Source organism: Elephantulus edwardii, unplaced genomic scaffold (genome assembly GCF_000299155.1).
Source record: "Elephantulus edwardii isolate Elephantulus edwardi_28Jun2011 unplaced genomic scaffold, EleEdw1.0 scaffold00260, whole genome shotgun sequence".
Classification (NCBI taxonomy): Eukaryota; Metazoa; Chordata; class Mammalia; order Macroscelidea; family Macroscelididae; genus Elephantulus; species Elephantulus edwardii.
The window spans coordinates 548,853-617,638 of NW_006400010.1; the positions used below are offsets into that span (position 1 = coordinate 548,853).

General features: G+C 42.2%; 4 protein-coding genes across 4 annotated transcripts in view; 2 read left to right on the forward strand and 2 right to left on the reverse strand.

Annotated features, from left to right (window-relative positions):
- Positions 1 to 1,998: 1,998 nt before the first annotated feature.
- Positions 1,999 to 21,603, forward strand: PIAS3 (protein inhibitor of activated STAT, 3). Its single transcript, XM_006899518.1, has 14 exons — positions 1,999 to 2,107; positions 12,930 to 13,347; positions 13,511 to 13,595; positions 13,806 to 13,856; positions 14,072 to 14,162; positions 14,816 to 14,950; positions 15,142 to 15,247; positions 15,770 to 15,843; positions 15,959 to 16,119; positions 19,040 to 19,173; positions 19,252 to 19,420; positions 19,605 to 19,738; positions 19,922 to 19,959; positions 20,447 to 21,603. The coding sequence occupies exons 1-14, from the start codon at positions 2,084 to 2,086 to the stop codon at positions 20,708 to 20,710; spliced, it is 1,884 nt and encodes a 627-aa protein (XP_006899580.1). The 5' UTR covers positions 1,999 to 2,083; the 3' UTR covers positions 20,711 to 21,603.
- A 22-nt stretch (positions 21,604 to 21,625) lies between these two features.
- On the reverse strand, positions 21,626 to 24,436 carry NUDT17 (nudix (nucleoside diphosphate linked moiety X)-type motif 17). Its single transcript, XM_006903802.1, is given in 9 exon segments — positions 21,626 to 21,669; positions 21,672 to 21,706; positions 21,836 to 21,988; positions 22,368 to 22,504; positions 22,738 to 22,836; positions 23,066 to 23,158; positions 23,287 to 23,312; positions 23,843 to 24,026; positions 24,245 to 24,436. Coding segments are annotated over 9 exon segments (963 nt in total).
- An 11,809-nt stretch (positions 24,437 to 36,245) lies between these two features.
- POLR3C (polymerase (RNA) III (DNA directed) polypeptide C (62kD)) lies at positions 36,246 to 54,472 on the reverse strand. The gene is made up of 14 exons (XM_006899519.1): positions 54,306 to 54,472; positions 53,548 to 53,803; positions 53,253 to 53,438; positions 52,156 to 52,244; positions 43,442 to 43,546; positions 43,219 to 43,311; positions 42,031 to 42,111; positions 40,776 to 40,827; positions 40,144 to 40,204; positions 39,562 to 39,712; positions 38,746 to 38,847; positions 38,579 to 38,628; positions 38,049 to 38,198; positions 36,246 to 36,346 (listed from the first exon to the last, which is right to left on the reverse strand). The coding sequence occupies exons 1-14, from the start codon at positions 54,450 to 54,452 to the stop codon at positions 36,265 to 36,267; spliced, it is 1,605 nt and encodes a 534-aa protein (XP_006899581.1). The 5' UTR covers positions 54,453 to 54,472; the 3' UTR covers positions 36,246 to 36,264.
- A 1,488-nt stretch (positions 54,473 to 55,960) lies between these two features.
- The window catches only part of RNF115 (ring finger protein 115), a gene marked incomplete at its 3' end in the record, with an annotated part of 108,887 nt that continues 96,061 nt past the window's right edge, over positions 55,961 to 68,786 (forward strand). Inside the window, exon 1 of the mRNA XM_006899539.1 lies at positions 55,961 to 56,273. Coding sequence (XP_006899601.1) covers positions 56,172 to 56,273 — 102 coding nt within the window. The remainder of the gene's footprint in view (positions 56,274 to 68,786) is intronic.

The window sequence follows — 68,786 nt, forward strand, 5'->3', positions numbered from 1 at the left end:
CCAACTATGACATCCATCTCCAAGGACCTCCTTGCAACATGCCCAAAGTATGTCAGATAAAACCTCAGAATCCTTGCCTCCAAGGAGTAGCCTGGCTTCACTCTCTTTAGGACAAACCTGTTTGTTCTCCTGGCAGTCCATGGTATATTCAATACTTTTCTCCAGCACCACAGCTCAAAGGCATCAAATCCCCAGTCATTGTCCATCTGTGTGATGCACAGCAAGCAATTGCAAAGACTATAGCAGGGTTCAGGCACACCTTATACTTAACCTACGAATAGTATGTTGTTGTTGGTTGCCATTGAGTTGAGCACGACTCATAGAGACCCTATGAACAAAAGACCTAAAGCCTTTCTATTAACTATCGTACAGGATGGTAACAACAACAATAAAACCAATCCCAAGCCAATGCAACAAAACAAAACAAAAAAGCTCCAACTAGAAAAGTACATTGAAAGAGAACGGTCAAAAATTCAAGGTGGATTTAGAAGAAGCCGTGGCACCAGGTTTATATCATTGCTGATGTCAGATGGATCTTGGCTGAACGGAGACACTACCAGAAGAATGTGGCTTGTTGACTATGCAAAGATATTTGACTATGTGGGTCACAACAAACTATGCTAACACTGAGAAGAACAGGAATGCCAGAACACTTAATTGTGTTCATGTCAAACTATACCTAGACCAAGAAGCTGTCCAAACAGCAAGGAAACTGTATAGTTTAAAAATCAGGAAAGGTGTATGTTGGGGCTGTATCTTTTCTCCGTATCTATTACATTTGTATGCTAAGCAAATAATTTGAGAAATTGGACTTTATGAAGAAGAATGTGACTTCAGGATTGGAGGAAGACGCATCAACAACTTGCTTTAATGCAGATGACACAATCTTGCAGGCTCCGCGTGAGGACTTGAAAGTGAGTTTCCTCGGTATCCTAAAGACTGTGCCGCTAGAGCTCCCCTCACTTCAAGCAGGGGCCTCTTTATGCGGCCAGACTCCACAGTCTTATTTGTAGGGTGCCTCCAGCTCAAGATCACACAGCAGCCTAAGGGATCAGAGTTTTCAAAGCAGGGAGCCAAGAACCTGTCCACTCACGGGAGGAGTTAATCCTTTTAAACGCGAGGCGTGGAACCCCGCTCCGCCCGCTCCAGGCCCCGCCCTCCCCGGCTCGGCGATCCTGGCGGGCTCAGCCCGGAGGGGCGGCCCCTGCGGGAGCCCTGGGTCGGGCGGAGCTCTGGCCCGGGCGGAGCTGCAGCTGCAGCGTCTAGCAGCCCTTAAGGAGCTCCAGCCGTGCAGACTGCGGAGCGGCGCCGAGTCCCCTTCCCCAACCTTCCCTACCCGCTTTGGAGTTTTCCGATCCCCCTCCCCGTTCCCCGAAACTGCTGGTAAGTCACGCTCCCAACACTCAACTTTTTGCTGCTGAAGTTTGAGTTCTTCGGCCTTAGCACAAGCTACATTGTAGTTGGGGTGTGTGTGTGGGGGGGGCAGGAGGTGGTAGAGGATTCAGAATCGTCGTTTCAACTGTTCACGATTCCATAGTTTCCCCCAAATGAACCAGAACTCACCCATTTTTCGAGTTAGTAAAACTCTCTGATTTTAGCCTGTAAAACTTTGATATATGGAGATGAGGGTTTTCGCTCTAACTTTGCTTTTTCACCCCCTCCCCCAATCCCTTGAGACCGAGCAGTTTCCGATACTTTCCCTCCATATTTCTACGATCTTTGACTCCTGAGAGCTCATCCCCTCCCAATCCTAGCGTGGCAAAGCTCCCCTCCCCCAGGCACTTGGGTTCCGCCTTCTCTCCGTTACCCTTCGGGACCCCACGATTTGGAGCTGGACTCTTCGAGCGGGTCTAGCGGGCTTGCAGACCCGCGGACGACGTGCCGGGGCTGAGTCCGGCCTTTGAGGGAGGGGCTGAGGCCGGGGCTTGTCCGGAGCCAGGCGGGCGGGGCCGGGAAGGGGAGGTGTAGGGGGCCGGACGGGGCGGAGCAGGCGGCATTTGCGGCCGGCGCCGGGGTGGAGAGTTGTACGCCGGTCCCTGGGCCTGAGCTCGGGCTTGGGCTCCGGTGCCTGCGATGTCTCAAGATGGCGGAGCTGGGCGAATTAAAGGTACCGGCCCCCTCCCCCATCCCCTTCTGGACCGACCCGGCGGTTCGCCGTGTCCGGGTAGCGATCGACATTGGGTGCTGGGGCTTGGGTGGCGGCCGAAGACGTGGCGAGGAATGGCTGTAGCGCTGCTGGGGATAGGGGAAAAGAGACTGTGGGCTGTGAGGGGCTGCGGTGGGACTCGGGGGCGGGGCTGAAGGGGATTGCAGCTGTTGGGGGCTGAGGCGCAGGGGGCGGGGACCTGGGTAGAAGGCGGCTTTGGTTGTGGGGGCAGTTGTAGGGGTCGGGCAACGAGGGAAAGCTGCTTCAGAGGCATAGTGGGAGCGTGGATCAAGGCCAAGAGATGTGACAGCAGGAGGCAGAGGTGGGGATGGGACTGGGGAGTAGCAGAGGGTCCTTGGGGGAATGCTGTTCAATTGATAGAAGCAGCTTTGGGAATGATGTTGGGATTCCAGCCTTGGGAAATACCCAGTAGGCGGCTGAGCTCCAGGGGGCGGGGCTGTGTGTGTAGATAGATACCTTGAGGGGTGGGGCAAAGCATCCTGGAGGCTAGGCGGACCGCCCAGCCTAAGTGAGTGGGTGTCATTGGGCAGTGTGAAAACTATGGGATGGAAAGTAGGACCAGTTATAGGCACAAGCTTTGAAAAGATAAGACAAGACAGAAGAACTAGGCAGAGGAGGAGGGGAGAGTAGAAAGTTGTTACTAGAGTCCTCAAAAGGGACCAAAACAGATGGCCACCTATCCTAGGAAGGGAAGAATTCTGGAGGGCTAGCTAGGCTGACCTGTGGCTGAGTCTTCTAGAGATTCCTAGAAAGGAGTCCTTGAAGGCGAAAGCTCGTTGTCTCTCTCACCACCACATAAAGTCTGAGGGAAACTTCATCGGAGGAGAGCTCAGTGGGCCCATATCTCTGGTTCCAGACTTTATTTTGTCTTTGTGGAAGGAATCCACAGCCCTGGACCAGCTAGGGTCTAGTCCTTGGGCCACTATTCTCAGCTGCCATTGTAAAATCAGTTGCTGAGTTGATTCCTACTCATGGCAATCCCATGCATGCCAGAGGAGAGCCGTGCTCCCTGAAGTTTTCTCTGGCTGATTTTTGGGACGTAGGTTGTCAAGCATTCTTCTGAAGTAGTTCTGGATGAACTCAAGCCTCCAGCCAGCCTTTCAGTTAGTTGTCATATGCATTAACCATTTGTACCACTCTGGAAGTTTGCAATTCTCTACCATAGATCTGGATTCAGATGAGTGATGGAAACAGAATTCTCTGTTTTCTCGGTGCAGGAAAGACATGAGCTCCAGGCAGGTAGAATAAACAGGCTTACAGGCAGGATATTTCTCTTTCCCTTTGATTTTGGTCATGTTTTCTTCCCAGGAAACTTGGAGTAAGAGAGGGATGGTTACACAACTAACATATACAAAGCATTTAGGGGGAGTCAGGAGTATTGAAGCCTGAACTGGAAACTCTGTCTGTGAAGGCTTCAGAGGCTTGGAGCAAGTAGCTGAGGTGGATTGAAGTAGTTGGGAGTGGTGGACTGTGGCTCACAATTCTCTATAGTAACCTGTCCTCTTCATTTCCGCATAGGGCTGTCTGTTCTGAATCCTTTCTTCTCTCTCTCCATTCCCCTGCTTCTTATCTTCCTGGGATGCTGGGATGGAGCCTGTGAAAAAGCAGGAGAGGAGATAAGGCATGTAAAGGACAATGCAAGCTGAAAGGGCTGGAGGAAAAGACAGTACTGGATTCTGCTGGCATGTCTGACTGAGGATGACTTGTTATCGTTTTCCAGCTGTGATCAACTTCTAGATATAAGAAGGGCTGCTCAAGTGGGAGATATGGGTGAAGCTGACCTGTTGTTGTTAGGTGCCATTGATTTAACTTCTGCTTCTAGTGACCCTGTGTACAAAGAGAACAAAACGCTGTCTGTTTCTTCACCAATCTCACAATCTCTTCTGTGCTTCCAGGGGTCATTGTTGTAGTCAGTAAGTCAGTCCATTTACTTGAGGGTCTTCTTCTCTTTTTTTTTTTTTTGTTGGCTCTCTACTTTTTAAAGCATGATAGCCTTTTCCAAGGACTGGCCCTTCCTAACAATATGCCAAATACGGGAGATGACATTTCACTGTCCTTGTCTCCAAGGAGCACCCTGGCTGCAACTTTTCCAGGATGTATTTCTTTGTCCTTTTGGCAGTCCATGGGATGTTCATCACTCTTCTCCAGCACCATAACTCAAAATCCGTCATCTTCTTCTGACATCCTGGATTATTGTCCAACTTCCAGCAGCATAGCAAGTAATTGAAAAGATTATGGAACTGACATCATTGCTCTTCAGCACTTTGGATAGATCCTTGGCGGCACACTTTCTCAAAGCAATGTCTTTTGATTTCCTGCTTGTTGGTGCCAAGGGTATTGATAATGGATCCATCCAAGATGAAATCATTGATAGTTTCTATCTCTTTTTCCATCTATCATGATGTTGCCTCCTGGTCCAGAGGTAAGGTTTTTGTTTTCTTGATGTTGAGATATAACCCATATTGAAGGCTGCAGTCCTTGATCTTCTGCAACAAGCACTTCAAATTCTCCTCACTGGGATCAAGCAAGGCTGTTCTGTCTGCAGCATACATATTGTTGATGAGTCTTCCTCTGATCCCGAGGACACATTCTTCTTCATATAGCCCAGCTTCCCGAGGACACATTCTTCTTCATATAGCCCAGCTTCCCGAGGACACATTCTTCTTCATATAGCCCAGCTTCTTGAGTGATTTGTTCTGCATACACATTGAATAAGTATGGAAAAAAGGATAGAGCCATGATGCACACTTTCCCTAATTTTAAACCATGCAGTATTCCCTTGTTCTATTTGGACAACAGCTTTTTGGTCTAGGCATAGGTTTCGCATGAACACAAGTGTTTTGAGATTCCCATTCTTATTGTCAGCCACAATAAGAGTTTTGAACATAACATGAACTGCTAAGAGAACTAACAGGTCAGTCCTGGAGAGGGTGAAACCAAGATCCTCCTGTAGAGGCAAAGATTTTTTTTTTATAATTTTAATGAGCATTTACAGAGATTTTGGATTTCCAGTCATTCATTGCTGCACTTCTGTCCCCACCCAGCCCTCCCCCCTCCCCAGTTCGCTCCTCTCTTTCAAAAGAAAAAGAAACACTCCCTCCCTGGTACACAATCCCCCCGCACCCCTCCCACCGCCCCAAGTACATTCCACTATGCAACCTTAATTGTGGACTCTTGTGATAACCATAATACCCTATCATACATCGCTTTTAAATTATTCACTCCCTCATCTGTTTCAGTGCAATATACACAATTTATCCAGTTTTTCTCAGTCTTACCCCAACCCTGATATCAGTCCCATTTTACAACAGTGGCACCATGCAATATTTGTCCTTTTGCGACTGAGATATTTCATTCAGCATAATGTCCTCCAGGGTCACCCATTTTGAATAATATTGCATGAGTTCCTTGTTTTTCAATGCAGCGTAATATTCCATTGTGTGAATATACCACAGCTTCTCTATCCATTTGTTTGTTGATGGGCACCTGGGTTGTTTCCAACTCCTTGCTATTGTGAACAGAGCTGCGATAAACATGGGTGTGCATATATCTGCTTGGATGTCAGTTATGGTCTCTTTGGGATATATTCCCAGTAGTGGAATTTCTGGGTCAAATGGTATTTCTATTTGCAACTTTTTGAGAAAGCGCCATACCGCCTTCCACAGTGGTTGCACCATAGAGGCAAAGATTTTGAGACTTCGCTTCACATACTTTGAACATGTAGCCAGGAAGGACCAGTCTTTGGAAAAGGTTATCATGCTTGGAATGGCTGAGGGACAGCACAGGAAAGGAAGACCCAGGATGAGATGGATTGACATAAAACCTAGGGTAATGAGGGCAGGTGTGTCAGAGACAATGAGATTGGCTCAGGATAGAGCAGGATTCAGACCTATTTTACATAGGGTTACTATGAGTTGTAGTGGACTTGAGGGCACATAACAACAACAATAATAACACCACTGTCAGTCACATAATTTGTTATGATCCACACAGTCAAATGCCTTTGTGTAGTCAAAAAATAGCCAATCTTCTGATATTCTATTACATGTGATATTAATGTTATTTGATAATTTCCATATTTTGTTGGATCACCTTTTTTGGGAATGAGAACAAATAGGGATCTCTCCCAATTAGTTGGTCCTCTAAATTTCCTGGTATAGGTTAGTGAGCCTGTTTAGGGATGTATCTGTTTGTTGAAACATATCAAAGAATAAATACCCCAGGAATTAAGGGATGACTTGATTCACCAAACAAGTCATCTTAGAGCTTCCTTATTCATTGTCTAACTTCTCCAGACTTGTGAAGCAATTGAAAATATGGCTTTTGCCAAGTGCACCTTAATCTTTAAACTGACATTTCTCCTTAGCAGTTTGGAGAAATCATTGACAGCACATTTTCCCAATGCAACATGTCTTCTAATTTCTTGACTGTTGATATTAACGGTGTTGGTTGTGGATCTAAGCAATCATTGACAACTTTAATTTTCTCTCCATCTATTATGATGTTACCTGTTGGCCCAATGGTGAGGATTTTTGTTTTCTTTTTTAATATATTTTAAATTTATTTTAATGAAAGTTTACAGAGACTTTGGATTTCAATTCATTCATTGTTGCACTTTTCTCCCTGCCCACCCAACCCCCCTCCCCCAATTCACTTTTCTTTTTGAAAAGTAAAATAAAAAATTCTTTCATTGTTATACAGTTCCTCCACCCAAGTCCACTGCACTATGCGACCTTCGTTCTGGACTCCTGTCATGACAATAATATCTAATCATATAGCCCTTTTAAATAAAAAACAGTGGTTAGATGCCAAGAAGTAGGTGGCAATTCCTTAACCATATGTGTGTTGTAAGGCCCGAGGGCCTCTTCCATCCTTGTTAAGGGGAGTGCTAACCTTCTCTCTCTTCATACAACGTGGATTTTTGTTTTCTTGACATTGAGATGTTATCCATCACTGCCAGAGAGGTGTGATCTTTGGGTTAGCAGTGCTATTCCTGACAGACCATGCCACCAGAGCTCCTGGAGATGGAATAGGCATGATGAAAAGATACAACCTTGATGCATACCTTTCCTGATTTTAAAACATGCAGTATGCGCTTGATTTGTTAGAATGACTGTTTCTTGGTCCATGGTTCCTTGTGAGCACAATTAAGTGTTTTGGAATTTCTATTATTCTCAATGTTATTTACAGGAGAAGGATTGGCAATCTCTTTCCATGTGATTTACTGCCTCTGAAAACCCACTGGAGCATCAGGTATGAGTCAGTTCTAGCTTGATGGCACAACAATGCTATCCATGATTTATTATAATCTATATAGTCAAATGCCTTTGCATAATCAATAAAACATAAATAAACATCTTTCAGGTATTGTCAACTTTCAGCCAAGATCCATCAGACAACAATGATATCCCTCTTTCTATGTCTTCCTTTGAGTCTTCTGGCCTTTCTTTTATGTATATACTGCTGTAGCTGTTTTTGAATGATCATCAGCAAGATTTTACTTCTGTGTGATATTAATTAATTGATAAATCCCCAGCTGTTAAGTTGGTTCCTACTCGTAGTGAGCCTTCATCTGATTTCCAGGGCTGTAAATCTTTATAGGAGAAGACTGCCCCTCTTTTTTATGGAGCAGTGGGTGAATATGAACCATTGACCTTGCAATTAGCAGCTCAACATATTATGCATTATACCCACAGGGTCATTGGTATTAATGACATAGAGTTTGATAATTTCTGAATTCTGTTGCATCACCTTTTTTTTTTAAATGGGCAGAAATGTAAAATGTTTCCATTTGGTTAGCCAGATAGCTATGTTTCAGATTTCTTGAGGAAGATGAATGAGCAAGGCCTGCATATGTTGTTTGTTGAACTTTATTTGGCATTCTTTGGATTCCAGGGAGATTGTTTTTGCCAGTGCTTCAGTACAGGCTGTACTTCTTCCTTCAGTACTATTGGTTGGTTCTTAATCATATGCTACTTCCTGAAATGGTGCAGTGTTGACCATTATTTTTTGTTATGGTGACTCTCTGTATTCTTTCCATCTTCTATTACTTCCTATATCGTTCAGTCTTTTGCCCATAGAACTCTTCAGGATTGCAACTCGATGCTTGAATTATTTCATCAGCTCTTTCAGCTTGAGAAATGCCAAGTATACTTACTCTTCCTTTTGGTTTCTCTAAGTCTAGGTATTTGCACATTTTGTATAATACTTTGCTTTGTTGTCTTTGACATCTCCTGTTTAGGTTTCTCACTTTATCATTTCTTCCTTTCACTTTAGCATTTCTATGTCCAAGTGCCAGTTTCAAAGTCTGTTTTGACATCCATTTTTGTCTTCTTTCTCTCCTATCTTTTTTTTTTAAGATTTTAATGCAAGTTTATAGAGAACTTGGATTTCCGTTCATTCATTGTTGCACATTTTCCTCCCTGCCCTCCAGTTCACTTTTCTCTTTGGAAGAAAAATTCTTTCATTTTTATACAGTCGTCCCCCACCCCCCAGCCCCTCAGGTCCACTTTACTATGTAGCTCTTATTCTGGCCTCTTGTCATACCAGTAATAACTAATCATAAATCATATATTCCTTCTGTACAGTTCTCTCCCACATCTGTTTCAATGTTGTGCACATTATTTATCCCCTCTTTTCTTATCCCCAACCCCCATGTAAATCCTGTTTTATAACAGTGGCATTATGCAGTATTTGTCCTTTTGTGGCTGTAATATTTCACTCAGCATAATGTTCTCCATGGTCACCCATTTTGTATTACATTTCATGAGTTCTTTGTTTCTCAGTGCTGCATCATATTCTGTTGTGTGATTATACCACAGCTTCTCTATCCATTCGTTTGTTGATGGGCATTCCTGTCTTTTGAATAACGTTTAGCTTTTTTTTTCATGTATGATATCTTTGATGTTGTTTGGTCTTTGGTCAGTAGTGTTTGATACATAAAATAGAGTCTTGAGATAGTCTCTAAATTTAGCTGGAATATTTTCAAGGTTTTATTTTGGTTCTCATGGACTTATTTTCTTCAACTTCAGTTTTAATTTCCATGAGATTAATTGGTAGTCTGTTCCACATTTGGTCCCTGGCCTTGTTCTGATTGGTGATAATGAGCCTTTTTACTATTTCCACAAATTTCTTTTCTGTGTCTCATATCAGGGAAAATCATTGGTCATATAAAATTCTGTCATGTGGTCCCCATCCTCATTTCTATTGCTTAGTTTATATTTTCTGAAAAAAATCAAAACAAGTCCATAAGAACCAAAATATAAGTCTATCCTACCAGAATTGAAAAACCCTCTCAAGAATAGGTTTGAAGCAATGAAACTAATGATCAAAGACCACATGAGTTGTGGGATGGCATCAAGAATATCATCCATGAAGAAAGCAAAAGGTCATTACAAAGACAGGGGAGAAAGAAAAGACCAAAAAGGCTGTAAGAAGAGATTCTGGGGCAGGGGAAAGAAGGACTCTGGAAAGTTCCCTAGAATGTCAAGAAGAAAAAAAAAAGAGAGAGAGAAGAAATGCCATAGTAAAATACACAAACAGAAGATTTCAAAAAGTAACTTGAGAAGCAAAATATTATAATAAAATGTGCAATATGATGGAGTTAGAAAATAAAAAGAGTAGAACTTGATTAGCATTTCTCAAGCTGAAAAAACTGAAAAACAAATTTAAGCCTCAATTCATTCAGTATTTAGATGCTATGGGCAGAATCTTCAATGATCTAGGAAGCATCAAAAGAAGATGGGGGAAAAAGGAAAAAGAAGATGGAAGGAATAGTCACTATACCAAAAAGAACTGGCTAACACAGAACCATTTTTTAGGAAGAAGCATATGATCAAGAATCAATGGTAATTAAAGAAGTTCAAGCTGCACTTAAGCCATTAGCAAAAAATAAGGCCTTAGGAATTGATGGAATACCAGTTGATATGTTTTAACAAACAGATGTAACTCTGTACGTAGTCACCATTCTTTATCAAGAAATTTGGAAGACAGCTATCTGGCCAACTGACTGGAAGAGATCTATATTTTTTCCCATGCCCTAAAAAGGTAACCCATCAAAATATGGAAATGATTGTTCGAACCCACCAGATGCTTCTCTGGAGAAGGAGGGGCAATCTCCTGTGCCAGTCGGATCTGACTTGATGGTACACAACAAGAAAAAAAATGTGCAAACTACCGAGCGATGTCATTAATATCACATGTAAGTGAAATCTTGCTAAGTTTATTTAAAAATGACTAGAACACTATATCAACAAAGAACTGTCAGAAACTCAGTTTGGATTTAGAAGAGGCGGTGGCACCAGGGATATCATTGCAGATGTCAGATGGATCTTGGTGGAAAGACTAATGGAAGGAGGACTATGTGTGTTTTATTGACTGAGCATAGGCATTTATATGAATTATTACAAATTATGGCTAACATTGAGAAGAATTGGAATCCCAAAATACTTAATTGTGCTCATGTGAAACCTATATCTAGACCAAAGAGCTGTTGTCCAAACAGAACCAGGGTCCACTACATGGTTTAAAATAAAGAAAGGTGGGTGTCAAGGCTGTATCCTTTCTCCATACTTATTCGTTCTGTATGCTGAGCAGATCATTCAAGAAGCTGAACTTTATGAAGAAGAATGTGGCATAAGGACTGGATGAGGACTCATCAACAACTTGCATTAATGCAGATGACAAACTTGCTGAAAGTGAAGAGGACTTCAAATGTTTGCTGCAGAAAATCAAAGACAACAACCTTTAATATGGGTCATATCTCAACATCAAGAAAACAGAAATCCTCACCTCTGGGCCAATAGATAATATCATGATAGATGGAGAGAAGATTGAAATTGTCAATGATTTAATCTTACTTGAATCCATAATCAACATCCTTGGTATCATTAGTCAAGAAATCAAAAGATATGTTGCATTGGGAAAAATCTGTCAAAGACTTCTCTAGGGTGTTAGGAACAATGATGTCAGTTTAAAGCCCAAGATGCACCCGATTCAAGTGATACTCTTTTTAATGACTTGCTATACGTCTGGAAGTTGGAAAGTGAATAAGGACGACAGAAGAAGAATCAATGCCTTTGAGGTGTTGGAGAAGAGAACTGAATATCCCATGGACTGCCAGAAGAACAAAGAAATGTCTTGAGAAAAGTATGGCCAAGATGCATCTTAGAGGCAATGATGGCAATGCTTCGTCTCACATATTTTGGTTATGTTGTTGGGAGGATCTATTCCTTGGAAAGGGACGTCATGTTGGGAAAGTTAGAGCGGCAGCAAAAGGGAGGCAAACCCTTAAGGAGGTGTATTGACACTGTGTAGCAATGGGCTCAAGTATATCAAAGATGATGAGGATGGCACAGGATAAGGCAAAGATTAGACCCATTAATTATAATCTCTGTGAGTTGTTGTCAACTTGAGAGCACCATAGCAACAACAATATCAAAGCTTGTTCCCAACTTTTGCATTCTACTCATCAGTTGTTATCAATGTATTCTGATGGCATGTTTGATTGATTTCAGACTGCCCAACTTGGTGTTGTTATGTCCTATTGCATCAAAACCAACTCATAGGGGGTGCTCTGGTGGCCTAGTGGCAAAGAAACTGCACTCCAGTCCCAAAGGCATGGGGTTCAAATCCACCAGCTGCTCTGCTGGAAAAGTAGGGGCAATCTCCTCCTCCTGTTGTTGTTGTTATGTGCTGTCGAATTGCTTGTGACTCATAGCGACCCTATGTACAACAGCCCTAAACTCTGCTCTGTCCTGTGCCAATCTCACTGTCTCTGACACTCCCATCCCAATTACCCCTGTCACTGAATCAATCCATCTCATAGAGGGCCTTCCTCTCCTTCGCTGTCCCTTCACCCTCCCAAGCATGATGTCCTTCTCCAAGGACCAGTCTCTCTTCACAACATGTCCGAAGTATTTTAGATGGAGCCTCAGAATCCTTGCCTCCAAGTAGCCGCCCGACTTAACCCTTTCCAGGATGAATCTGCTTGTTTTCCTAGCAGTCCATGGTACCCTCAATACTCTTCTCCAGCACCACAGCTCAAAGGCATCAATTCTCCTTCTATCCTCCTTGGTCATTGTCCAACTCTCTGATGCATAACAGGTGATTGCAAAGACCATGGCCTGTATCAGACACACCTTAGTCTCCAGAGAGACACCATTGCTCTACAGTACTTTGGAGAGGTCCCTAACAGCAGACTTTCCCATGGCAATGCGCCTTTTAATTTCCTGGCTACTGGTGCCAAGAGTGTTGACTGTGGAGCCAAGCAAACTAAAGCTTTGAACAACCTATCTCCTCCTGTACCACTTGAATTCAGTTTGATGGTACACAACACGAAAAGAAAATATTAAAACAAACAAACCAAAAAAAACCCAAAACTGACTCATAGCTGACCCTGTGGAGCTGACCCTGTGGTGGGTTTTCAGAGACAGTAATAGGCATGAGAGGAGATTGCCTTTCTTTCTCCCATGGAGCAGCTGGTGGATTCAGATCTCCTGGCTTTGGCTTGGCAGCGGAGCTCCTTACCACTAGGTTATCCTCAGTTGCTTATCTTTTGCTTTACTAGTTACTGTGTAAATATGCATAATATTCATATTAGCAGATTGACCTGAGGGTTATTAAAATGGGACTAAGGTGTCCTCTGTCCAGTTAGGTGTGTCCTCTGCCAGTAACTAGCCTGCTAGGATGTGGGCGCTGCCCTCCCGGTAGCTCAGCCTCAGTGCTCTTGGCAGTGATTTCAAGTTTTTGTTCTTTTCTGCAGCACATGGTGATGAGTTTCCGAGTATCTGAGCTCCAGGTGCTTCTCGGCTTTGCTGGCCGAAACAAGAGTGGACGGAAGCACGAACTCCTGGCCAAGGCCCTGCACCTCCTCAAATCCAGCTGTGCTCCCAGCGTCCAGATGAAGATCAAAGAGCTCTACCGTCGGCGCTTTCCCCGGAAGACCCTGGGGTCCTCTGAGCTCTCCCTCATCTCTCTGCCTCCGGGCACCCCTCCTGTAGGCTCCCCTGGCCCTCTAGCCCCGATTCCTCCAGCCCTTTTGGCCCCTGGCACTGTGCTGGGCCCTAAACGTGAGGTGGACATACACCCTTCTCTGCCCCAGCCTGTGCACCCAGATGTCACCATGAAACCATTGCCCTTCTATGAAGTCTACGGGGAGCTCATCCGGCCCACCACCCTCGGTATGCCTCTCCATGGTCCCTCAGTTTTCCTGGACTCCATGCCTCTTCCCCACACCTTTCTTGGACTTCAGCACTGTGAGATCAACACTTTGGGATTGGGGCAACTTCTATGGCTGTCTGTGCAGGGCCTTGGAAATAACATTCCTCCCTTTTGTGTACTCAGCGTCCACTTCCAGCCAGCGGTTTGAGGAAGCACACTTTACCTTTGCCCTCACACCCCAGCAGGTGCAGCAGATTCTCACATCCAGGTACTTCTGAAGTCTTCTCGCCTCATTTCTAAGCGGTTAGCCTCCCACTCTGCTCTCTGATTATCTTCTCTCCCCTGTTCTCCTTCCTGTCTGTCTTGCTACACTGCTTTGTCTCCTTCTCTTCAAGCATCTCTTCTTTATTCCTTGGACAGCTAACTTTCACTCTGAGGGCCACATACTGATCTCTCTCCTCCTTTCTCTCTGTAACAGAGAACTTCTGCCAGGAGCCAAATGTGATTATACCATACAGGTGCAGCTAAGGTGAGCTGGCTCTCTCTCCTTGCCCTGGTAGGTCCCCACTTGAGTTGGGAGTAAAGGCCTGACATACTACTACTCGGATATGCCCCTGCTCTATCGCTGCCCACCCGAGCCTTGGAATGCTTACTGGATATGAAGGGCTACAGATCTCTGTGACTGATTTTTCTGGGCTTGTAGGATTGCCTCCCACTCTTTGATCCTCTTCTATCTCTTGCCAGGTTCTGTCTCTGTGAGACCAGCTGCCCCCAGGAAGATTACTTTCCCCCCAACCTCTTTGTCAAGGTCAATGGGAAGCTGTGCCCCTTGCCGGTAAGTGCTCTTCCCTTGTCTGATGGTAGCTCTCTCCTCTCTTCAGTTGAGTCCTTTCTCCCCTTCAGCTCAATTCAACCAATGTTAACCAGGTACTTGTTATGCACTAAGCATTATGTTAGGTGCTAGGATTACCAAGATGAATGGATCATGGCCCCTGCTGTCACGGGGTCTGTGTGACAAACAAATCCATCAAAAGACATTCCTAGAAAAGAAAGGAAAAAAGATATGCCTAGCATAGAGTAGATACAGTGTTTATGAAGTAAATTAGAATAATCTACAGAATGCTTATTATAGGGCTTAATAAGGATTCTCTCAGAACCCAGAGGAAGGGCATTTGGTTCAACCTAAAAGTTCAGGGAAGACTTCTTAGAAAGGTTGACCCCATAAAGAAATGAAGTGTCCCTCTTTCTCTACCTCAGCGACAGAGTAAGTGGCTTCCTATTTCCTTGGTCAGTAAGCCTTCCTTTCTCTCCAAGGGTAAACTCCACACAGTCTTAGTGTCCTGGTTTTCAGAGTCACTGAGAAGGCCCCCTCACCCTTGGTCATTGAGTAGCTGGCCTTCCCTTTGAGAGTGAGTAATTCAAGACAGAATGTCTTGCCAGAGCAGAGCTCGGAGAACCCTTTCTGTGATGAATCCTTCCCTTTCCTAGGGCTACCTTCCCCCGACTAAGAACGGGGCTGAGCCCAAGAGGCCCAGTCGCCCCATCAACATTACACCGCTGGCTCGACTCTCAGCCACTGTTCCCAATACCATCGTGGTCAACTGGTCATCAGAATTTGGACGGGTGAGCGTGGCAAAGGCAGGGAGCCTGGAGAAGCCTGGGGGTGTTACAGGACAGGGAAGAGGGGTGGGGAGACATCTTCCTCTCTGAACTTTCTGCTTTATTACCCACTGTGTCAGACTTTTATGGGCCAAGGGAGTAGGGGTGTGAAAAGCAGAGGCTGATTGAATCCCCTCCCCATCACCTCCAAGTAGAATTACTCCTTGTCTGTGTACCTGGTGAGGCAGTTGACTGCAGGGACCCTTCTACAAAAACTCAGAGCAAAGGGCATCCGGAACCCAGACCACTCCCGGGCGCTGAGTAAGTAACTTCCTCTCCCTCCCTGCACTCTGATCTGAATGCAAGTCTTCTTGGCTCTCCAGCCTTCATAATCAAACCCATATCCATCTTGAGACAACGTTTTCCCTCTCACATGAGCCCTAACTCTAACCTGATCCCCCTTACCATTTTGTGGTCGAGAGATTGACACTTTTGCCTTCCCAATCATACAGATACTTTGTACTTCATAGTCCCTAACTCTGTCCTTGTAGACTGTTAGGATTCAGAGGGCCTTAAGGTTTATCTAAGCTAACCTTCACATGATGCTTCAGTTTTCTTTAGATCATCTCTGCCAAAGTGTCACCCCATTATGTACCTTCAGGGAAGAGCAAATCTCCCTTTTCATCCTACCTTCATAATCCAGATTCTCGACCCTCTTTTCTCCTAATGTGACACCCCATCAGGCTCCAAAGCACTCTCAGCCAGACCCATCTGATTCTGCCCTCACCAGCTGCTCACCTTCCTCTGTCATCTTGCTGATCCCATATCTCACTCTTATTTCAGTCAAGGAGAAACTGACTGCTGACCCAGACAGTGAGGTGGCTACCACAAGTCTGCGGGTGTCACTCATGTGCCCGGTGAGTCGGAGGGAAGAATGGCAGCATCTCTGGACTTGGTGAAGGTTGTTATGGACACTGGAGTAGGGTTTTCTGGGATGTAGAGACTCTAACTAGAAAACTCACCTTTCCTCAGCTAGGGAAGATGCGCCTGACTGTCCCCTGCCGTGCTCTTACCTGCGCCCACCTGCAGAGCTTCGATGCTGCCCTTTATCTACAGATGAATGAGAAGAAGCCAACGTGGACTTGTCCTGTTTGTGACAAGAAGGCTCCTTATGAATCTCTAATCATTGATGGGTGGGTCTCTTCTGCTCTTTTACCTAGAACAGCCACTAGGCTGCCTCTCACATGAACTCATCCATCTGTCTCCTGTCACCTCATTCTTTCTATCCCTTTTACCACTCTGTATATATATGTATAAGAAGCTCTGGTAGTGTAGTGTATAACACACAGGGCTGTAAACCAAAAAGTTAGCAGTTTGAATCCACCAGCTTCTCTGCTGCTGAAAGAGAAAATTTCATTTCCTCCGATCAATGTTTATGATCTCTGAGACTTGACAGAAGGTCATTATGAGTTGAATTTACCCCAGTGGCGGTGGGTTTGGGTTTCTGGGTTTTTTTAATATCTGTCTATGCCTATGGGGAGCTCTAGTGGGTTAATGGTAAGGAGTGCGCTGCCAACCCAAAGGCAAGCAGTTCGAATCCACCAGCTGCTCTTTGAGAGAAAGTTGGGCAGTCTCCTCCCATGTAATTTACAGCCTCTGAAAATTTGCTTGAAAATCAGCTATGGGTTTCCACTTGATATCACACAATAACATCTCTATACTGACATGGAATACTTACTACATACTAGACATTGTACTAAATACTTTACATGCCTTATGTCATAGAGTCCTTAACAAAAACTTTGTAAGATGCTGTTTTTACAGATGAGATGTTTTTACTATACTGAGGCATAGTGAGATTATTTTGCTTAAAGCTATACAGCAGGTCCTCTGGTGATGAATGTCTGACTTACAGAGAGCTCCTATTTGCCCTTTAATGCCATGTATATTTACTCTGCCTTTGAACCAGCTTCTACTGAGAAATCCCAAAAAAGAGCTGCTACACCTTTAGTTTGCTTGGCTCCACAGTCAACAGTCCTGGCACCAGCAGCCAGGAAATTAAAAGGCACATTGCCATGGGAAAGTCTGCTGTTAGGGACCTCTCCAAAGTACTGAAGAGCAATGGTGTCTCTCTGGAGACTAAGGTGTGTCTGATACAGGCCATGGTCTTCACAATCACTTGTTATGCATCAGAGAGTTGGACAATGACCAAGGAGGATAGAAGGAGAATTGATGCCTTTGAGCTGTGGTGCTGGGAGAAGAGTATTGAGAATACCATGGACTGCTAGGAAAACAAACAGATTTGTCCTGGAAAGAGTTAAACCAGGTGGCTCCTTGGAGGCAAGGATTCTGAGGCTCCGTCTAACATACTTTGGACATGTTGTGAGGAGAGACCGGTCCTTAGAAAGGGACATCATGCTTGGGAGGGTGGAGGGACAGCGCAGGAGAGGAAGGCCCTCTATGAGGTGGATTGATTCAGTGACTGGGGTAATTGGGATGGGAGTGTCAGAGACAGTGTGATTGGCACAGGACAGAGCGGAGTTTAGGGCTGTTGTACATAGGGTCGCTATGAGTCGCAAGCAACTCGATGGCACATAACAACAACAACAACAATTTTGTGTAATTGATTGCAACTCAGAGTGACCCTATAGGATAGAGTAGAATCACCCTCTAAAGTTTTCAAGGCTGTAGGTATTTATGGACACCGTTGTTGTGTACTGAGTTGGAACCAACCCACAGCTGACCCTCCAGCAGGTTTTCAGAGGCAGTTAATCACATGGGAGGAGATTGCCCATCCTTCTCACTTGGAGCAGCTAGTGCATTTGAACCATGTGTCTTTGGGATTGTAGTGCAGCTTCTTGCCACTAGAGCTCTGGAAACAGACTAGACATCTTTTTCCTGTGAAATAATTAGTGGATCTGAACCTCTGGCCTTTTTGTTAGCAGCTAAGTGCTTTAACCATCACACCACCAGGACACCTTACACCAACCCCTTCTTGTAACAACCTCTTTATAACATTCACCTTCATCTGCTGTGTATATAGCTGTTAAATCATTGAAAAGGCTTTGAGGCTTTTCTTGCATTAATTAAAAAAAAAAAACACCAAAAACCAAGCCCACTGCCACCATTTGATTTTTTTTTTTAATTTTATTCGTTTTTTCTTGTTTGTACAGTCAAACCCGATACCACTGGTATAGGAGATTACCCTTCCTTCTCCAGCAGAGCAGCTGGTGTATTTGAGTCACGCACCTTCAGGATTACAGTGCAGCTTCTTGCCACTAGGCCACCCGAGCTCCCTGTTTGATTTAATTCACAGTGACTGTCCATCAGGTTTCTGAGGCTGTAAATTATTGTGGGAGGAGACTGCCTCATCTTCCTCCAGAGGAACCACTGGTGGATTTGAATGCTGACTTTTAGGCTAGCAGCACAACATGTAACACTATACCACCAGGCCTCCTTTTCCTTAAAAGGAGCATTAAAGCAAGGCTAAATAAGAACCTTATTCAACCTATTGTGATGTACCTACAAATTATTTTTTTTTTTTTTCTGGCACATAACAACAACAACAAATGATTGTGAGGGTTTGGTTTTGTTTGGCTTTTTTCCCCCTTACCTACAAATTCTTAAAGACCCAGGGATAGATCTCATTTGTAACCCAGAGACTTGCCTCTATTGTAAATAAGTGGTAGAGCCAGGATTTGGAAATGTTAAACTGTATTTTGTCTGTAACAGCTTTCCAGCCTCTCACAGCAATAAAGTGCTTTTGAGAGACTGGGTATGCTAGTCCCAACCCTTTCTAGAGTCTACATATGCTTCTTGTTTTCAGGACCTTTTTAAGATGGTTTTATGAAGTTTTTTAAAATCTCTGACCCTCTGTCTTTCTCTTGGTAACACACATAATAGGCATTCAGAATGCACGTATGTTTAAACCTGGCATTTAGACTTTGCAAAGCTCTATTACATACTTTGATTATAGCAACTCAGGTCAATATAAGATATATCCCTCTTTGACAATGAGGAAGCCTGAGGTACAGGAAGGTGAGTGGTGGAACACTATGCCTGCTGTTCCAGCCATCTCCTCGCCCCATGAATTCCTATCCTCCTCTCCCCCAGTTTATTCATGGAGATTCTTAATTCCTGCTCTGATTGTGATGAGATCCAGTTCATGGAAGATGGATCGTGGTGCCCAATGAAACCTAAGAAGGAGGCATCTGAGGTTTGCCCCCCACCAGGGTATGGGCTGGATGGTGAGTGACACCCTGTCCTCCAGCTGAGCTAAATACTAGACGGCCTCTTCGCTGAGACAGTCTTCTCACTACCCGCAGGCCTCCAGTACAGTCCTGTCCAAGAAGGAAATCCATCAGAGAATAAGAAGAAGGTTGAAGTTATTGACCTGACATTAGAGAGCTCTTCAGATGAAGAGGACCTGCCCCCCACCAAGAAGCACTGTCCTGTCACCTCAGCCAACATTCCAGCCCTGCCTGGAAGCAAAGGGTACAAGGAGATGGGCTTTGTGTACAGCAAAAGGAATAGGGGAAGAAGTAGGGGTGCTTTCTGGTCACTGGGCAAACCCTAGGGGCAAGAGAATGGGGAAAGGGCACGGACAGGACCTGGAAGGAGATTGAGCTGGGTGAGGGCATCTGTGGTTTGCCAGTTGCTTCATCTTCTCTCCCTTCAGAGTTCTGACTTCTGGCCACCAGCCATCCTCAGTGCTGCGGAGCCCCACAATGGGCACGTTGGGGGCAGACTTCCTGTCTGCTCTCCCACTACATGAATACCCACCTGGCTTTTCACTGGGGGCTGACATCCAAGGTATGACAGTAGTCACAAGGTGGGGCCCTGAACTGTTATGCCTCTCCCAGAAACCATCAGAACCCTGTTCCTTTTCAAAGCCACCCAGTGCTCCACAAAGGGCCCACAATTTAAAGAATTTCTCTTTTTTGGCAGTGGAAGGGCCATACAGGAGACTAATTGTGATATTTCTTTTCCTGCTAGGTTTAGATTTATTTTCTTTCCTTCAGACTGAGAGTCAGGTGAGTGATCCGTTTTCCTTCTGTGAAGATCTTAATTCTCTGAAGCTTTCTAGGTACTGATGGGCTGTCATATTTCCCCCAAGCACCTGAATTGGCATTTCTGAGAGGAAGGGAGGAGTGGGGGCAGGCAGCTTATGTCTCTCCTGGGCCGCACGTCCTCACATTGCTACTCATGTCTGCCTAGATCTGCTGGTTTCTGGTCTACCCCAACCTGCTCACTCAACACCATGCTTATTCCCTCTGGACATTCCACACATTTCAAATGCCCACAAGGCCAGGGACCTAGTGTAAGCTGTATTGGGACAGGAAAGCCAAAGGATGGGGTATAGAGAAGTAGGGGAATGGGCCAAAGAGAGGCTTTTCTCTTTTCTGAGAAAGTATGTGTGATCCACAGAAGTTGATGTACACATATTGTTTCTGAGCTAAGTGGTGGGGAGGTGAGTGAAGTCAGGATAAAATCTTAACCCGTGCCCTTGATTCCTCTCAGCATTATGGTCCTTCTGTCATCACCTCGATAGAGGAGCAGGATGCGATTGGCCACTTCTTCCAGTACCGGGGACCCCCTTCACACTTCCTGGGCCCATTGGCCCCACTGGGGAGCTCCCACCGCAGCTCCCCTCCAGCACCCCCTCCGGGCCGTGTCAGCAGTATTGTGGCCCCTGGGGGGACTCTGCGGGAGGGACATGGAGGAACCCTGCCTTCGGGCCCCTCCTTGACAGGCTGTCGGCCAGACATCATTTCCCTGGACTGAATCTCCTGGATTGTGGACCCTGTACCGCCCCCCAACACTGAGCAAGCATGAAGTGGAGTCCAGATTCCTGGCCAGTCTGTTGCCACTCTCACCCCTTGGGGGACTTTGGCCAAAGGCCAGACAGACCTTCATGGATGCCTGACTTTTTCTCTCATCTCTGCCTGACAAGGCCAGCACCCAAAGGGTTAATATCAACCTCTTTTTAAGGACATATGGGGTCTATTTTTGGAAATGCTCTTTCAATGATTGCACATTCCTTTGGGTATATTAACCTAGGCAGTGGCAGACAAATGATGGGAATTGAGTTGGGGGAAGGGCTGAATCAGCCTTAATATTCTTAGAGCCTTGTGAGCAGGGGGTCCTTCTCTGTCCCCTGGATGTCCTGTCCTCCCATCCCTCAAACCCATGGCTCTATTCCTTCCCCACATCCATTGTCTTTACACCCATTCCGTTGTCTCAGACAAATGGTGAAAATGAGACGGACACATGGACCGAGAACTCTATTTTGGGTTGCAAATTTTTTGGTGTACATAAACAAGAAAAACCAAATACTCCAAAGATGACTTTCCCTGCCTCCCACTTCCCAGTATGACTGAGAAGGCGAGGCCTTAGCCCTGGCCCCGAGGAGTCTGGGATTCGTGCCTGGCCTCTTGCCTGGATCTTTCTCTATTTATATATTTAATTCACAATGCTGACCAGCTCCGGGCTGAAACTTCCAGAGGCCTGTGGTTGGTTTGTTCTGCACCTTTTCTGGGAGGTAGGAGGACCCTTGTGACCTTCCTTCTCAATCTTTTTTAGGGTCCTCCAGGACCTAGAACTTATGTTGTAATTTTTCCTTTTTATTCCCAAAGTTGTAGCAAAGTTCTCACCCCTAATAAAGGTTGTGAATGTTCTGTTGAGTGTCATAGAGGTGGGTTAAGGAGGGACTTGTGGACTTTGGGGAAGAGGATTCATATTTGGTCTTCTTTGGCTGGCCATGGGTTCAGGCGAGCTCCACTTTTCACATGGGGTTGTCACTGAAGAGAAACAAGAGCATTTAGTCATTCCCTCCTTTCTCTTCCCCATTTCCAGAAAACACAGCTAGACCATCCTGTCCAGGTGTGTGGTGCCCTCAAGTACTCCTACCTGCTCAGGTGTTGCAGCCAGAGCTTGAGAGCAAACTTGGTCCCTGTGCTGACCCTTTCTTCGCCCTCTGCTGTGGTTGGGGTAGTCCGCAGCATTGTGGACATGGGCAGGGACAGAGGTTGGGTTTCTCCATTCTCCTGCAGCTCCACTGCACTGTGTAATGACAACTTATGTGTGGGCTGTGCCTTGTGGTTTACAAAGCACTTCCATCTCCATTAGGTCATTTAATCACAATCGTAGGAGGGGGCAGGTGGGGGTTAACTTCATCTTACAGAAGGGAAATGGGTTCAAGATGGAGAAATTACTTGCTCCCTGTAGGAGAGCTGGGCTTGGCTTGTCTTAGCCAGTCAGAGCAAGTTCCATTGAGTTGGATGGCTCTATCTGTAATATTGGGTGCTCTGACCAGTTTATCCCTGACAGCACACAGTTCCCCCACAGCGCAAAGTTCCCCCACAGCACACAGTTCCTGAGAAGGGGACAGAAGCAGAATGTTACCAGTGTGGTGATGTTGGCGTGTTGTGGAAACACTTACGGGACAAAGGGTGGTAGGTCCTGGGGGAGAGTTCTGGTTGTCTCTGTTCCATCCTCTGTGGCAGCCACTGCGGCTGCTACATCTGGTCTCAGCCACATAAAGGCGTTCACCTCACTTGGGTTTGGTTGGATCCTTGCCTAAGGCCAGATATGTTGATCCCTCAGGCAAGCCTCTCCCTGGGAGGTCTGTTTTTGACCACAGCTGACCCACAAGTGGAATAGAGAGTCATGGGACAGGGCTGGGGGGAGGCTGTTGCTGGGTGGTTACTCTCTTACCCTCCTGTAGGTCCCCTCTCCTACCTTTATCAGAGGAAGAACCGATTGCCTGGGCACCTCTGAGCCCCATTTCCTTCTTTCACTGCCAGCCCTACCTGCAGCTGCTGCTGTGACTCCTGGGAGATGACTAGTAGATAGAGAACGATGTGATGATATTTGGGGAATCCCCAGCTCAGCCTAGGTGGGTAGGCCGACTAGGAAGGAAATTGTGAAAACTGAGAACTTGCTCTTTTTGAGATTGCAAAATACAGTTTTGCGGTAAAACAATGCTGGCTCAAAGCTGAGAAACTGGCTGGTAGAGATGGTCCTGCAGGGTCCTGGGTGAGGGAGGTGGGTGTAAAGAACAAGATGTCACCCTCTCCCAAGACAGTGTACTGATGGTAGAAGCTGCTGAGAGTTATTTAGAAGGACCCTCTGTCTTACCTCCCATAACCCCAGAGGGATCCAGCAGAACTGGCCCTGAGCCAGCTGTAGTCCTGTCTCTTCCCAAAGCTCTCGAAGTCCTCCATCCAGCAGCTGGGAATTGGAGAGAGGAGGTTCAAGTACTCCAAAGTTCTAAGGCCCTTTTGTTTGCCCTTCCTTCAGCCCACACCCAGATTTAGGTCTCAGGTTAATGGTGCAGGTTGAGTTGCCTGACTGGTTACCTCCTCCTCCAGTTCCACGTGCCCACCTGCAAAAACAGACCAATGTGTGAGAAGGGACCTCTGGTGGCTCAGTGGTAGTGAGATGGGCTGCCAACCCAAAGGCATACACTTTGAATTTATTAGCTGCACTGACAGGGAGAAAGGTGGCCAATCCTTCCCTTTAATTTTGTTGTAAGGTGCCATTGAGGCGACTAGAACTCATAGCGACCCTATGAACAATGGATCAGGAGCCCTGCCTTATCCTGTCCCATCCTCCCCATCCCGAAAACACTTGATTCCATTGATACTGCCTCTGAAAACCTGTAGGATTAGCTATGTTTCTGAGCAGGTAGCACATAATTATGAGAGGTGGTGGGCTTGGCCCTTGACTCGCTACTGTGTGTTCACACTGCCCTCCCTCTAGTGGACACAGGTGTAGTTGCAGCCCCTAGTTCTAGTGGTCAGGCCACCTTTTTTGCCCACTCACATTTCCATCATCATGGGACTGGGGATAACTATAGGGGTTGGGAGAAGGCAGCTTCCTTAGACTTTGGGCCTTGGTCTCCAGGGTGCTCACCTGGGGGTACCCAGAGATTGGGGGAAACTCTGAGGGTGCGCGTCCGTCGTGTCAGCAGAACACTCTGCTCGCTGGATTGCAGAAGGACAGCCACACCCAAGTCCACACTTCGGTTTGTGGGTAATTCGGTCTGGGGAGCGCTGGGCTGCTGGTCCAGGGCCGCAAAAGGGCAGAAAGGGGGTCGCTAGTAGGAAGAAACCAGCAAATTTAGACTTCTGGATCAGCTGTGCGGGAGTCGGGTAGGGTGGATATGGCCTTTATAAAATGGGCTAACACCTCGTGGTAGAGGCCAAATGGGGCGGACTTGCGGGGCACCCAGGGCTTTTGCTTTCTGCTCCCAGCGTCTCCCCAGGCCTCTGCGCAGCCCTGCACTCCCCGCCGCTGGTCACCACCTCCCCAGACCTGGAGAGGAAGTGTGGTCGAGGCATCTGGGAACGGCCTGTCCGAGAGGACGAGCTGTCCCCGCTTGAAGCTGCAGTGCGTGGGTCGGGGGCAGAGTGCCTGCCCGGCGCCCAGGAGTCCGCACACGCTCCGCGCGAAGCTGGCCGGTTCCGGGTTCCCGGACAGGAGCAGCAGCACCCGCGCGGCGGCCATGGCGGCTCCCGCGCTCCGGACGCCCGGCGCCCTCTGGTGGCCCAGCGGCTCCTCTGCTCCTCCCTCGGGGTCGGGTAGGAGGAAGCCAGGCCTCCCGAACTGGAGGTGGGAAATCAAAACGTAGCCCAGGGGACCGTCAGTGGGTGGAGTGTTACTAGATGGCAAAGAGGAAAACCTCTTCAGCTTCACTTCAGTTCAGTCTCTCCATCTTTTCTGTCTAGAACAGTGATCCCTGGATGAACTTACATGTTAATCTTCCGCCAGCACTTATACATGTATGTTATACTAGGTATCAGCTCGAACTGGTTAAATCTGTCTTCAAGTCAGATACCCAGGAAACATTCTGGATAGTATTAGTCATTTTACACAAAGTGCAACAGAGTGCGGCAGATTCTGTCCCTCCATCTTAACTCCATGTCTTTATCTCCATCTCTGGACCTTCATTTGCCCTGTTGTTGTTGTTGTTATGTGCCATCGAGTCACTTGCAACTCATAGTGACCCCTATGTACAACAGCCCTAAACCCTGCTCTTATCCTATGCCAATCGCACTGTCCTCCGACACACCCATCCTGATTACCCCAGTCACTGAATCAATCCACCTAAAAGGGCCTTCCCCTCCTGCACCTGCCCTGTACCCTACCAAGTATGATGTCCCTCTCCAAGGACCGGTCCCTCCTTACAACATGTCCAAAGTGTGTCAGACAAAGCCTCAGAATCCTTGTCTCCAAGGAGCAGTCTGGTTTAACCCTCTCCAGGATGAATCTGTTTTCTTGGCAGTCCATGATATATTCAATACTCTTCTCCAACACCACAACGCAAAGGCATCAATTTTCCTTCTATCCTCCCTAGTCGTTGTCCAACTCTCTGATGCATAACAAGTGATAGCAAAGACCATGGCCTGTATCAGATCCACCTTGGTCTCCAGAGAGACACCATTGCTCTTCAGTACTTTGGAGAGGTCCCTAACAGCAAACTTCCCCTCACCAATACGTCTTTTAATTTCCTGGCTGCTGGTGTCAAAGAGTGTTGACTGTGGAGCCAAGCAGACGAAGGCTGTGAACAATCTCAATCTCTTCACCATCCATCCTGATGCTGCCAATTGGTTCAGTGGTGAGAATCTTTGTCTTCTTGATATTGAGCCTCAGTCCATATTGAAGGCTGCAGTTCTTGACCTGCAGCAAGTGCTTCAGGTCCTTCTCAGTTTCAGCAAGCAGGGTTGTGTCATCTGCATAATGCAGATTGTTGATTACTCTTCTACAAATCCTGACACCACACTTCTCATAGAGCCCAGCCTCCCGGATAATCTGTTCTGCATACAGGTTGAAAAGGTATGGAGATAGGACACATCCATGGTGTACGCCCTTCCCAGTTCTGAACCATGAAGTGTTTCCCTGCGCTGTTCTGACGACTGCCTCTTGGTCCAACTATAGGTTTTGCATTAGAACGATCAAGTGTTCTGGGATTCCCATTCTTCTCAGAGTTAGCCACAGTTTGTTATGATGCACACTGTCAAATGCCTTTGCATAATCAATGAAACACAGATAGACATTCTTCTGGTATTCCCTGTTTTCAGCTAAGATCCATCTAACATTAGCTACAATATCCCTAGTATCACTACCCCTTCTAAACCCAGCCTGTACCTCTGGCAGTTCTCTGCTAATGTGCTGTTCCAGTCATTTTGAATAATCTTCAGTAGAATCTTCCTTGCATGTGAAATCAATGATATTGTTCTATAGTTTCCATACTCTGTTGGGTCACCCTTCTTTGGAATGGGAACAAATATAGATCTCTTCCAGTCATTTGGCCCCATGGTCATTTGCCCTAGTTCGTCTTAATCATAGTCCACTTGCAATATTACCATAAGTCTCCAAGTAGTCCTGCTTCAAGCTTTTCCTGAACAATTCACTAATTTTTAACCAATTCACATTTTATAGTGCTGCTGAAGTGCGCTCAGTCTAAAACACAACCTGTTGTTTCCCACTACTTTCAGGATAAGGCCAACACCAAGTGTTGCAAGGACCCACCAGTTCTTAACTCTGCCTGTTTCCCTGTTTCAGTTCTGGCAGCACACTCTTTTTCAAGTTTCTCCAAGAAGCAGGATGGCCTCTCATACCAAAGCTTTACCTGGAAAAACCTCTTTCAAACTATAGGTTAAGTGTCCACTTTTGGATTCTTTCTTTCCTGCTTATTAATCCTTTTTCCTTTGGTGCTTCTCTATTCTTAAAACATTCCCACTAAACCTACTGAATTCGTATGCTGAAGAATGTGGACTGAGGAAGACTCATCAACAATCTGCAATATGTAGATGACATAATGTTGCTTACAGAAAGCAAAGATTTGGAAGAATCTGTGATGGAAAACACCAAGAAAAAAAATACAACTTGACCAATCAGTAAACAACATCATAATAAATGGAGGGATGATTGAATTTGTCAAGGATTTCATTTTACTTGGATAAACAGTCAACAACCATGGTAGCAGCAGTCAAGAAGGCAAATAACATATTGCATTGGGCAAATCTGCTACACCTTATCTATAGTGCTAAAGAACAAAGATACCACTTCAACAACTAAGGTGTTCCTGGCCCAAGCGTTGGTATTTTCAAGTGTTTCATATACATATAAAAGTTGGACAGTGAATAAGGAAGACCAAAGAATTGATGCCTTTGAATTGTGGAGCTATGGAAGTGAATCAAATGTTGTATAGACTGCCAAAAGTACAAACAAATCTGTTGGAAGAGAGTGCAGTTAAAAAAATGTTATCAGGAGGGACCAGTCCCTGGAGAGGAGAATCATGCTTGTAAAAAAGTGTAGTGTCATCAAAATAAGAGGAAGACCTTCAACAGGATGGAGTGACACAGTAGCTGTGACAATGGATTGAAGTGCAGCAGACATTGTGAGGGTGGTGCAGGAGCCATCGTAATGGCTATAACAACATACGTGCTTTCTCTTGTCTCTAAATTTAAAAACTCAAATGCATTACTTAAATGTCTAGTAAAAATCAACCTAATAGCTGACCCTCCAGCAGATTTTCAGACTGTAAATCACACAGGAGATTCAAACACTTGCTTTTGTTGTGGCAGCACAACTCCCCCTTCTCTAAATCATGTGAACATATTTATCTCCTCTCATTATGGTATAGAGAAGCTTAGTGGGTAGGGGGTTCAGCTGCAAACCCAAACACCGGTGATTGGAATCCACCACAGGCACTTCCCTCTGTTGTGGTTTAAAGCCTCTGAAAACCTGTTTGGGGGTCTGCTACAAGTCAGTTCCAGCTCAATGGCCATGAGTCTGGCTTTTTCCCTTGTTTAGAAGGCTTTATGTTGTTAGATATCCTCAACAGTGACTCAAAGTGACCATATGAACAACAGATTTGACACCTTGCCTTATCCTGCACCATTGTCAGTGTTGTAATCACTGTGCCAATCTGTTTTGTTGAAGATCTTCCTCTTTCTCTGACCTCCCATCTTTCCCAGCATGGCATCTGTTTCCTGGAACTGCCCTCCCCCCTGACAATATGCTCAAAGTATGTGTGATGAAGTTTCACCATTTTTGCCTCTAAGGAGCATTCTGGTTATACTTCCTCCAAGACAAGTTTGTTCTTTTGGCAATCTAGGCTATATGGTGAAGGCTTATTTAATCTTGTATCCCTAAGGCTGGCAATCAGAAAGCTGGACAGTCATTTCACAGACCTGGTCTGAGTTTTGTGAGGATAATTAACTCTGAGGAAAGTGACCCTACAGAGCCTTTGTCCAATGATACAGTTTTCACAAAGTTTGTGAAATATCTGTATGTAACCTATTGTTGTTGTTGTTGTTGTTGTTGTGTGCCATCGAGTTGTTTGCGACTCATTAAAAAAAAGAGAGAGAGAACTGATGCCTTTGAGCTGTGATGTTGGAGAAGAGTATTGAATACACTGTGGACTGCTAAGAGAACAAACAAGTTCATCCTAGAGAGGGTGAAACCTGGTTGCTCCTTGGCGGTAAGGTTCCTGAAGCTCCGTCCGACATACTTTGAGCATGTTGCAAGGAGGGATCAGTCCTTGGAGAGGGACATTATGCTTAGGAAGGTGGAGGGGAAGATCCACGATGAGATGGATTGACCCAGTCACTGGAGTAATGGGGATAGGTACATCAGAAATGGTGAGGTTGGCACAGGATAGAGCAGGGTTCAGAGCTATTGTACATAGGGTCACTATAAGTCACAGGTGACTCAGTGGCACATAACAACAGACAAACAAGGCTGGCATACAGTAGGTGCTCAATAAATTATCTATATAATATATTATATATAATAATTATATATTATATATATATATATTGTTGTTGTGTTGTTAAGTGACTTCGAGTCACAGGTGACTCATAGCAGCCCTATGAAGGCGAGTCCTCAACGCTTTCATCCTCTCTCCAGGTTCATAGGGTTTCCAGAGGCAAGCTGTTATGGAAGTGGATGCCACTCCTCCTTCCAAATATACATATACACATATGTGTGTGAGTGTGTGTGTGTGTGTGTGTGTGTGTAGTAAGTATCTTGGGGACAGAGATAATATGTTATTTCTTTTTATAGATTGTCTCTAAAATAGTACATAGCAATCAAGAAGCATTCAATTGTTAGAGAAAACAAACAGTGGTAAGAAACTGAAAATATTATAAAACAACAGCTAATTGCTTTAAATGAATGGAAGTCTCCTGCTGGGACAAATTATATCCATGTTAGAATTACCATTCCTCCTCCATGTTCATTCCCTCTCAATTTTACTGTTGTTGAGAATATACACAGAAAAAACCACACACTAGGGCAATAAATTTCTACAAGTACATTTAGTGACATTAATGACTTTTTATTTTTTTTAATGAAAATTTACAGAGATTTTTGATTCCCATTCATTGTTGCACTTTTCTCCCTGCCCCACCCTCACTCTTCTCTTTGAAAAGTAAAAGTCTTTCATTTTTATACAGTCGCTCCCCCCACTCCACTATGCAGCCTTCGTTCTGGACTCGTCATGACAATAATACCTAATCATATGTCCCTTTTAAACAGTTCTCTCCTTCATCTGTTTCAATGCAATATAAATTCCTCCCCTCCTTCTCTGCCTTCCCTCAACTCCAATGTCAGTTCTGTTTTACAGCAGTGGCCCTATGCAATATCTGTCCTTTTGTGACTGAGATGTTTTACTCAGAATAATGTCCTCCAGATCATCCATTTTGCTAATTTTTCATGAGTTCCTTGTTTTTCAATACAGCATAGTATTCCATTGTGTGAATATACCACAGCTTCTCTATCCATTTGTTTGTTGATAGGTTGTTTCCAACTCTTTGCTATTGTGAAGAAAGCCAGGACAAACATGGGTGTGCATATATCTGCTTGGGTGGCAGTTCTGGTTTCTTTGGGGTATATTCCCAGTAGTGGAATTGCTGGGTCAAATGGTATTTCTATTTGCAACTTTTTGAGAAAGCGCCATACTGCCATCCAGAGTGGTTATACCACATTAATGACTTTTTGAGTTGTATAGCCATTTTTACACTTTTGAGGTTTTTGTTCCTTTCTCATTAACTTTAATTTACTGCCTCCTAAGGTTCTTCTTTAACCCTTTGAGATCAAATTGTTACTTTGGTCTTATAGAGATCTTCTTGTTTTTGTTGTATACCATAGTGTTGGAACTGACCCATAGCTGACCCTCTGGCAGGTTTTCAGAGGCAGTTAATCACACAGGAGATTGCCTACCCTTCTACGGAGCAGCTGGTGGTGTCGAACTACCTGCCTTCAGGATTACAGCTCAGCTTCTTACCACTAGGCCCACCGGAGCTCCTTTAGAAGAACATAATGCTCAGGGAAGACACTTTTAGTAATTAAACCATTCAGTTTTAAGATGGTCTCCAGGGATATTTTTAGTTTTGACGTTTAAAGATTTCTTGGGTCAGAAAATGTAGAGCTCATAAGAATTTGAAATCCTGCTCTGTATTTCCTCCTCTTTTGATCAGGATTCTTCTGTGAAATCTTTGATCAAAATGTTCAGTAATGGTAGCCAGGTGTCACCCAGTTCTTCTGGTCTCATGACAAAGGAGGTAGCTGCTCATGGAGGCAATTATTCAGATATTTCATATCCTCCTCCTACTGACTCTCCCCCCTCCCCACCCATTGCTCAAAGGAAATAAAGACCAATACTGCCTTGGAAGGTCACTTGCAAGCTTGTGCAATTAACCCAAGCACTGTACAATAAACTAGGAGGTAAACAGAAGCACTAAACACATTACTAAGCTATGTAACTTGGATCCCCCATGAAACTATGACTCTAAAACCCCAAACCAAGGAACCCAATCTCATGAGATTTTGGTTGTGCATAAACAGCCTCAGCAGTTTGTGTGTGTCTTTGCTATGTTTCATGTAACTTCTGCCAATTCAACTTTTTATAGGTACACAACTTGTTGACAATTACAATAATAATGCAATCATATCCTTGTGTGATTTTTTCCATTGTCATCATCCTCCCTTTCCCACTCTTGGTAACCACTAATAAATTAGCTTTCTATATATTTACTTCCTGTTGTCTTTTTATATTGAGGTCATATAATATTTGCCCTTTTGTGATTGGCATGCTTCACTCTACATGTCTTCACATGCTACCCAAACTGTAGCCTGTATCATCAAGATTTTATTCTCTTGGCTGCGGCTCTTCAAGACACAGAGCTTGAGGCTGGTGTCAGATAACCGCGCAGGTACTAGCCGACTGACCGACTTGGGCCCAAGTGACCCTGACGTCCAGCGGCACCTGTGGGCCAATGGCGTGCTTGGCGCTGCCCCTCAGCGCCTTCACACAGCTCTTGCTGCTCTTCCTGGTGCAGCAGCCCCTCAGGACAGTTTGCTCTCAGAATTCAAACAAAACTCATGAAGAGTGCCTGAAAAATGTGTCGTGTCTTTGGTGCAACACCAACAAGGCATGTCTGGACTACCCAGTCAGAAAAATCTTGCCACCTAGTTCTCTTTGTAAGCTGAGTCCTGCACGTTAGGGTGTTTGTTGGGTGAACTTCGAGGCATTGAACACTGCAATGTCAGTGGTGGGAGGCACCATTATCCCTGGGGTTTCGATTTGTTGTTGTTGCTGCTGCTGCTGCTTGAGGAAGAAGAGCCACAAGCCAGACAAGAGTGAGAAGGCCATGCGGGGGTGCAGGATCCACCAGGAGGAAAGGAGGGTAGAGATGAAGTCAAGATGAGATCAGGAAAAAATACAGTTTAAAGAACACCCATATGCCAGGTTTGAAAACAACTGACCAACCCGGACTCACCCACAGTCCCAGTGCTTCTCGGTGAGATGGGGCCATGTCCATGCAGCTCACCTGCAGGACCATCCTCTGCATCCTTCTCAGTCCTACCCAGTGAGGTGGGAGCCACATATACTCCCCCAAATGACAAAATTGGCTTGTCCCTGCAGCCTGGGAGCTCGCTCCCTCTTATTTCTGTCTAGACACTTGAGACATTAGACCACTGTTCTTTCTGAGGAGGATATTTGCACATTTCACTCTTGAATTTATAAACATATTTCAACTGAGCTGTCTATAGAATTTTCACTTTACTCACGAACAAGCTTCATAGAGTATGGATGAAAGTACTTTTTTACTTCAGTTATGAAGAGAACTGCACAGTTCCCCACCATTTCTCTCAGCATCAATCTGTCAGCATTACTGTCTGTTTACATTCCACACACACATTCATTCCAGTCGGTTTCTGTTAAAGTACAGGATCTCAGCACAGTTAATTTTGACTGTGCTAAATAGCATCAAGGAATGGTTAAAATAACTTTTTTTTTCTTGGAACTTTCCCCCTACCTAATAGATTTCATAAATGCAAAAGGTCAGATTTTGTAAAAAAAAAAAATTTTATTCTCTTACTAAGTAGTGTTCTATTGCATGCACTTACTGTATTTTGCTTATCTGTTCATCTGCTGCTGGATATTTAGCTGGGGTTGCTTTGATTTTTTTTGCCTTTGACTATGGGAATAGTCTCATAGCCACTCATAGTGACCCTATGTACAACAGCCCTAGGGTCGCTATGAGTTGCAAGGGACTTGATGGCACATAACAACATGTGAATAGTCTCACAATGAACACCAGTGTACAAATGTCTTTTTGACTCTCGGCTTTCGAGTCTTTTAGGTATATGCTATCAGGGAGCTGGTGGGTCGTCTGATAGTTAAAACACCACCACTCACTGCCACTGAGCTGATACCAACTCAAAGAAGAGAACCTCGAGTGGGTTTCCGAAGCGGTAAATCTTAGCAGGAGATGAATGCTCACTTTCCTCCTGTGGAGAATCCTGAGGATTCAAACTGCAGACTTTTTGGTTAGTAGCTGACAGGCTATGCACCATGCCACCAGGGCAGGAAACATCAAAATAAGATGGAAGGAATAGAGTCACTGTACCAAAAAGAACTGATTGAAGCTTAATCATTTTACTTGAGAGTATATGATCAAGAACCAGTGGTAATTAAGGAAGAAGTCCAAGCTGCCCTGAAGGGACTGATAAAAATAAGTTTCTAGGAATCAATGGAATACCAGTTGAAGCTCTTTCAACAAAGAGATGCACCCTGGATATGCTTGCTGACCTATGTATGCAAAGAAATCTGGAAGACAATGACCTGGCCAACCTACTGGAGCAGATTCATATTTGTGTCCATTAAAAAAAGTGATCGAACAGAAAGCAGATATTCTCAAATAATACTATTGTTGTTTGTTGTTGATTGTTGTCAAGTTGAGCACAAATCATAGCTACGTTATGAACAAAAGGCCCGAAGCCTTTCTATAACTCGTCCTTTATCAGAGTTTGTAGTGTTTCCAGAGGCATGTTGTTTAGGAAGTGGATGCCACTCCTGCTTGTAAACCTGTCTTAAACTGGGAGCTCCAGCAAACACTGTCCACCATGGATGGGTAACTGTTACGGCATACTACTATTGTTGTTATGTGCCGTCAAGTAGTTTACGACTCATAGCGACCCTATGTTATTATTAGTATCACATAATTAAAATCTTGCTGAAGATAATTAAGAATGGATAGAGTAGTGCATCAAAGAAGAAATGTGAGAAATTAAAACTAGATTTAGAAGAGGCTGTGGAATGAGAGTTGTAACATTGCTGATGTCAGATGGATCTTGGCAGAAAGCAGCGAATACTAGGAAGATGTTTACTTTCTAGAAACAGTTTTACTGACTATACAAGGACATTTGACAGGTGCAGATCATAGTAAATCATAGGTAACATTGTGAAGAGCACACTTAATTGTGTTCATGCCAAACCTGCACATACATCAAGAAGCAGTTGTTCAAACACAACGGGGATGGATACTGAGTAGTTTAAAATCAGGAAAGGTGTTCCATCAAGGTTGTGGTCTTTTATTATACCTATTCAATTTGTATCCTGAACAAATAATTTCATTTTATTTGATCGACAATCAACACCCTTGGGAGCAGCAGTCAGGAAATCAAATGCCCTGTTGCTTTGGGAAAATTTTCAGTTAAAATCTCTTTCAAGTGCTAAAGACAGTTTAAAAACTAAGGTGTGCCCAACCCAAGCTGTGGCATTTTCAGTTGCTATATATGCATGTGAAAGTTGGACAATGAATAAAGAAGATGCCTTTGAATTGTGCTGTTAGGAAAGGGTAATCCTGTGGACTACGGACTATGAACAAACAAATCTGACTCGGGAGAAGTGTGGTCAGAGTGCTCATCAGAGACAAGGATGGTGACACTCTGTCTCACACACTTTGGGCATGCAATCAGGAGCTAGTCCCTGGAGAAGGGAATCATGTTTGGAAAAGTAGACTGTCATCGAAGGAGAGAAGGATCCTCAATGAGATAGATGGACACAGTGGCACATTGTGCACAGGCGACTGTGAGGATGGCACAAGATCAAGCAAGGTTTCATTTTTTTGCACACAGGGTCGCTGACTTGGAATCAACTCAACAGTACCTAACAACAATACTCTGGCTAGGTTGTTAAATACAATATTGAAAAGAAATGCTGAGAGAATAGGTACCCTAGTCTTGTTACTGCCTTCAAGTCTCAGTCTTTCTCCACTAAGTATGTTGGCTATTAATTTTCATACATGCTCAAGTTAATACTGAGGAATTTCTCTTCTAATCTGCTTTAGGGTTGTCATCAAGAAATGGTACTGAACTTTAGCAAGTGATTTTTCAGTATCTCTAGAGGTGACAATTTTTTCCATTACTTTGTGGTATGTTGAGTGATTTTCTAATGGTGAATCACCCCTGCATTGCTGGAATCCCACTTGATCATTATACATGACTGTTAAATGTTGTTGAATTCTTTCAGTACTTTTTTGAGAATTTTTGCATCTCTATTCATAAGAGAGGTTGGCCTGTTGTTTTCCTTTCATCTTTAGCTTTAGTTTGGGGAACAAGGTTATGTTTGCTTCATAAAAAGGATTTTTCTTTCTTCACAGAAGGGATATTCCTTCTTTCTTTAGTTTTTGTTAAGAGTTTAAACAGTATTGATATCAGTTCTTTAAATGTTTTGTGAATTCTTCAGTGAAGCCAGTACTTTTTTTGTTGGACAGAACTGCTCCTTTGACGAAACGTCACACAATGGAATACTACGCTGCATTGAAAAACAAGGAACTCATGCAATATTATTCAAAATGGGTGACCCTGGAGGACATTATGCTAAGTGAAATATCTCAGTCACAAAAGGCCTAATACTGCGTAGTGCCACTGTTGTAAAATGGGACTGACATCGGGGTTGGGGGAAACTGAAAGATGGGATAAATTATGTATAGAGCATTGAAACAGATGAGGGAGAGAACTGTTTAAAGAGATACGTGATTAGGTATTACTGTCATGACAGGAGTACAGAACGAAGGCTGCATAGAGGAGTGGACTTGAGGAGAGGGAGTGTATAATAATGAAAAACTTTTTCTTTTACTTTTCAAAGAGAAGAGTGAACTGGGGGGGAATGTTTGGGCAAGGAGAAAAGTGCAACAATGAATGAATGAATGGAAATACAATGTCTCTGTAAATTTTGATTAAAATTAGTAATAATAATTTTAAAAAACTGAGAAGGAGCAATAATTTAATGTTTAGCACATGCCAGGCACATATAACTTTAGATGTGTTATTAGTCTGGAGTTGGCAAAAGTGGCTTCTTCCATAACTTTTGCTATAACTACTTGGGCCAATCCACCTTCTAGCTGTGAATTTGGGCTTTCTCCCCCCACTCTCTATGGTCATCTTCTACATTTCCCCCATATTGTGGGAATATTGTGTGTATTTTAATACCACAGCACAACAAAATAAAGGACAGATATTGCTTTTAAAAATGGAACGAAATGCTTAACAAAAGGTTTCTAATTGCTAGCAATGTTCAATCACATGGTTAGCTAACTTCTTGGTGGGAATTGATGCCTCTGACAGATGATTAACCTGAGAGATGATTAAGGTTGTTTCCACTGAGGAGACGTGAAAGGAGAATAAGTGATGGATCTAAGATATATACTTTTGAAAAACATATCAAAACTCTTTCCAGTGTATTCTGGGTGGTAGAAATAGGGAGAGAGCTTCAATACTTTTTACCAGTTGCCACTTTTATTTTTTTTTTTCCTATCTCCCAGCTCTCTTAGAGAAGCCTCTTCTAGGGGAGCTCTGGTGGCCTAGTGGCAAGGAGCTGCAACTACAATCCCAGAGGCACACAGTTCGAATCCACCAGATGCTCTGCCGGGAAAAGGAGGGACAATCTCCACCTGTACCAGTCAGATCTGATTTGACGGTACATTCACACAAAAATTAAAACAAAAAAAAAAAAAAGAGAAGCCTCTTCTGTTGGGTCATGGTTTTTTCATGGTGCTCTCGATGTATGACTCCAGAAGGAAGATGGTTTCATCTACCTGGATCTCACTGGCATCCAACCTGAATAAAAAAGTAGAAGCATTTGACAGAGACAAAACATTTATTAACATATATAAAATTAGAGGTTGGGGGAGTGCAGCCTAGGAGAATTCCTTGGTTCCCCTTGAGAGGTAAAAATTAGGTAACTGAATAGATCATTCTTTCATTTACTGAGCATCTCTTATACACCAGACCTCACAGAAATGGCTGAGGATGAATAAAATTTTATTTGTGTGTATCTATTTCCTCTGTCCCAAAGAAGTTGTAGCCTGTAAAGAACAGCACATATAAAGGCATAGGTATAAAATGACCTAGAGTATTTTAAATTCCAAAGGTATCAGGAGGGGTTGAGGCTCCAAATGCATGGTGACTAACAGTTGAAGGGACTCCCTCAACCAGACAGAGGTCATTATGAAAAACCCATGGCTAACATTTAATGATGAAAGAGTAGTAGCATTTCGCCTAAGATCAGGGACAAGGCAAGCTCTGTTCTCACATCATTTCAACATTACACTGATGTTTCTAGCCTGGGCTATTAAGCAAGAAAAACTAAGTAAAGGGAATCAGATTGGAAAGGAAGAACAAAAACTATATGAAGATGATATGCTCTTGTATGTAAAAAATCCTACACCTCCCCCCTCTCTCTTAAAGCTAATAAATAAATAAATGATTTCACCAAGGTAGCAGGATACAAGGTCAAGGTAAATATATATATATAAAATCAATTGTATTTCTATATATAAATAGGAATAATCTAAAAATGAAATTAAGAAAACATTAAAATAGCATCAATAAGTTACATAGGGAGAAATTTAATAAGAAAACTACCAAATATAACTGAAACAATACTTAAATAAATGAGAAAATATCTCATATGCATAGATTGAGAGATTTAATATTGTTAAGAAAACAATTCCAAAACGTGTTCTAAAGAGTTGATGCAGTCCCTACTAAAGTGCACAATAAAGACTGAATACAATGATAGACAGGCTTGTTGTTGTTGTTGTTGTTATGTAGTGTCGAGTTGGAACTGACCTATACCTGATCCTCTGGCAGGTTTTGAGAGGCAGTTAATCATCTAGGAGGAGAATGTCCATTCTTTCCTGCAGAGCAGCTGGCAGTAGATTTGAACCATGTGCCTTTGGGATTGCAGTGCAGATTTTTACCATTAAGCCACCAGCGTAAAACACACTGTATGTTATTCCAAGAACTCTGGTCTTCATGGAATAAATAAAAGTAATCAGTAGGCATTTAAAGAAGGAGCTCTGTTGGCCTAGTGGCAAGAAGAAGCTGTGCTGTAATTCCAAAGTCATGTGGTTATAATTCACCAGCTGATTTGCAGAAGAATGACTGGCAGTCTCCTCCCATGTAGCTTACTGCCTCTGAAAACCCACTAGGGATCAGCTAGAGTTGGTTCTAACTGAATACAACAACAAAAAGCATTTAAAGTAGGAGAGAAACACTATCAATTCTATGTAAAGTAACTAAAAGCATAGCCTAAGAGATGTTTGGATGGGGGAAGTAACTGTAAAAGTCTAGGAAAGAGGTGATGAAGGCCTGCATAGAGACTGAGATGAAGGGTCAGATGTGAGACATAATACTTAAGTAGAAGACACATTACTTAAGAAGACATTTGCTCCTGTTAAATTGGAGGGTTTGGATAATACTGAGCTAGATCTCTCAAGATATTTTGAAACACAGGCCTGACATTGACGACACTTACTTGTTAACATTACGTTTCAGGGTTTCTAGCTGTTGACGTTCAGGGGCTGTGATCATCTCCTCTATTTCTTGAAGCTGTTCCTCTTCAGCACCAGTGGCTTGCATAGATGCGAGGATAGCTTCTACTCTCTGAGACTTCTCCAGTAAACGTCTGTCATACAAATAGAATTCTGAGGCATGAGAATGTCCCTTGGAGAGTCTCTTATTCTTTAACCTTATGTTATCTTCCACCATGTCTGGTCAAAGTGGATCTTGCCACCTCTAAGGACTTTTTCTACACATTTGGAAAAAAATATGATTTCAATCCTGAAACTTGTTTCTCATTTGTACCAGTTTATATAGCTCTCAAATTTAATTGACAAAATTATTTCATTAGGGATATATGAAAAGTATAGCATGACTAACGTATGATTAATGTCAACTCAATCTAATGAGTCCTAAAACTAGACTGATTACTGTCTCTATTGGTTTTCATCGTTACAGACTTTGACCTTGAAAAAATGGAAATGATTTCCTGATAATGATACTCACTTGTTCTCTTTGGTTTCAAACTGCCTCCTTTCTATCAAGTTAGCTATGCTCTGAAGGAAGAGAAAGAAAAGAATTGCACTTACTTTAAATAGTTCAGGTATAAGAGGTAAAAGGGATGGGGATTTGTCTATGTGAAGGGTATAGGAAGAAAGTCTAGATGGAGTTACCTTGTAACATCTGTGCAGCAACATTCGGGCAGCTGACAAGATGTTCACAGTGTATAAATAGAAAGTCCTGGATGGGGCATGGTCTGGTGTTTTGGGAATTTCCTGTGTATCCCCAGAAAGAAAAAGAAGATAAATGATATTGTTTTTCAGACCTGGCAAAGCAAACATCTGTTGCATCTGGAGCTATTTTACTTGCACTTTCCTCTTTCCCATTTAACACCTGTACTTATGCTATCAACAACAACCACATGAGAGTTGATTTGGTTTTTCCATTTGACTGTAGCACCCTAACTGGCAAGGAAAGAAAAGGTACCTAATATATACTCAGCAAGTTTATATGCCAAATAGAGTATATTTGATCTTCACAACAAACATTATTATTACCACCAGCCATCAGTATTTTACGGATGAGAAGAGTGAAGGAAGTTTCAGGCACAGGTAACTGAGGAAGAGGCAGGTCTGTCATTCTGACTCTAACACCCATTCTGTTTTCTCATGGTGTCTTTTATTCTTAGTCAGTCCTCACATTCACACAGTTGAGAACTCAACAGATGATGTGGCTAAATTTAATTTATAATAGATTGAAAGCTCAGTGAAAGGACAGAAATGATAAAGGAAATAAAGACAAAATAATTTGAGGGTGATTTTGTGGCCATGCCATCTTCTTTCTAGGTCGGGTAAAACTTCATAACTACCCTGCAAGTGCTTATTATGTCTTTGGAAACCTTATTTCTGTTGAGAGCTGGGAGTTAAAAATGTGCCTCAAGAGCTTCCCTTACCCTAGGCCGGCTTTGCAGATTATCACACCATGGTTACCTGCAGTGATATGAAATTTTCTGAGAGCATCTTATATAGCATATCCTTTGCCTCCTTTGCTGGAATCATTGCAAAGTCTTCTACCTGCTTCTGTTCCAGGTGTTTCTTTAGCAAAACTAATCGGAAAATTCTAGCACAGCGAGACCCAAATCTGAAAAGGGATAAAGAAAACAGATGTCATGGCAACACAGAGGAGTTTTGCATACATCACAGACAGCGCTTGCTCCTATTTCTGTGTGGAGTGGGACTAGAGAGGGAACAGCAGTCAGAATTCTCTCACAGCTCCACAAGGTAGGTGATGGTGCTGCCAGTTATTTACGTCATCAATGTTTGCTTCATTTTAATTCCTCAGTTTCTGCATTTATAAGAAAAGGCTTTCGGGAGGCTGGCTAATGGGCCATTAAGGAAGAAGTTGGGTATTTAGGGTGAAGAGTGGGGATAGTTGGGACCCATAAAGTAGTTCAGTGGAAAAAATGGGGCCAAGTGTGTTAAGGTTTGCCTGCACAATGATCAATTACTTGTTTAATTGGGGCCTGGAAAGGAAGTGTCTAACCCCAATCCCAAGCAAGGGAACCCTCTTACCTTTCCTGTACAACGGATTCCAGGGTGGCTGTGGCCAGGGATGCTAGAGCCTTATGGAGGTCTTCATGTGAGGATTAAGGCCATACAGTAATGCTTTTTTTTAAAAATTTTTAATAATTTTAATGAACATTTACAGAGAATTTGGATTTCCATTCATTCATTGCTGCACTTCTCTACCCGCCCAGCCCTCTCCGCCCCCTACCCCCCAGTTCGCTCCTCTCTTTCAAAAGTAAAAGAAAGACTCCCTCCCTGGTACACAATCCCCCCGCACCCCTCCCATTGCCCCAAGTACATTCCACTATGCAACCTTAATTGTGGACTCTTGTGTACAGTAACGCTTTAGCCTAGTCATTGTGATATTAGTTTTATTTCTAAGTCTTTATAATTAAATGTTAAATACTACTTTTTAAAAAAATAATAAATACTTCTATTTATTATGGTATCTAAATATTTTAAAGTCTTAATTAACTAGGATGTTTAAGTAAGGATTTGTGGTAACTAAAATTTTAATTAGAAATCTTATTATTTATCATCAATTACTTCAATATGCTAAACATAACCAAGTCTTTCTTTTAGAAGTTATGATTCTGGTTCAGAATCATATGTTCAGTTACCAGACTGGTAAAGGATACTGATGACGTACATTCCTCCACCACTGTCGCCAGACTTTCCAACAAACTCTAGCTATTAAAAAAAAAAAGGAAAGAGAGAGAAAATGTGTGTGCAAACTAAATGGAAATTTCAGAGATTCTGTTTTAAAAGAAGCAAATCTAGTCAAGAGTCATTTGCAGGCAGCCCCATTATCAGACAATGGAAAAATGGTCTGTGCTGACTAGGCAGGAAATGAGGCTATCTCAACATGATTACCAGACATCATTGGTAGAAAGAAATCATAAACAGAAAAAAGAGAACACCAGCAATAACAGCAAAGTTCAACAAGCCAGCAAACAAATGCTGGTGAGCTTGTGGAGAGAGTGGAACCCTCATTCACTGTTGGTGGGAGTGTAAAACGGTGCAACACTATACAGGTGATCTGGTGCTTTCTCAAAAAGTTAGAAAGAAAAATAACAATTGACCCAGCAATTCTACTACTGGGAATATACATTAAAGAAACCAGAGCCATGACTCAAACAGCTGTAGGCACACCCATGTTTATTGCTGCATTACTCACAATAGCAAAGAGATGGAAGCAACTCAAGTGGCCATCAACACATGAATGGATAGAAAAACTATGGTACATTCACACAGTGGAATATTATGCAGCTCTGAAAAACAATGTACTTGCAAAATACTACACAACATAGGTGGATCCTGAAAAACATGATGCTGAGTGAAATAGCTCAGTCACAAAATAGGAAAAGAAATGATAGAAAATGAACACAGCATTGGAGCAGATAAGGGAAAGGTCTGTTTAAAAGGAATGCATGATTAGGCATTATATGTATGACAACAATCTGGGATAAGAGCTGCAGTGGAAAGTGGATTGGAGGGGGAAAGGAAGAGGAGGGAGGAAAACGTACAATAATGAATGAACAAGAATCCAACTTTTCTGTAAAATTTTGTTAAGTCTCATCTCCCCTCCCCTTCTTTCATCATTCATATATATATAAAAAACAACAAAAGGCCTGAAGCTTTTCTATAACTATCATAGTTTCTCCAAGTTCATAGAGTTTCGACAGGCATGTGGTTTAGGAAGTGGATGCCACTCCTGCTTCCAAACTTGAATCAGTCTGGGAGCTCCACCAAATACTGCCCACGACAGATAGCCATTACGGTGTTTGGCACACCTATGGCACTGTTGTTCCATAAAGGAATTTGAGACCAATAAATAAAATAAAGTAATAATAATAAAGAAAAAAAAATAGAAACAAACATAAACAGACTTACTGGATCATCTGCCAGCAGAGTAAGGTATTGATCAAGAACTTGTTTAGAAATGTTGTAGCCAACGGGTAGGGATCTGAAGATCTACAGAGGAAAAAAGAGACACTGTATATGGGTTTAGGGTCTTAGACTTGCAGGCGCTACTGAAATGAACAGGTTTTAATGTTAAATAACACTAACTGAAAAAGGCCCCAAAATATTCACAACAGCACTGATTGTATGAATAAAAAAACCTACAATTTATATGTTGTCCAGTAATAAGAAAATAAGTACTCCATCAAATGAAATTCAGTGTAGTAAGTTTAAAGAATAAAAGATTTATAAATTCTCATGTGAAAAGATATTTTACATATAATATTGAAACAAGCTGTAGGACAGAATTTAGATTATGAACAAAGCAAACTATAGAAGAGTACAACCCTTTTATTTTAAAAAACACACACATACATATATAATTTTAATTCATATAAGCTGCATCCAGTAAGAAGTACATCTCTTAAGGCTGCAGGCTGATGAGTACTGATGACTGTATATAACTGTGTGATTACCACTCAAAATAAAAGAGCACTATGACCATTCCAAAAGTTTGGAGAATGAAATTTTTTTTAAAAAAAACCCAGGCATTTCTCCGCTATTTGAATATTAGTTATGTAATTACTTTTATTAGTGGGGGAAAATATTTAAAATTTTGTTATAAGTTGAGAAATTTAAAAACAAGTGAAAAGAAAAAGATAGTAAATATATTTACTTTAAATAAATAATTATGAAAGTAACAGATGTACAAACATTGAAATATTAAGTACTATTCTTATTTTAAGCAGATATGTTAAAAACATATTAAGTATATGCAACTATAACATATTTTAAAAAATGAATACAAAGGATCATATGATATCCTGAGTTCTATGGGGTTTTAAGATTCCCAATCACTCAGATTGCAAATAGAAGGTTTTTAAAACAATTAGGAACCATTTAAAATGAAAGGATAAATGCTTGGACTAAGGAAGTTGTAGGTTTTAAAAAGCTGATTCTCAACAGACCATACCAGTTCAACAGTGCTTACTACGTGAAGAGAATGCTTATCCCAATTCAAACAACAAAAAATATTTTCTTCAGGCTAAATCTCATTCCTAGCTCTGAATATGGTATTTGAGGATCTTTCAGAAAGCTAGATAAGAACAAAAAACTCACCTCATTGGAAGACAATGGCTGGGTGAAGGGCGCACTAGAGGGAGTGGTGATCTCACTCATTCGGAGCATGGTCCGCACAATCTCACTGCTGGTCTAGGTTGTAAGAGAAACTGGAATTTGGAATTTATTCTGCTATCTCAGCTCTGGCTATTTGCCAAGGGCTACATCTGGTGAATAAGTGAATGTCGCTGATAACTAAATGACCCACCCACCAAGATGTTACCTGGTCCATCCTGTTGGCAACTGCACTCACAATTGTTTGGTCACGGAAGTGCTGGTGGAATCTATCAAGGTTAGCTTGCCAATAAATACCATCATCTGGAATAGGCTGAGAAGAAAAGAATTAGAGAGAAATATTTAGAAACAGTGAAGAGTTTTCTGGTGAGGAGTGTACATTTAACTGTTCATAATTTCTTTTCTTACTCAGTACCACCAAACTATTCAGTCATTCAACCACAAGAGTTAGACCCTTGACAAATTTACAATTCCTGTGTGGATCATAACAAACTATGGTTAATTAGACAAAATCTATACCTAGCCCAAGAAGCTGTTCTCGGACTGCTGTGAACAGAGCAAAGAAACACTGCATGGTTTAAAACCAAGAAAGTGTGTGTGTCAGGGCTGTATCCTTTCTCTATACTTATTCAATTGCATGCTGAGCAAAAACATTAGAGAAGCTGGAGAAAAGTATGGCATCAAGAATGGAAGACTCATCAACAACCTGTGTTATACAGAAGACACAATCTTGCTTGCTCAAAGTGAGGAAGACTTGAAATGCTTGCTGTAGAATATCAAAGACTACAGCCTTCAATATGGATTTCAACAACAAGAAAACAAAAGTCCTTACAAGTGGGCAAGTAGGCAACATCAATGATAGATGGAGAAAAGATTGTCAATCTACAATCCACACCCTTGGCACCAGCGGTCAAGGACTTATTGCATTAGGAAAGTCTACTGTCAGTGACCTCTCTGAAGTCCTGAAGAGCAATGATGTCAGTTTAAAGTGCACCTGATTCAAATAATAGTCTTTTCAATCACCTAAAAGATGTATTGCAATGGGAAAGTTTGCTGTTAGGGACATCTCCAATTGCTGAAAAGCAATGGTGTCACTCTGGAGGCTAAGGTGCATCCCATACAGGCCATGGCCTTTGCAATCACTTGTTATGCGTTAGAGAGTTGGACAATGACTAGGGAGGATAGAAGGAGAATTGATGCCTTTGAGCTGGGGTTGCTGGAGAAGAGTATTGAATGTAGCAAGGACTGCTAAGAAAACAAACAGGTTCATGCTGGAAAGGGTTAACTCGGGCTGCTCCTCGGAGGCAAGGATTCTGAGGCTTCGTCTGACACACTTTGGACATGTTCCAAGGAGGGACCAGTCTTTGGAGAGGGACATCATGCTTGGGAGCGTGGAGGGACAGCACAGGAGGGGAAGACCCTCTATGAAGTGGACTGAGTAAGTGAGTAGGGTAATTAGGGTGGGGGTGTTGGAGACAGTAAGATTGGCAAAGGACAGAGCAGGATTTAGGGCTGTTACACATAGGGTCATTATGAGTCATAAGCAACTCAACGGTATAACAACAAAAACAAACAGTTGTTTGACTTATGCAAAACAGACTTCTTAACTGCTGCTATCCTGGGTGCTGACTGTGGATCCAAATACAATGAAATCACAATCGAGATCCACACAATCACAATCAGCAGTCAAGAAAACAAAAAATGCGCTGCATTGGGAAAACCTACTGTCAAGGGCCTCTTTATAGTGTGATGGAGCAAACATATCAATGTAAATACTAAGGTGCACCTTACCCAAATTATGTTTTTGATTGCTTTGCATACATTTGAAAGTTGGACAATAAAGAGGATCACAGAAGAATCAATGCCTTTTGTAGTGATGGTGAAGAATACTGATTATCCCATGGACTGCCAAGAGAACAAACCAGTCTATCTTGGAGGAAGTGCAACCAGGGTACTCCTTAGAGGCAAGGATGGAGAAACTTCATCTTACATACTGGATGTTATCAGAAGAGGTTAACCAAACTCGACTCACTGTCAATGAGTTGGAACTGACTCATAGCTGACCTTCTAGTGGGTTTTCAGAGAGTATAAATTGGACAGGAGGAGAGTGCCCATATTCTCCCCCCGAGACCACCTGGGGGATTTGAATCTGCTTTTGAATTGGCAGTGCAACTGCTTACCCACTAGGCTATCAGAGTTCTCTCTCAGGAATGGCCAGGCCTTGGAAAAAGACAACACGCTGAGAAAGGTAGAGAGGTCAGAAAGAGGAGAAGGTCCTCAATGGGATGGATTTATGCCGTGACTATAACATGGTGAAGAATGTGAGGATAGTGCAGGGTAGGGCAAGGTTCAGACCTGTTGTTTATAGGGTCACTATGAGTCACAGTCAATGCAATGGCACCTAACAATGTTTGGTTGTTAAAAGAATACTTCAGGGAATATTTTTGGTTTAAAGATTATCTCAAGGTATTAGTTTCTGGGGTTTATTCAGCCTCCATGGCTCCAAAAAGTCTGGATTTCAGGATTTTTTGATAAGTCTGCATTTATACCTCTGTTTGTCACAGGAGAAAAATGTTTCTCCTTTTATCTAAGGTTAATTCCTAAGTAGTCTAGATCTCACCCTTTCTTCCCTTCATAGGGACGCAGATAAATTTTTCTCTCTCCATTTCACATCAGCTTTTCCCTTGTTAAAATCTCTTCTACTCTAAAATCCTTCATCAACTTTATTTCCCTTTTTCTTTCAGCCATAGTCAAGTCTAAAAGACTAAAGTCATCTCAGTTGTATTCTTATCAACAGATTCACTCAACCCATTTCCATCACTGTACCGAAACGCCAAGATTCCTGAGGCCTTTGTTGCTAAATTAAAAAGATACTTTTCAGTTGTGATCTTATTTGACTTTATGAAGCATTTGACATGGCTGGTATTTTCTCTCTGATCTCCATGGAGCTCCTTCAATTATAGAGCATCATTCTAGTGCTTCCCTTTTCTGAATACTTTTCCTTTTCTTAATCCCAACCAGAATTACCACTGTTCCTCAAAATTCTGTTCATAGTCTTACTTTTTTATTTCAGCTGCTTTCAAGCCTTCAAATATTTATGAACTTCCTCATCCTAAACACCTACTAAACTCCAAATGTACTGATCCAAATGCCTACTGGATACTTCTATCTCTGAAAATGGTTTTGTTTTCAGTGGACATTAAACTACCATTTCTTTCTTTTTAATAATATTTTATTATGCTTTCAAAATTTGTTAGCATTTTTATTATTTCCATTCTGTTTGTTCTGTTTCCATTGACCTGGATTTCCTTTCCCTCTTTGTTTTTGTTTGTGGGTGAATACTGAATGTCTGGTCTCATATGTTGTTGCTGTTGTTAGGTGCTGTGAAGTACAACTCATAGTGACTCTATGAACAAGAGATCTGAACCCTGCCCTATCCCATGCCATCCTCATCATCTCAGACACACTTAAGCCCATTACTGCACTCACAGTGTCAATTATCTCATTGAGGGTCTTCCTTTCTTTTGCTAACCCTGTACCTTCCCAAGCATGGCATCCCTCTCCAAGGAACAGACTCTCTTAGCCACATGTCCCAAATATGTGAGGACTTTTTGCCATCCTTGCCTCCAAAGATCACTCTGGCTGCATGGTTTCCAAATCTGTGGGGTGTTTTTTGTTTGGGTTTTTTTTTTGTAGTCCATAGAAAATACAGAGCTCTTCTCCAGCACTACAACTCAAAAGCATCATCTCTGTCATCCTTATTTCACTGTCCAGCTCTCAGCAGCGTTGCAAGTGACTGAAAAGACCACAGCTTGAATCAAGCACACCTGACATTATTGCTTTTCAATATTCTGGAGTGGTCCTTGGCAAAAGATCTCCTTATATGAAGGTGTCGATTGCAGATTCGTGTAAGGTGAAATGGATTTTTCCATCTACCATGATGTTGCCTATTGGTCCAGTGGTGAGGATTTTTGTCTTGTTGATGTTGAGCTATAATCCACATGGAAGGTTACAGTCGATCCTCTGCATTAAGTGTTTCAAGTCTTCTGCTCTTTCAGCAAGCAAGGTTGTATCATCGGCATAGAGTAAACTATTGATGAGTCTTCCTTCAAAAATTGTGATGCCATATTCTTCTTTACAGTCTTCAATATTTAATGATTTGTTGTTGTTGTTATGTGCCGTCGAGTCGCTTGCGACTCATAGCGACCCTATGTACAACAGCCCTAAACTCTGCTGTCCTGTGCCAACTGCACTGTCTCTGACACTCCCATCCCGATTATCCCAGTCACTGAATCAATCCACCTCATCAGACAGAATAGATATGGAGGAAAGATACAACCCTGATGTACACCTTTCCTGACTTTAAACCATGCCATGTTCTCTTGCTCTGTTTGAATAGCAGCTTCTTGATTTAGTTACAGATTTGGAATGAGCACACTTAAGTGTTGTGGGGTTCGTATTCCTCTCAGTGTAAGCCATAATCTGTTATAATTCAGAGTCAAATGCCTTTGCATAGCCAACAAAGCACAAGAGACAATCTTCTGAAGCAGCTGTTAAGGTAAATATATTACTTTTGGATTATTGTTGTTGTTAGGTGCTGTTGAGTGGGGCTCATATTGTGACCCCCCCATGAACAACATGCCCTATCCTATGCCACCCTCATCATCTCTGAATACACATGAGCCCATGGCAGCAATCACTGTGCCAATCCATCTTGCTGAGAAGATGAATTAATCTCTTTTGCTGATTCTCCACTTTTCCAAGCATGATGTCTCTCTCTAAGGAATAGCAGTTCCTAGCAAAATGCTCAAAGTACGTGAGATGAAGCTTTGTCATCTGTGCCTCCAAGGAGCATTCTGGGTGTACATCCTCCATGACATAGCTGCTTGTTCTTTAGGCAGTCCATGGGATATTCAGTACTCTTCTCCAGCACCACAGCTCAAAGGCATCAATTTTTCTGTCATTGTTATTCATTGTCCAGCTCTGAAGTGCATAACAAGTGATGAAAAAAAAAACCATGGCCCAAATCAGGCACATTTTAGTCTTTAATCTGACATCAATGTTCCTCAGGATTTTGGGGAGGTCCATGACAGCAGACTTGCCCTATTATTTCTTTTTGAAACCATCTATTATTTGACTGAAAGGTGACTTTCAGAAACAGCTTCTATTCCAAGTTCAAAAGTTATGCTAGGGTGATAGTCTCAGAGGCTCTTTTAGTCTCTAACAGACTAGTTGTTGTTATATACCATTAAGTCAGAACTGGCTCCTCGCTGACTCTCCACAGAGTTTTCAGAGGCTGTAAATTACGTGGGAGGAGACTGTCCATCTTTTTCATGCAGAGCCTCTGGTAGGCTTGAGCTGCGTGCCTTTGGGTTGTCAGTGAAACTCCTTACCTTTAAGTCACTAAGTTCATCTATTAGACTAGTAGGTCTGGCATTTTTAAGACATTTGAATTTTGTTGTATATTTTTCCATTCTGTCTGGGACTTTCTATTGTGACCCTGTTGAGAACAGTTTATAGTAGTAGATGGACACCATGTAGATCGTTTGGTCTTAGGTTAGAAGAAGTGGTGAATGATGTGGGCCATTTGTCTTGTAGATTAGTTTCTTCTGAGCTTTTGATTTCCTTCCTTCTCTTTGTTCCATATGAGTAGAAACTATCAACTGTATCTTACACGGCTGCTTGAAAGCTCTAAAGACCCCAGATACTATTCACCAAACTAGAGTGTAAAACATTATCTGTGCACTAGGTTATCCCTTGGTGAACTCCAATTTTTTTTTTCAACTGAAATTCTTAATCTAGAAATTTGGGCATCAACTTAACCCCTTTTTCTTCCACATCTACACCTAGTTACCAAATCCTATATATTCTCTATATTTGTCAGATGGTTACTTTTTATTTTTTTAATCTTGAGTCATTATTTTACATTGTGTTGTTAAGTGCCGTCAAGTTATAGATGACTCATAGTGACCCTATGAACGAAAGACCTGAACACTTGCATAACTTTCGTTGTTTCTCCAAGTTCATAGAGGTTCCAGAGACAAGCTATTTTGGAAGTGGATGCCACTCCTGCTTTCAAGCCTGTTTTAATCTGGGAGCCCCACCAAACACTGTCCACCATGGGTAACCATTATCACATTTGTCACACCAGCGTCACAGAGTTTAGAATCACAGCAACCATGAGTTACCTCTGTACAGCAAATTGATAGACCAGTGCTATGCCACTTAGAAGGTTTTTGACCAAAAACAATTAAAACCAGGCTGGTGGGTCGCAGATTAAAATCACCCACATTTGGCTTGGTAGCATTTTACATTAGGTTCTAATTACGGCTTTTCTGGATTAATACAATGGTTTCTTAACCAGTTTTTATTTTTAAGAATTGAGCTTTCTGCTTTTAATCTTGTTTATTTCTATCCTTTTCTCTATTTCTTAAAGTAGCACATTTTTTAACCTTTTGGGTCATAGTTCTCTTTGAGAATCCAAAGAAATCTAGAAAGTTCTCTATGAAAAATGCAAATGTACAAGTAGAGGCTCCAAAATTCATCAGTGTAGTCCCATAAATTATGAATTGCTACACTATGTTAATCTTTCTAAAATGTAGATCTAGTCATTTCACTTCCCTAATTAAAATGCATCAAGGGCACCCCGTGTTCAGTATAAATGCCAAATCACTTAGCCAGTTAGTCAGTCAGGAAATATTTGTTGAACTCTTACTAATATTCAAGTGCCAAGGATAATATACTACTGCATGGAGCTTATATTCTACTAGGGGTACAGAGAAAAATAGGGGGGAAAATTCTAGCTACTTATTACAAATGCTGTGAAGAAGATAAAATAGTAACTCTTGGAGAAGGGAAGGGCAACGGTGCTTGAATTCTAGGAAAGAATATTAAGAGAGAAGATCTAATGATGAAATAAGTTTGTTGTTAGGGTTAGGTGCCACTGCACTGAATATAACTCATGGCGACCCTATGAAGAGCAGATCTGAATCCTGTCCTATGCTGTCATTCTTTTCCTCTCTGACACACTGAGACCATTGCTGCAGTCACTGTGTCAATCCATCTCAGAGCTGATGAAATAAGACAACTACATTATGACATAGAGACAAAGCATTTGAAGTAAAAAGAATAGTAAAGGAGCTCTGGGTGGCCTAGTGGCAAGAAGCTGCACTGCAATCCCAAAAACACAAGGTTAGTTTCCACAGATACTCTGCTAGAGGAGGGACAATCTCCTCCAGTGCCAGTTGGATCCAATTCGACAGTACACAACAACTATAAAACAAACAAACAAAACCAAAAAACCCCAAACAAAAAAGTAAAAAGAATAGTAAGGGTAAAAGCCTTAAGACTTAAGAGAGTCTGACATAGTTGAAGGACAGTGGGATAAAGTAGCTGGGACAACAGTGAACAAGAGGGAAAGTGGAAAGAGTAGATTTTGATGAACCTCATTTTCCACAGATCGCATAAGGATTAATCCACAGTAAACAACTTGGACTTCTTCAGAGATTAATGAGAAACTAATGAGAGATTAAAGAGCCTCTCAAAATGAAGAGAACAAGATTCCTCATTTCGAGGCCAATGGAAATCATCATGATAAATGGACAAAGGACTGATGTTGTTAATGGTTTCATATTACTTGGATCCACAATAAACACTCTTTGCACCAGCTGTCAGGAAATCAAAAGATCAGTTCTATTAGAAAAAATCTGCTGTACGGTCCTCTCCACAGTGTTAAAGCTTAATGACGTCAGTCTGAAAACTAAAGTGTGCCCAGTACAAGTCATGGTTTTCTCAACTGCTTGCCATGCATCTGAAACCTGGACAATGACTAAGGATGACAGAAGAAGAACTGATGCCTTTGAGTGGTGCTGGAGAAAAATACTGAGTATCTCATGGACTGCTAAAAGAACAAACAGATCTGTCCTGGACAAAGTGAAATCAGGGTGCTCCTTGGAGGCAGGGATGGAGAAACTCTGCTTTACATACTTTAGGCATGTCATGAAGAGGCCGGTACTTGGGAGGAAAATATCATACTTGTGAAGGTGGAGAGTCAGCACAAGAAAGACCCCAATAAGATGGACTGTTGCAATGGGGTCAAGTGTGTCGGAGATGGTGAAGTTGGCTCAGGATAGGAAAAGGTTCAGAGACACTGTTCATATGGCCACTATGAGTCGTAGTCAACTCAATGGCACATAACAACAATTAGAAAGGCCTAAGTTACGATGTATTTGGATTTAAAAAAAACCAAACAAACAAGGAAAACCAACTTAGAAAGTAGGTAAGAATCTACGTAGAGAGATCATTGAGGGGAGTGTTGAACTCTTGATAAGAGATGATAGTGGCCTGGACTAGGTCAATACCAGTGAGAAAAATGAGGAGAACGTAAGTGATTTTAAAAAAGTTTGAAAAGTTTTTTTATTAGGATTTTGGCCTACGCCACTGATGGTATCCTTTACCAACATAGGACAACCTTAAGAGGGAAACTTAAATACTTAGAAAAAAAGAAATTATTCTGTTTTGGCAGGTTAAAAATGAGATGTAACTTGTATCTTTTTGGGCTGCTGACAAGGCATCTGGATATAAATCTCAGGCCTGTGTATGTATTTCTAGAATCATTTCTCACCACTGGCTTCCAAGAATCTCTATGTTTCAGCTATATTGTACAGTTTACTTTTTTCCTAGATTTTTTTGCATAGATTTTCATGTCTACTAAATAAATGACATGTAACTCATGCCTTAGAATGGATAAACAGGAATGTTCACTCTTCGTTGGTCTATTCCTGGCCAATATTTAATGAAGTGCATAATCCAATGACTTTTCAGCTTGGGGACCTTTATTAAACTCTCTTTAGGACTTGTTATCTTGGTGCTCTTTCTGGCCTGCTCAAGGGTGCGGACTCCTAATCAAGCAGCCCCAATTACCTCTTTGTTATCTGCGGTATGTTTTAGTCTCTTGGCCTTGGGCTCTCCAGCAGCATCTTCCTCAGAAGATCTTCTCCTTTTACCTTTCCCTTCCAAATTGAACAGTTAGGTTACATCTCACATAAAGACAAGAAATGACCAAACATAAGACCTGGTGTTTCTTCATCTCAGAAAGATACATAGCTATCTCTAGGTTAGAGTTTAGGAGGCTAGGGAACAATAAGAAACTCATGTAAATAATGAAAATATCTGAAACTCAGTATGTCCGAAAAGAAACTCCTCAACTTTCCCCTCAAATTAGTTTTTCTCCAATGCTTCCTTTCAGTAAATGGCACACGTCCCTCTACATGCCCAAGTCATATACCTAGATATTATTCTTAATAACCCTGCCTCCATTCCCCTTCTATATTTCATTTTCATTCATTTGCCTACATGAACAAGTGTCTCATCCTTCCAACTCCTAAGCGTACAAAAATCGTGTTTAAAAATGTGTATTTGATCATGTCACTTCTCTGCTTAAAAATACTTTTGTGGTTTTCCCTTGCTCTTAGGATAAAGAACCGATGTTCTGTAAAGTGCTGCTTGACCTAGTGCGACTATTTCTGGGGCCTGACCTCATGGCTCTCCTTCCTTTGTACGTCAGTCTTTAGCCACCTGGACCGCCTTTCAGTTCCTCAAACACTTCATTTCCCCTCACCCTAAAACATTTACCTCCTCCATCCCTCCCTCATTGGTTGGCTCTTAGCTCTGCTTCAAATCTAGCTCAAAGACCATTTTCCTAATATACTCTAAACTTCTAGATAAATTTAGGTCTTTTTATATATTATAAAAGTACTTAACATTCTAAACATTTCCTTTATAGTAATTACTTGTCTGTTATTCTATAGCTATGAGATTATTTGATTAATGTTTATCTTCTACACTAACCTTAAGCTCCATGAGAGCAGGAATAAATGCTACTTTTCCCATTGTCAAAAACCACATTATCTGGCACATATCAATCTCTTGGTAAATACTCGACTGATTCCTTCCCTTAAAAATGAACATGAGTCTACACTTAAGACAAACTAAAAATTTTAAAGTTAAAAATGTCTTACCTATCAAACTCAGTTTAGGAACGACATACATATCCTTTTCATTAATAACAAGGGTGGGAGCAGGTGGTGGTGGCCCAGGGTCTGAACTCGCTGTGGTAGGTACCAGGGGACAGCGTTGGACAAAGTGTGTGTCTGCCAGTCGCACAAAAGTGTTTGATACCTCAGTGTAATCCATGGTCTTGCCATCTGTACAACAGGAGGTAAGAGGCAGTTGAGATGGTTTAGATAGCTGGAGGTCTATTCCTATAGCTAGAAAATCTGATCTTTAGCTAGCATATGTGGCTATAGTACTAACCCTCCATAGTCTCTGTGAGACGGTCTGCTACTTTCTTCACAACAGCTGACATCGTCATTTTGCCATTCAACAGCAGCTCCTCAACAATTAGCTCACCAGTGTCACTGTACAGTGTTTTGGAAGTATAGATGTACCGGGGATACCTAAGCATTCGTAAAACCCGGCTGCACTGGGCTTCATATTCCACCACACCACGTTTGTGCACTTGGTATGTCACCAGGTTATGTTGGATGAGGACACAAAGAGCTTTTTTAACCTAGGCAGAATCCAAAAGAAAGAAAAACTTGAATATACAGCTCAGTATTACAAGCACTTTTTGCCTAATGGTTTTATAAGCATCAAGAGCCAGGAATCTCTGTGCTTCTTTCTTCTCTCTCCTGGAGCAGTTATTACATATAAATAAATGAAATCTGGATGTTTTCCTATGATGATCCTGACTCTTCTGATTCTTATCTTTCTTTGAAAGCACACATTGATTTCGTTCTATCATTCTCATTTTTTAAAGGTTGTATCAAGAGTAACAGAATAATAGTAAACAAATGAGTAATGAAATAGGAAGAATGTTTATATAAGAAGTCACAATGATCAAGGAACATTTTGAGAAGCTGAATCTTGGGGCTTACGCCTTGTCCTCTCTCCTCCCCTACTCCCAATAACATGGTTCTACCATAGGCTTTCTTTTTTTTTCTATTTTCTTGGATGCAGAAAACTAGTCAAAGATAGGTGACAGAGTATAAATGAGTGCTTTTTAAATATACCTGATCCAATGATGTTCCTGTGTCATGGGCAATTACTCTTAGTGGCTGGCCACCAGTTCTGATTAGGTGGACTCCAATTTTTTCTACGATTTCTCCAAAATGCTCTTGCAGCAACAAAGAACATAATTTAATTTCTGCTTGAGTCATTGCACTGTGAGCGTGGGGCCTGAAAGGAAAAAAAAGTTGCATAATAGAATTTTTTTCTTTCTTTCATGTTGAGTATAAATTCATGTAAGCTTTCTGGAAAGATATTTTGTAATACATATCAAAAGCCTTAAAATGTTGCATACCTTTGACTCAACAACAACAGCAACAAAGTCTGAAGGAAATTGGAAAAAGATGTCATTGTAGTTCTGCTTAAGCAATTAAAATAATAGAAATAACCTACTATGCTAGTAATAAGAGAGATTTCAATAAATTATAGTATGCTCATACAATAGGATTCCATACCCACATTTAAAAGAATATATTGTAATATGCATGAACAAAAAAGTTGCTCATGCTATATTAAATGAAAAAAACAAGTTAGAAAGCAATACGTAGGGCAATTCAATCACTGTAAAAAGAACAACATATATGCATAAAAAAAGATTGGGAGATGTATATCATCAAATTATCTTTGTAAGTTTATATGGATTGTACTTTCTGTTTTGTTTTTAAGTTTGGGTGTAGATGGTTTAGTGATATGTCACAGACTTTAGATCTTATTGCCTGGCAAAATTTCAGTGTTCACAGCCTACTATGAGTGAGCAGTGTCCTAAATCAGTTAAAAAAGTTTATAAAACCAATTAGAAGGCAGAGCAGAATTTTTCAACAGGACGGGGTAATGTAAACAGATAAAGTATGTTGCTTATACAGCTCAGTATTTTAATTCCGAAATGTCTACTTCTTGACAAACATAGATACTAACAGAAACACAGTTGATTATATGACTGTTTCCCTGGATTAGATTTCTGCCCCATATGTGCCTGGGTCCATGCAGATGTCAATGGCTGAGTTTTTGCAAATGGGGTTTCTAAGGAAGCGCCTCTGAGTGGACTCAACCTCCAATCCTAATGCTTAACAGTTTGCGTCACTCGATGACACCTTACAGGACGGACTACATGCTACCAAACAGTGGTATTTTATCCCTCTGAAATGCAAAGTCTGTCTCCCAGTTTCAGTGCCCCTTAGAGAGAGACATATTTCACAAATGCATGTGTCCTTGGAAAAGCATCCCCACACCCTTGCGATCCTCGAAGAGGATTTTCAAGGCACTTGCTTAGTTCCTGTCTCTCCACTCCCTTCAGATAGGTAGGTTCGCCTTTCGAATTTGGTCTTTTGGTCTAGAGTTCTTTCACTCTCATCGATCATTTTCTACTAACCTTAGGGCCAATGCACTCCCGGGGGGGTTCCAAACCTAGCACCTCGAGTTCTCTGGAAGCGTCCACCGGCCGCCCACGTGGAGGGGGAGCCCACGGCCCTTTCTTGTTTAAAAGCTTAATATCCGAGAGAACCAGGAAACGGTAAAAACGTGAACCGCTCTACCCCTGAGTTTCGGTGGTTTCCGGGACGCTCTTTCTTTCTTCTCGTTGGAAAGTTGGAGGACCAGCGAGGGGTTGTTTGAGGAGCCGGCGGGCGGGCCCGCGGGCTGAGGATTTCGCTTCCTCCGCCTATTTGGTGCTGGGAGGCGGGCGTAGGGTCGTGGTCCGCGCCGCCGCCGTCTCGCTGGGCCCCGCCGGCTCACGTGACCGACGCAGGCTCTGGAGCCGTCGGGCGGCACTGAGGAGGCAGCAGCTGCGGAATCGGCGACCAGAGCTGGCGGAGTAGCTGGCGGACGAGCGACCGGCCGGCTGCCCTTTCCGACAGCTACGGCGGAGGAGAAAAATGGCGGAGGCCTCAGCGGCCGGGGCGGGCTCGGGAGCTGCTGTCGCCGCGCACCGGTTTTTCTGCCACTTTTGCAAGGGCGAGGTTAGCCCCAAACTACCGGTAAGAGCTGGAGATATCCTTCTGAGTTCAGATACCTGCTGGGATTCCTCCTCCGGATATTCCGGAACTAAGTCTTAGGCTTCCTGCACAGCCCTGATTCGGTTCCCTCGACCTCCGTGCCAGAATGCCTGCTGCTCGCGGTCTTCGATCGCTGGCCCGTATTTCGCCCTGTGCTGCTCTTCCTGCTCCTTATTCCTCTTTACCTGACCCCCTCTGTCTTTTTGTTTTCCTTAGCAAGTTCTCTGACTTTACCACATTTATTCTTTACCCTAATTTTTTTGCACCCTTATTCATCTTGTCTCCTTCCTACGATGACCTCTCTTTATACCCCCCTCGCCCCGATTCTCTTTCCGTTCTTGGCTTCTCTTCTTCCTCTGTTTCCTTTTCCACTTTCAGCAGCTTCCTCCTCCGCCCTTCCTAGCCCCCTTCCCTCCCCCCCCTTTTCCTCCGTGAACTTGAATAGCGGATTCCTGAGGATCACCCCTATTCGATTGTCTCATAGGGAAAGAAATAAGAAAGCACGGAAAGCGAAGGGGTGGGGATGTGGGGCGGCGGCAGTGGGACTGGAAAGTATCCGTAGGGAAAAGAGGGCGATTTTGCTTTTCATTGGTTTCCAGGGGTTTTGTGAAAGCAAAACCAGCAGTGTCCTAATGACTTGCAGACTGCCTGTGCCTTCCTATCTCTCTGGGACAAAACTGCTGTAAGGAAGGAGGCAGGACATAATGTTCTAACTTGGTTTATTTTGCTAGTGATGTTGTCCGTGTCACCTTCCTTAAGAAGAAAAGATTTAGGACAGAATTTTGGGTACGGCATCCTTTGAAGTAAAATTGATTTCACCAGTTTCTGCCGGTCTCCTAGAGAGGCAATTCACTGGTTGTGAGGAAAATGTTTCTGTAGCATGCTAATAAGCCCGAACACCTCATAGCAGAAGCTCTTTGGGATTGGGTTATAGCTGCTCTAGGAGACCCACCAAGGCCAGTGTTAGTTGCTTTCCATTGAAGTGTCCAGGTTTAGTCTTAAGGATGGGTAGCTACAAAGCAACCCCCAAACTTTGAACCACCGCAATGTTGTGTACTGTCAAGTAAGACCGACTCATGGCTGACACCCCAGTGGGGTTTCAGAGGCAGCAGATCGTAAGGGAGGAGATTGCCCATCTTTTTCCCAGTGGAGCAGCTAGTGGATTCTATTTGCCTTTGGCACTATGCCTTATCTCTGAGTCACCAGAGGTCCTTAACCACTGCCATGTTGTGTGTACGGTAGAGTTGGAAGTGACCCATAACTGACCCTGCAGCGTGTTTTCAGAGGCTGTTAATCTTATGGAAAGAGATTGCCTATCCTTTTCCCTGAAGCAGCTCAAGAATTCCAACCACGTGCTATTAGGATTGCAGTGCAGTTTATTGCTACTAGGCCTGTATGAGGCTGTAAATCCTTTTGGGAGGAGACTGCCTGTCTTACTCCAGCAGAGCAGCTGGTGGCTGTGAACTGCTGACATTCTGCTTAGCATCATTCCGTGTAATGTGCTATACCACCAGATGTTCTTGCTTAATTTACTTCTATATTTGTATTATCTCACATACAGTTTAAGAAAAAGCTTAACCAAAATGTATCTGCATGTTTTTTTTTGTTGTGCAAACACAAATGGAGTCCGGTGAATAAGCATCCAGATTATATATTCTTTTTATTGAAGAGCATACTCTTTTGAGCTTTCCCCAGCATTTTCTTTTCAGCCTGCCTACTCCCAACGTCATCGTCATAATTTCATCTACATGCTATTTAGTTTTGGTTTCTGATTTGGCTGTGTGGGTGTGTTTTTGGTTTATTTTAGTGCTGGAAAAAGCCAGTGCGCCCCCCAGCAGACTCCTGAGCCTCCAGAACTCTCCTGGTACAGAGGGAGGCTGACTATAACCAGTGGGTGTGCTCGGTGACATGCCATTGAATGTGATGTGTTATGGAACATTACAACCTTCAGTTCTTCAGATTTTTTAAGTCATTCCTGGTCATTATTTTCAAGAATAAGAAAACAGTCTAATTCCCCAACTCATATAATTTCTTTTTTACCACCTGAAATCTTCACTTCAAAATGTTCTTGGATAAGTTGAAAGATTTTTTTTCAGTCTTTGAAAACTGAAGGAGAGGTTTTGGTCTTTTCAGAATTTTATCATCTTCATTGTCCTATTTATAAATTGAAGCCCCATGTGACTAAATATAACTGAATACTTTCTGTAAGGCTCTGTACTGAATGTCTTAGAGGTAGTATGGGAAGATACATAGTCTTTTTCCTTATAGATTCACAATCATCTTGGAAAGACAAGACAAACAGAAAAATAACCTAAGGCGAATGACTCATCTCATTGCTATCTATCTGGAACTGCCTGACCTTTAAGCAGGTTTTTGGAGGCTATTAATTGCCCTAGAAGAGATTGTTCATCTTTTTCTTAAGGAGAATCACAGTGGATAATATATGTGAAAGGAGCAGGTGGGGCAAAGACTATGTTTGGCCTTTTATATCTGGTTTCTGAAAATTGACTGAGCAATGTAATAGGTTATAGTAAGGGCTACACAGGCCTCTTATCTGGCACCCGATGTAACTTAAAGAAGGGAGAAGACATAATACAGTAATGCATATTCGTTAAGGTCCCAATGACTAAATGACTCTGGATCTTGGGACTCCTATTTTTGGTGGCCACATGTAAGAATGAGGTATGTCCCTGGAGACAGTGGAAGCCTGTAGTATAGTGGGTCTGTTCAAATGACTTTCCTAGGCCCTTGCCCTTGACTTTGCCACAGAGCTGGGCAGGATAGTGCAAGTAGTATGTTAGTGTATCCATGAGAGTATTGGTTAGTTTCGCTGTTCCACCAGGTTTAAATTGTGTAGGTTTGGTGGTAGAAATTTGGTTATCCCACTACCAGTAAGGAAGAAGCAGCAGAGAATGTTGCGTGTGTCCTTTGAAGCCAGAGATTCTTGCTCATACCAGGGCTTACAGACAGAAGCAGAAGCTGCAAGGGAAAACCGGAGACTTAACATGAGACAGAGCTGACCTGGGACTAATGCCCCACGGAGCCAGTTTGGTGAAGGACTGGGGCAGTGGTTGAAAGGATGGAGAACATGGTAATACCATAATGGCAGGACTAAGAGAGCTTTGTTACACTTGTCTAAAGCCTCAAGGCAGAGGGACCTGAGAGCATGCTTCAGAAGCTGTCCTGACTGAGAAATTGTATCCTGTTGCCAATCTGAGTTGTAATCTGTTAACTTCCCTGTTAAACCCTATAATTGAGAGTATGGTTCTGTGAGATCTGTGGTTTTCGGCCCAGTGCAGCAATGGGATTGGTGCCGCAATTAGTTGTAATAGGGGAGCATAAGGGACATGTCTAATCTGATGGGAATTGGTTTTGTGTTGTGGATGCTATTGATGGAGGCAGATCCTCTTATGGAGTTAGTCGAGGTCAATCTTGGCCATCCTCATTCTGCCCTTGCTCTTTTTTTACAAAGCCTTATGCTGGGACCTCTCTTAAACATTGCTTGATGTCTCTTTGCTTTTATCCTTTTCTTTTATTACAATAAATAGATAATTGTTTGTTATGGTTGTTGTGTGCCTTCGAGTCTGAACTGACCCATAGCTGACCCTCCACTGGTTTTTCACAGGCAGTAGATCACACAGGAGGAGATTGCCCATCTTTCTCCTGTGGAGCAGCTGGTGGATTCGAACTGTATGCCTTGGATGGTAGTGCAGCTTCTTCCAACCATAGATAATGTTATATGTTCTGACTTGTTTAACTCCAGAGCGAAACACTGCTAGTCATGTACATCCATGCAGTTGTTGCCACCTATATTTGAGCTCACTCTTGTATCCACTTTGTCAGTCCATTGAGTTGAAGTTCATCTTTATAATGGATCCTGTTATTTTACTAAGCATCATGTCCTTTTCTGGGGACCAGCCACCTGATAACATGTCTAACGTGTGTGACACAAACATCTCCCCATCCTTGCATCTAAGGAGCATTCTGGCTGTACTTCTAACACAGAATTTTTGTTCTTCTGGTTGTGTATTTCATTCTGGTTTTCTGTTTTGTCCATTATATGCCAACACCAACGATACAGGTAATACTTTTATCAGTATAGGTAATAGTATTTCTCCTATGGAACTCTGGTCTTGCAGTGCCAGAAGAACTTGGCTTCTAACTGAAAAGTTGATAATTCAGACCTACCAACTGTTCTGCCAGAGAAAAATGTGGCTATCTCCTTCTGCAAATCTTTGCAGCCTTAGAAACCTTCGGGGCTAGTTCCGCTCTGTCCTGTGGGACTGCCGTGACACCATAGCTGTGGGTTAATAGTTTCTATGAGTTTTGTGAACCATTCCAGAGACTTAAGCCAACAGGGGCAGGCAGTACTAAATTGATTTATGACTCAGATCTAGGTGACTGTATAATAGAGAAAGACAGTTGATTAAAAAATGATAGGGCCCTTCTAACTTGTGACCTAGACTCAGGGACTAAAGAAAGAGAAAGGTATATAGTTGATCTGACAGTGTGTGGGGTGTCGTACACACTGCTGAACCCATAGCTGCTTCCTGGTGACTTGCTTTCAGGAGCCAGCGTTGTTTTGACTCAGGATAGCAGGGGATATGGTCTGGTATAACTTTGGATAGTTAGGATCTGAGAATATTTGTTGAAGTATGAAAAGTAAGATATTCGGAAAGGTGAAGCCTGGATTCATTTCTAGGTAGGAATTGAATTCCTACTGATCTTTGCCATGAAGTTGGTGTTTAGTGGAGTTTGCTCACCTTGCCCTTTTTATAGGACAGTTTGTAGTTAAGACCTTACAACACACTCCTCAGGTGATTGCTATAGATCCCCAGGTGAGTCTTATCACTTAAGCACTGTACTAAAATTTAAGTTCTAGTTGAATATCTGGGATCAAAGGCTAGATTTTCAGCAAGGAAGTTGAACTGAATGGACTGATTTGAAGCTTTGTTGTAGCATCATCCTTGCAGAGAGATTTAGTAGCATTAATGAGGTCAGGGAAGTTGTGACAGGAAATATGGATTTAAATTAAATTTTAAAGGATGAGTAGAATGCCAATTACAGAGAGTAGTGTAGACTTTGAGGTAGAAAAAGGCAGAGTAAGTTGAGGAAAAGGGAGAAGTAATTTTATAAATCATTGTTAATATTTTTTAGGAACAAGGTGCAAAGAGGCCCAAACTTTTGATTTCTTAACCAGTGAATTTCATCATGTCTTATGGCTATTTCTGAGTTTTAACTTAGACATATTTGTTATTGCTATGTGCCGTTGAGTTCCCTGAGACTCATTGCGACCCTATGTACAATAGCTCTGAACTCTGCTCTATCCTGAGACAGTCTCTCTGTCTCTGACACACCTACCCGCATTACCCAAGTTGCTGTGTCAGTCCATCTCATCTGAGGTTTTCTCTCCTGTGCTGCCTTTCACTCTTCCAAGCATGATGTTCTCTAGGAACTTAGCCCTCCTGGCCACATGCCCAAAGTATGTGAGATGGAGCTTCAAAATCCTTGCCTCCTGGGAGTAGCCTGGTTTCACCCTTTTCAGGATAAACCTGTTTGTTTTCTTGCCTGTCCATGGTAGGCGCAGTACTTTTTCCCCTAGCATCATAACTCAAAGGCACCTGTTCTTCTGTCATCTTTGGTCATAGTCCAGCTCTCTGATGCATAGCAAGTAATTGTGAAGACCATGGCCTGAATCAGATTTACCTTAGTCTCCAGACTGACATTGTTACTCTTCCACACTTTTGATAGGTCCTTGACATGACAGCAACTTTGCCCAGAGCATTTAATCTTTTGATTTCTTGACTGTTGGTGCCAAGAGTACTGATTGTGGAGTTGAGCAAACTGAAATGAATAACCTCAATCTCTTCTCCTTCTATCATAGTGCTGCTAGGGGGCTCACTGGTGAGAATCTTTGTTTTCTTGATACTGAGCATGATCCATACTGAAGACTGCAGTCCTTGACTTTCTGCAGTAAATCCTTCAGGTCCTCTTCACTTTCTGCGAGCAAGGCTGTGTCATCTGCATAATGCAGATTATTGATGAATCTTCCTCCAATCCTGATACCACATTCCTCCTCATGAAGTCCAGCCTCCCAAATGATCTGCTTCTGTTTTGCATATAGATTGAAAAGGAATGAAGACGCGACACATCTCTGACATACACTTTTCCTGATTTTGAATTATTCAGCGTTTCTGTTCTGAGGATTGCTTCCTGGTTCTAGTATAGGTATCACATGAGCACAGTCAAGTCTTCTGGGATTCCCATGCCCCTCAAGATTAATCACAGTTTGTTGTGATCCACGCAGTCAAATGCTCATGGTCAGTGAAACACAGATAGACATTTCTTTGGTATTCTTTGCTTTTAGCCAAGATCCATCTGATGTTGGTGATTATGTCTCTGGTGCTACAGCGTCTTTTAAACCTGGCTTTTATTTCTGATAGTTCTCTATCAATATACCATTCCAGTCATTTTGGATAATCTTCAGCAGGATTTTGCTTGTGTGTATCACAATATCAGATGATATTTGTTTATTTCCACTCTATTGGGTCACCCTTTTTTAGAATGGAAACAAATATGGATCTCTTCCAGTCAGTTGGCCAGGAAGTTATCCTTTAGATTTCTTGGTGCAACTTGGTGAGCATGTCCAGGGCTGCATCTGTCTGTTGCACTATGTCATTTGGGGTTCCATCAGTTCCTGGGGCCTTGTTCTTTGCTAACTCTGTCAGAACAGGTTGGACTTTTCCCTTCATCACCATTGTCTCTTGATGATGTTTCATGAAATTCTTCTGTAGTAGTGTTAAGGGTGATCAGATCAGTAACTGGTTCAGTACAGATCTGTCTCTGGTACTAAAAACCAACTCAAAATTGATCATTCAGTAGCATGGTTATTGTACACTCTATAGGAGAAAATGTCAATGTTTAAATTTTTTTTCTTTTTTAAATTTTTTTGTTTTATTATTTTTGTGTGTGTGTACCATCAAATCAGATCTTCCGGGTATGGGAGGAGATTGCCCCTCCTCCAGCAGAGCATCTGATGGATTCGAACTGCGTACCTCTGGGATTGCAGTGCAACTTCTTGTCACTAGGCCACCAGAGCTCCCTTTAGAGTTTGTCATTTTAATGAAATTTGAGGTTACTTTACAATACATATCCAGCATACTTTGTTGTTGTTAGGTGTTGTTGAATCGATTCTGACTCAAGATGACCTTGTGTACAACAGAAAGAAATTCTATATATCTTTACAATCTCTACCATGCTTTTGAGCCCATTGTTTCAGTCTATTTTAGTGAAGGTCTTCCTCTTTTTTGCTGACTTTCTTGGCATGAATTATGTGCTGTAATGGACAAATGTCATGAAGAACCTGGGTTTCTGTCCAAGGATAGCTAAACCCAGTTTTCCCATGGATGATTATTTTTTTTTCTGGCTGAATGCTTTTCAGCTCTTGGTGTGATAGTTTTTTTTTTTTTTAATTTTTTTTTTTACTTTATTACTTTTGTGTGAGTGTACCGTCAAATCAGATCTGACTGGTACAGGAGGAGATTGTCCCTCCTTCCCTGGCAAAGCATCTGGTGGATTCGAACCGTGCGCCTCTGGGATTGTAGTTGCAGCTCATTGCCACTAGGCCACCAGAGCTCCCCTCGGTGTGATAGTTGAATGATACAGCCCCTGTGTGTCCTGTCCCCTCAGAAGATTAGAAGTTGATTATGTATACACACTTTCAATGAGCTATAGATGAGTTTTCTTTACACACTCAGTGAAAAGGACCATTTCAAAGCTGTGTCCTTTCTTGTTGCTGTTGTCCAGCATGGCAGAACCATAATGGTGTTCAGTGGGACTAGGCTAAAAGGTTTCACACTAGTCCTTTGTGTCTCTTTTCCCCAGTCTTTAGGATATTATATTGCAGTTTTTGATGTATTTGGAGATGTTTACAGGCAATGATAGTTTACCTAAGGTTCAACCCTGAAATTATCCTTGTTATGTGCCGTCGAGTTGACTATGACTCATAGCAACCCTATGAACAGTGTCTCTAAACCTTGCTAACCTGTCTCTGACACATCTGACTCTTTTGTCACAGTCACTGTGACAATCCATTTCATTTGAGGTCTTCCTCTTTTTGAGTTAACCCTCCACTCTCCAAGGACTGTTTCCTCCAGACAGTATGTCCAAAGTATGTGAGATGGATCTTCAAAATCCTTGCTTCCAAGGAACAACCTGGCTTTGCTCTCTCTAGGACAGACCTGTTTGCTATTTTGGCAATACTTGGTATGTTCAGTTTTCTTCTCCAGCACCACAACTCAAAGGCATTGGTTCTTCTGTCACCCTTTGTCATTGTCTAGCTTTCAGATGCTGAGGGCCTGGATCAGATGCCCCTTAATCTCTAGATTGACAGCATTGCTCTTTAAGACTCTGGTGAGGTACTTGACAGCAGCTTTTCTTAATGCAACTTGTTTTATTATTTCTTTACTGCTTGTTCCAGGTGTTTTGATTGTGAATCTGAGCAAGATGAAGTCGTTGACAACCTCCGTCTTTTCTCCATTTATCCTTAGGTTTATTAAAGTATTTTTTAATAATTAAATTTAAATAATAATGTAAATTATTTTTTAGAAAAGTTTTTGTCAGTGCTCAGCTTTAATATCCGTGTTAATAGTTTAGGCTGTCACTTCTGGGTTTGAAATATGTGCAGGACTATGTAAGTCATATGTAGGTTGAATTTATTTGGTGAAAATAGCACTCCTTACTAATCATGTTGTAGCCAAGGTAGCTTGATGTATCTGACTTGGATCTTCCTGATAGAACATAAGACTCATTTAGAAAGAAGATATTAAGCACTAAGAGGAACTCATGAAGGGGATTTTTTTTTTCTTTCATTTTGGACCTCTAATTGCCATCTTTGAGTTTTGTAACCAGCCATTCTTGCCTGCCTATTCTGAGTTGTTCCTCTACCATTAATGTAAGTCACTGCATTTTAATGTTCCCATCTCATCTTTTGCTATTGTCTATATGATCCCATATAGATAGTTCTTAAGAGAGCATATTGTTTAAGGAAGACGTTATTTACTAATTAAGCAAAACTGTTTCGTTTTAAGAAGACTTCAGGGAATATTTTTGATTTATGCTTCAAGTGAAGGGGATTTTAAGATGAAGATGTATTTAATGGTCCTGATATTAAGGGGAACTCTGGTAGGCTTATAGGGAATTTTGCTGCTACCTCAAACATTGCTGCTGCTTAAAAGGGAGGAAGATGGGGTGGGGCCGTCTCTTCCTGTGTAGTTTACAGCCTTTGAAACCTTAGACACCACAAGCAACAAGCTTCAGTTTTGAGTTATCTGTTAGTTAGGTTTTTAAAGCATCTGCCTTATATAAGTCAATATTGACTTAGTAATTTCTCTTACTTGAGAAGACCGCCAAATGAAGATAATTTTAATAATATTGAAAAAAAATTCATTGCTATTAAATTGGAAGACTTATATCTAACACCTGCACTGGGTTTTGAGGATGTAAATTGCAGGAGAGGAGATTGCCCGTCTTTCTTTTTAAAAGCTGCTGTTGGATTTGAAGAACCATTGTGGAGGCATGGCTTTTGTAATTTCCCTACAGACTGCACTGACAGACCTTCCTTAAAATAATGTTTACTGTTGTTAAGTGCTGACTTGAGTATGACTCCTAGCAACCCTACCTATAAGTGACAGGTCTAAACCCTGTCCTGTCCTGCACCATCTGTATCATCAATGCAGACACTGAATCAGTCCATCTCATTGAGGATCTTCCTCTCCTTCACAGACCCTCTACTTTTCCAAGCATGATATCCCTTTCCAAGGAATACCCTTTCCTCATAACATGTCCAGAATATTTGAGATGAAATTTCTCCAACCTTCACTTCAAGGAGCACAGTGGTTGAACTTTCTCCAGGACACATCTCTTCTTTTGACCGTCAGTGAGGTATTTAGCAGTCTTCTCCAACACCAAAACAATGTTTACTGCGTATTAAATGTTTAATTTTATTTTTGTTTTCTCGTTTTTTTTCCTTTTTTAAAAATATTTTTTTAATTGTTATTGTAATGAAAGTTTACAGAAAAATTAGATTTCCTCTTTTAGACAGTTCTTTCCCTCACATATTTCAGTGCAATGTCCATTACTTCCCCTCTTAGTTCCTCCCGACTCTCTTGTCAGTCCTGTTTTATAACAGTGGCATTATGCAGTATTTCTCCTTTTGTGACTGAGTTATTTCACTCAACATAATGTCCTCGGTCACCCGTTTTGTATGATATTTCATGAGTTCATTGTTTTTTCAGTGCTGCAGAGTATTCCATTGTGTGACTATACCACAGCTTCTTTATCCATTTGTTGATGGGTAAATTTTTATTTTAAAGTAAGACTGTACAGTCTGAAGCCTCATGGCTTTGTATATTATGGATAAAATGGCATATGCAGTTTTTTGTTTTCAGGTGATAATATCACCAAAACAGAAAAAACCAAGATTAATGGAATGACTATGTTAAATTTAAGGATGACTGAGTTATATATGGAAGAGACAACTCCTGTCCCCTATTAGAAATCTTCTCCATGTATACACACCCAGTTTAAAGTCAAGGTCAAGTACTATTGCTTGTTGAAATTGAATCTGGTAATTCCCTTATTAAATTGTGAGATAAATCGTGTGCAGAGTAATTTACTTTTGGTTTTGATGGCAGGTGTTTTTTATGGGGATTGACAAAAAGCAAGTTGCTGTTGAGTGGATATAGTCACCTTATGTGTGTCGTGGTATAATCATGGTCCATAGGGCCTTATTTTTATCAGAAGTGGATTGCCTCTTCCTAGGTACCTTTGTATGAACACAAACCCCCAGCCTTACTGTTAGCAGCTGTGGGTGTTAATTGTTTTCACCACCTGAAGATTCCACAGCATTTAGGGTATTTCCCAAATTCAAACAAAAGACCAGTTTAATGAAGGACTGCCATTGTATTGTTCACCTCTGATTCTCTGTTTGAAAGAGCCTTCTTACTCTCTTCTCATTATGTCACTTGCTTTGATCAAATTAAGTGTTGTTATTAGCAGTATTACTTAGTTGGCTCTTCACCAGGTACTGGACAAGTTGTTACACTGTTTTTTGGTAATGACATTAATACAAGAATAGTTTCTAATTACCCCTTGACTAATTAAAAAGTAGCTCTCTTAAATACTTTATGACCCTTAAAAGTTTAAGTTCATGGACTTTGATTTTTAAATTGCATAGTTTAGAAAGATTGAAGAGAGGTGTTTAAATAATACTGGTAGAGTGGCTGGACTTGGAAGCAGTTTAGTGAATTGAACTGGGTTTGGGAGCTTTTTATTTTATTTTATTTATTTATTTTTTGTTTGTGTGTATGTACTGTCAAATTGGATCTGAGTGGTACAGGAGGAGATTGCCCCTCCTCCTGCAGAGCATCTGATGGATTTGAACAGCATACCTCTGGGATCGCAGTGCAGCTTCTTGCCAGCAGGCCATCAGAGCTTCTCAGGAGCTTTTAATAATTGTTGTTAGCTACCAGTGAGTCAGTTTGAATCATAGTGACCTTATGCACAACAGAATGAAACTCTCCCAGTCTTATACCATCCTCACAATGTCTTCTCTGCTCCATTTTTACAGTCACTGTGTGCATCCTGCCTCATTGATGGTCTTCCTCTTCTTCATGCTTTTCCAAGCATAATGTTCCTTAAACTCTGCTACTGATGACTTCACCCCAGATACTTCTTCATTATTTAGTGTATTGTATTCTGTCGATTCAGATCTGACGCATAGCTGCCCCTTCAGCGAATTTTCAAAGGCAGTAAATCACAAAACAGCAGATTACTAATCCTTTTCCTGCAGAGCAGCTGGTGAATTTGAGCCACATACCTTTGGGAAGGGTTGAGGGTTGTTGAAGGAGAGGAGGACCCTGGATCAGGTGGGCTGACACAGTGACTGCTGCAATTGGCTCGGGAAGTGTGAGGATGGTATAGGATAGAACAGGGTTCAGATCTTTTGTCCATAGGGTCACTATGAGTCATAATCAACTCTATGTTCCCTGACAACAACAACAACAGCCACCTTTGCATTGGTGAAGCAATTCCTTACAGTAAGGTAGCAGCCATATTTGTGGCTAACATTGAGAAGAATACGATTGTGCCTAACATTGAAAAGAATGGGAATCTCAGACTACTTAATTGTGTTCATGTGAAATGTAGACTAGGAAGCAGTTGTATGAACAGAGCAAGGAACACTGCATTGTTCAAAATCAGGAGAGTGTGTCAAGGCTGTGTCCTTTTTCCATATCTTTTCAATCTATGTACGTAACAGATCACTTAGGAGGCTGGACTTTTAAGAGGAGGAATGTGGCATCATGATTGGAGGAAAATTCAATAACCTACATTATGCAGGTGATGCCTTTGAGCTGTGGTGCTGGAGAAGAGTACTGAGAATACCATGGACTGCTAGGAAAACAAATAGATTTGTCCTGGAAAGGGTTAAACCGG

What these genes read in the sequence shown, in the direction of transcription:
- POLR3C (XM_006899519.1), bottom strand. Translation starts at nt 54,452, where the DNA reads ATGACTCAAGCAGAAATTAAATTATGTTCTTTGTTGCTGCAAGAGCAT. An exon ending in CAGGAACATCATTGGATCAG is followed by an intron (nt 53,804 to 54,305) that starts GTATATTTAAAA and finishes GATTCTGCCTAG; the next exon opens with GTTAAAAAAGCTCTTTGTGT. An exon ending in CTGAAACGTAATGTTAACAA is followed by an intron (nt 36,347 to 38,048) that starts GTAAGTGTCGTC and finishes TTTTTTATTCAG; the next exon opens with GTTGGATGCCAGTGAGATCC.
- PIAS3 (XM_006899518.1), top strand. Translation starts at nt 2,084, where the DNA reads ATGGCGGAGCTGGGCGAATTAAAG. An exon ending in CAGCAGATTCTCACATCCAG is followed by an intron (nt 13,596 to 13,805) that starts GTACTTCTGAAG and finishes TCTCTGTAACAG; the next exon opens with AGAACTTCTGCCAGGAGCCA. An exon ending in ACTGGGGGCTGACATCCAAG is followed by an intron (nt 19,739 to 19,921) that starts GTATGACAGTAG and finishes TTTTCCTGCTAG; the next exon opens with GTTTAGATTTATTTTCTTTC.